This window comes from Rhamphochromis sp. 'chilingali' (assembly GCF_963969265.1).
Source record: "Rhamphochromis sp. 'chilingali' genome assembly, chromosome: 9".
In the NCBI taxonomy this organism is placed as follows: domain Eukaryota; kingdom Metazoa; phylum Chordata; class Actinopteri; order Cichliformes; family Cichlidae; genus Rhamphochromis; species Rhamphochromis sp. 'chilingali'.
In genome coordinates this window covers 39,181,978-39,253,624 of record NC_137936.1, presented here as the reverse complement: position 1 = coordinate 39,253,624, position 71,647 = coordinate 39,181,978, and the positions used below count along the sequence as shown (strand labels likewise).

General features: G+C 46.4%; 1 protein-coding gene and 1 long non-coding RNA gene across 2 annotated transcripts in view; one reads left to right on the top strand and one right to left on the bottom strand.

Moving 5' to 3' along the window:
• Positions 1-94, bottom strand: part of LOC308402988 — a 19,069-nt gene extending 18,975 nt beyond the window's left edge. Inside the window, exon 1 of the long non-coding RNA XR_013972844.1 lies at positions 1-94. This exon is cut by the window's left edge and continues 46 nt beyond it. This is a non-coding gene — a long non-coding RNA (uncharacterized lncRNA).
• Positions 95-14,034: 13,940 nt separating this feature from the next.
• Positions 14,035-70,044, top strand: dag1 (dystroglycan 1). The gene is made up of 4 exons (XM_080890990.1): positions 14,035-14,489; positions 42,560-43,245; positions 65,774-66,235; positions 66,431-70,044. Exons 2-4 carry the CDS (start codon positions 42,838-42,840, stop codon positions 68,270-68,272), a joined length of 2,712 nt encoding a protein of 903 aa, XP_080747116.1. The 5' UTR covers positions 14,035-14,489; positions 42,560-42,837; the 3' UTR covers positions 68,273-70,044.
• The last annotated feature ends 1,603 nt before the right edge of the window (positions 70,045-71,647 follow it).

The window sequence follows — 71,647 nt, the reverse complement described above, 5'->3', positions numbered from 1 at the left end:
CTGCGTCACTGTTACTCTCCCGCCGACGTGTCCCTCTCCATCGGGCTGATCAATGTGCGCCCTGAAGTTCCACAGCAGACGTCTTCTGTTTTCACATTCCTGCAGCCAACGTTGCCCGAGGGGCTGATTTTAGATAGGACCCCTCCTCGGTGGGAAGAGTGGATCAATGGCGTGACTTTGCACGTTCATCTGTAATTGGATGACTTCACTGACCTGGCCTGTGTGGCCTGAGGACAAAGGGAGGGTGTCAGGAGCGCACGGGTGCAGTCTCGTGGTCAGGTTACATACTTTGACACAAACCTGTCCTGACAGCGACCACGAAACCTGCACATTCATGTCAAGAGTATTTTTATGACCAGTTCATGAGTCCTAAATCTTAAAACATGCAAACTCAAGAAATCACAAGAGTTTTCTTCAACGTGTTGGTGGGAAGGATAAAGTTGGCAGTGTGGTTGTGCACGAGCTGCATCAGTCTCTGTGAGGGCAGTGATTAGGTTAGGAGCTAGGAGCCAATTGTATCTACAGATAGTTATTGATCCTGCAACAGGTGCTGAAGGAATGTGTGTGTGTGTGTGTGCTCGCTCGCTGGTGTTCAGGATTCCTTCTATTTATGGATCCCTGGCACTCGAATGCTTAGGCTGCTGCCCCCGCGACCCGGCCTCGGATAAGCGGTTGAAGATGGATGGATGGATGGCACTCGAATGCCTCGGTGTGTTTGCATGAGTGCAGAGTTACCTCAGAGACTGTGTGTGTGTGTGTGTGTGTGTGTGTGTGTGTGTGTGTGTGTGTGTGTGTGTGTGTGTGTGTGTGTGTGTGTGTGTGTGTGTGTGTGTGTGTGTGTTTGAGCCTGCTGGGAGCTGAGGGCCAAGACGGGGGCATTAGCTGGTGACATCTACAGCCGCGGCGTCATCCGTCAAAGCCCTGCTTGATCTCTGGCTCTTTAATTTGCTAATTAGGCCACGAGACCCCTGTTTGTTTCCAAAGACCCCTGTTAGATACTCATCACTTTTACAAGATAATTCCCAGACAGCCTGGCACGCTGCTCACACCCCAGCTGGAAATCAGTCGCTCCTCGGCACATGCTGGCATTCCTTCAGCTCTCGGCAAAGACAGAAGTCCTGGAGGAGAGAGAGTCTCTGAATTCACATGTTTGTTCTCAAAGCCATTTTAAACCTGCAGGCAGGTATTTGTGTTGTGGATGCTGATATGAAGACAGGTAAGGACAAGCACAGCTGTGGTGGTGGGCGTGATCCCTCAGTTTAACTCTGGAATGTCAGAGGCAGTTCAGAGCGGGTTGTTATAATTCCTTATTATCAGGTTGTCCTAAAAGCTTCCGGAAAAGCTTTCAGTTCGTCCAACATGCCGCAACAGGAGTCCCAGCAGAGAATAGATGATTTAATCTGGGTATTTCCAGCCTTTGTTGGGGGGTCTGCGTGTAGCTAACGCAAAGAGCCAGCGTTACTTAACAGAGGTCTGTGAACATGTTCCTGTTGTTTGTTCTTGCTATAGATCCAAACCTCTTTAAGAGGATATTTTTAGGCTTTTCCTTTTAATCCAAACTTGGATCTTTTGCTTACAAAAGTCAGTTTTTGTGTTCTTAAACCATGAAGTGGGATCATTGCTTTGATAAATGTCTGTATCAGCTGTATCTGTATTTCTCGTTTAATATTTTATTTATAGATTTTAAAGAAGTTTATTGTTAATTTTTAAGCTAAAAGAGATTAACAAACATGACTCCTTGTTATTTTTCAGCATGTAAACATGCTTTTGTTTCGCAGCATGAATATTTAATCGTTTCGGTATTAGCTGAAGGGGAACCATAAAACTACGAGGGCGGCTTTGGAGGGAGAAACTGATGATGAGATGAATCGAGTCTTCTTTAAAACAATCTCCCGCTGCCTGTTTGATTCATGCAAAGCATTAATGGATGAATATGCTAGCCTTGGGTCACGCCGGACAGCTGTGGTTGTTGCATTTGAAATGTTTCTGAGCAGGACTCGCAGTCAGTTTCCGTCCTCAAAGCAGCTTTGGAGACAAGCTGCCTCCCACCCGGGGACCAACACGAGCGCTTTGAAAGTGGTCGCCCGGAGGTCAGTGGTGTTGCATGGCAAGCATCTGGGCAAACAGTCGGTTACTGCAATTACTTGCAGTCTGTCACTGAATGCAAAAAATATGCAAAAAGACAAACTTTGGAGACGCAGAACGAGATCGTTTTATTACAAAGTTACAAGCTGTGAAACTACAGCTAGCATGTGTGTACATGCATGTACATCCTGAGCAGGGAACATCTAAATGAAGCAAATATAAAAACACAACAGCAGACACACTTTTATTGATCCGAGTCTTAATATGAGCCGTTTAACGACGCGGCCGTGTCCTTGGTGATGGCTGCAGATCCGCTCTCTCAGCTCGCCGTTCCCCAGATCTGTGATGCAACAGCCGTGCAAACGGGACAAATGTCTCACATGCAGTAAATCATAAATGTGTGTTTGGACTGAAGCTCATGAGAGCCATAATTTTTCTGCTTGATCACTGGTGCGTACGCACAACATGTACACACACGTGCACGTTCTTGTTTACCAACACAGCGCATCAACATAAAAAATGAGCATATAGTAAGTATTATGGTGTGTGCAGTCCCCAGACACTTTATTAGGCACACATATAGGTGTGGGTTGGACCCTCGTTTGCCTGCAGAGGTGCCTTCAGTCTTCCTGACTTAGATTCAGCAAGGTGCTTTAAACACTCCTCGGAGATTTTGTCTCAGTGGCAGGAGGAGGAGGACTTTCAGTAATGCATATTTAAAAAAATCCTACCTTTTCTTTGTTTTTTCTTTTAGTTTTCTTTTCTTTTCTGCAGCTATAACCTGCAAACTGAAAAATGAAGCTAAACTGCTTCAAAATTTGACACCAGGCGGACCTGACAGAGCAAACTGGGACAGAGACCAGCTGACAGAGACCAGCTGACAGAGCAAACTGGGACAGAGACTAGCTGACAGAGACCAGCTGACAGAGACCAGCTCAAAATCTGACCAGTTTTATTAGAAAATAATTTTGTGCTTTCTTGGGCGAGAAAATGTCTCCGAAAAACTCCAAAAACACCAAATAAAATGTCCGTCAGTTTTATTAAAAGACAAAATCATAAAAAAACAAAGATGTAACTGAAGAGCTTCACCAAAATAAGAGTCTCAGCAGGAAACAGGAAGTGTGCTTTGCTTTGTTTTGTAAAGATTCAATAAGAAAATACCAAATGTCTGAGACTGTTTTAAGTGTCACTCCGTGCACCATAGAATAGAATAGAATAGAATAGAATAGAATAGAACGCTTTCACTATACACGGGTGCAGGAGATACAGGAGGTGGAGGAAGTAGGTGGAGTTGTGCCAGAACTGAACTGTTTATTAGATATTCTTGAAAACGAGTGAATATTTTTAGACTTCATAACATTGAATTGATTTGTTTTGGTTGTTTGTGTCTGAGCAGTTTTATTGCAGCAGTCGCAACAATCAGCTGAGACACTGAGGAGGAAAGGGTGACTTGTGCTGTCCACTGCAGCTTTAAGGACATTTGCTGGAGCTCGATCTTGTGACATTAGTTTCAGGATTTTATTGCGTCTGTAAGAAGCTTCTCTTTGAAGCAGATTGTGTCGTGAGTTATTCGCTCGTTAGTCGCCACCATCAACCAAAAATGACGCGACATTATTTAACGTTTTAACGAACTGAGACAAATCTCTGCGAGCTTCATCTTTGTTTGCGTGGCGTGCTGATGAAGGGTCACGATAGCTGATGAGTCCGCGCCCCGGGATTATCGATGACCTGTGTAACTTGACAAATCGTCAATCAGCTGCCGGGAGTAACGACCTTTTATCTTGCGGTAGAAAATCCCCCGATTTTGTTTCCACTGTAGCGTTTCAGAGCATCTGAGCTGCGCTGTGACACCTCCAGGCCAGCTCCAGCATAACTTATCTTCCAGCACAGGCTGAAAACTCATCTGTTGGAGAAGTGCATCACGTCCCCTTGTCCCCACTGAATCATATCCCCTCTCCCGTATCTCCCTCCCTCTGCTGGCTACAATATGCTCTTATCTCCAACTTAACAGAATCGTTTCTGCCTCTCAGCTCGGCTTTCATTTCTCTCCTTTCCCTTTAAAGCGCTGCTCTCTCTTACATGGTAATTCTCTGGTCACTGTAATATTGCCAGGATGCTCTGGCCTCAGTTACCGCAGCAGCCTAATGCCTCAGATCTTGTGTTTACAGCCGAATTTCAATTTCCTCTTCTTCATATTCAACTTAAAATCAGTCATAATTTTATCGCAGTGATTTTCCAACCATCCAAACACCCAAATCGTGACTGTTTGCACTGATTACTGCAATTATCACCTCCAAACAGTGGGAATGAACACAGTTTCTCGCCTGGTTTAATAGATAGTTTGCTCTGTTTTTGCAGCTCTTGCTGAACAGCTTCATCCTTGAATCTTTAACAGGCCGCAGCACAGTGAGCGGCCGAAGGAGATTCCTGCAGCCCAGTCACTGAAAGAATAAATGAATAGATGAAGTGGTTTGGCTGAGATGTGCCGCCAAACACTGCTGTGCAAAAGGCTTCCACCTACGGCCCTTTATAATTCATACTCCGTATATTTTTGAGACATCATGTCGTTTGTAAGGTCAGCTGCAGGGAGAGTGACTTATGGTCCAGTTTCTCTCGACTTAATTGCTCGTTCATGGTGCGAAGAACAGATCTGGAGTCAGATTAGAGTCTGAGTCTCCTTTTTGTTGATTGATTTTAGGATTTGCATCTCCAACTCTTTGTAATTGCTGAATGTTTCTCCCCATAACGAAGAATATCGGTTAGCTTAATCCAAATAATTAGAGGATTGTTAGAAAGGCAGGAGGCCGTGGCCTCAGTTCCACAGATGAGTTTATGTTTTTTAGATGAATGTTTAAAGTTTTTGTAATTCTTACACTGAGAAACACGTTTTCTTTGATGAACCTCTTCTCTCATCTTCAGCTCCTGTGAAACCAGGGTCCCAACGTCCCATATGAAGACTAGTGTCCAGTGAAGGAAAACCTTTATTATAATCAGAAGAAGGTTAGTTTGTGTCATGTTCATCTGGGAAAGTTAGAAGTCACTAAAAAGTCACAAGCGTAGCAGATTTCACTGATTATCAGAGAAGCACACAAAGAAAATGAAGCAGCAGGACTCAGAAATAGTTTTTGCTTTCAGAGTTGCACAGGGGGAATATGGTGTGCAGTGGCACAGGAGATGTGTGCCATAATTGGGTAAAAATTGCTAAAATTGTCATGGATAATGGCTCCAAAAAGGTACACCAGTCTATGGATACAAACTGAAACACAAAAAGTGCTGAAATAAGAGTGAAACCTAAGAGAATACAGGCGCATATAGAGGCTGTTGTTTGAGACTGTAAGACAAACTGAAGCTTCCTTTTATCCTTATTGCTTTTACTGAAATGTAACATATGTGGTCTGTACATCACAAATGTTCAAGTTCACACTGTGTCCCGACGTCTCCCACCCAGACACCCTGTCTGTCCCTCGTTTAGTGCGCTGGGATCTGTTTATGTTACCTGCACACGACAGACCTGCTGACGAAACCTGAAGCGTACGTTCCTGTGTACGTGTACCATCACACACACACACAAAGGCATTAGCTTCAAAAACCAGGCACAACAATACAATCTGAAATCAATAAAACATAAACAAAACTGCACACAGACACACACATCCCGCCGTGTTACGCAGAGTCTCCGTCACATTAGGCCTTCTGTGTTTCTCTGCCCCGTTTCATTCTGTCAGGCCTGAGATGAAATATTAACGAGGAGGACGGCACCCTAACCCACATACTGTATCCTGCACTGCCAGTTTGACTCGCTGCTTTACAAGGCACACAAGCGGAAAACACACACACGTATTCATGTGTTGTGGGGACATCTAATTGACATAATGCTCCCCCTAACCATGAAAAATGAATACCTAACCCTAACCATAGCCCAATTGTAACCCTGACACTAAAACCAAAACTGCCATACCGGGATTCTGGTCCCCACAACTGCAGTAAACTTCCAACATTTGGTCCCCACAAAGATATGAATACACACTCACACACACAGAGGACATTGCCTTGCTTTTATTTAGTCACAGGACAGCCCACATTTATCCAAATCCTCAATAAGAAAACACAAAACCAGCCAGCACCCAGTCTAAAAAGAAGGTTTTCCATAAATGTGGCTGCGGCACGAACACGCTGGAGTATTAATGAAACAAAAACAAAGTATGCGGCGCGTCTGTAAGCCGCAGGATACGCCGACACCAAAGCTGCTTCGCCTCATCGACCTACAGACGCCCACCGAGGATGGAGACTTTATCTTTCTTGTAGATTGATTGAGTGCACTGTGAAGTTTTCCTATCACATGCTCATCAGATAATCTGACACGCTCTGAATACCTGCCATTCAATAATCAATTTACTTGCTATCTCTCAAATGACAACGTCGCAGCGTTCCTCTGCCTCGCCGGCTTTTCTCCCCAAACATCTGCTGCTCAGCAGCAACACACCGCCTACAGTTTCTCACATTATTACACGTTTAAAGCCAGCCGTCTCCCCCCTTTCCCTGCAGGACAATTACAATATTTAAAATATAATAAGTATATATTGGCAGCAAAATTGGGGAGCACTTTATTAGAAGGCTGAGAGGAAAGAGATGAGGAGCACTGCTGACGGTGTGGGAAGTGGCGGTGGTGCTGCTGGTGGCGGCAGGGCAAGCAAATCGGATTTGAAGCCTAGCAAAACAGGAGGGCTTTCCGGGAGAAGGGAGTTGTCACTTTTCATTAGATACAGCGGCACGGACGAGGCCCCGGCTCGCCTGACGCCTTCCCTGCATTCATAGTCTGAGACGGAGAGCTGAGCATCTGCAGAGATTTGCCTTCTTCTCCCCTCCAGTGTGTTTGTGCGATTTTAGAGCCACGTGTCCCACCTCTTTCCCCCCGGCTCAGTTTCTTTGTGGACAACCTGCTTTTTTGTCTTCAATCTGCAGAGCTGGAAACGAGGGGACGTCACGGTGGACAGCCAGCTCCCTAAAAACGCAAGTTATTTATTTTGTGTGTAGACAATGTTCACTGGTGGGCGAGCACAAAATCTCCTGGCTGAATCCTCCGGACGTGAGCAGCTTCATTAGAAAGAGCAGCTCCTTTAAGTATAAACATGTTCAGTCACTCGTTAAGAAACGTCCAATCACCGAGCTTCAGATGTTGCCGAGCTGTCATTTGTGGATTTCTGAAGATGGCTTCAGAAGCTGAGCATTCCTGGAAATTTCCAGAAAATAGTGCGCTCTGTACTGTAGTGAGGTGGTTATGATTATGCACAGCTACAAACAAATCTGTAGAGCAGCTTTGCTTGATTCTCAATTCAAAATAATCCTTCTTTGTCTCCCTCTGTGTGAAACTGGCTGTTTTAGCTCCTCCCCCTTCAAGCCAACCTTCTGCTGTTTGGCTGCCCCTCCTAAACAGGAAGCTTGGGCAGCAGGTGGGTTTGGAATTTAAGCTCTTTCTGACATCATCCTGATCCAGGAGTAGAAAGTACCGCCCACATTATTGGAGACAACGTTTAATCTGAACAGCCAGCATTAAGAAGGGAAGTAAAGAAAAGCAGAAGGTTCCTTTTGAAGATAAGGATAATTATTCTATGCAGTATAAATATAATACAATTTACTGCTGTCTCCTCTCATTCTTTATACTTGTGGCAGGTCTCGCTATGATCTTCTTCTTTCTCGGTGCCTCGCGCTCCGGCTCTTATACGCTCTCTGTCTTTGTCAGACTCGATATCCTTTATAGTGCTCTCCCCAGCCCTCCCCGGCTCTCTCGACTCCACTTTGTGCCTCCGCGGTGTTGGTTTACTCCTATTTCTCCTCTCATCCACACTTCTGTCATGTACCATCATGAATATTGAAACACCACCCCCCTCGGTAAAGATGGCCTGTCTCCCGACGTTAGCAGCAATGAATACCTCTTCCAGGGGCGAGTGTTTGCTCTGTGCACTCAGCACGAGCAGGCTGGCGGTCCATTTATTAGGTACAGCCGGAGTTCAGACAGTCAGGAGAATAAGAGCAAACCAGATTCGCACGAGCCAACCGGAGACACAAAGATGATGCAGGAACAAGAGGGAGGGGGTAATAAGGTGAAGGTGAACTTGGTCAAAACGAATGCTTCTGTGTGGACGGGGCTCCTAACCTCCTCTGTGCACAGTCTGTGATGCTAACACAAAGCTAGCAGCAGCATGCTGACCACGGCCGAGCAGCAAAGCCCGAATATTCCTCTAACTTCCTTTAACAGTTGCCCGCCTCTTTCCTTTGCTTTTCTGTCATCTTGCAGATACTCAGCATCACCTCAGCTCCATCTTCCTCAGGACTCCAAAGACAGTGAGATCAGCCTCCCTGGACCTGCTCCTGCAGTCCTCGACCACGTGAAGTCGGCTGGCCTCTGCCTAAAGCTCTCAGTACAGCAATTTTACTCCACGAGCAGTAAAGTTGTGTTTTGCTGAATGAGGAGGCTTTTTATAGCCACTTAAAATTCTTTCACTTTGTGCTTTTACTTTTCGTTGCATCGGTGAGTATTTTACTGACTCATCTGCCCCCACGTGACTCCTGAAGTCCTACGGAGACCTTCAAGTGACACAGAAACTTCTGCTTCTGACGATGAATTGGTCAATTGTTCAATTTCGCCTCTCTTGTTTGCGGCATTTAACAATACATTTCCAGTTATCTGACGGAGCCTGAGAGGCACGGAACAATTTTTTGTCTCTGCACAATTGGGACAATGTCTGCTGTCAGTTATAATAACGCTCTCAAAGATGGCCTAGTTCTCGGACAAAATACCAACAATTTTCCAGATTCGTTTCATCCCTCGGCCCCCTCACTCATAACTGCCTCCGCTGGTTCTGGCAGCTCCACTTCAGTGGACGCTTTCATGTCCGGAGATGTCCCGAGCACCGTCGAAGCTAAGTACACACCGTACTCAACTTTTCTTTCACCTCCAGACTTTCGTATGTGATCGCTGAGTCATCACAGGGCAGACAGTGTGAGTTTCAGCCTTGCACTCCTACTCGCCGATCTGAGAAAACTTAACTCCCAATTAAACACGAATGAAATGAAGCGCGTTTAATGAGCAGATTGAAGTTTCACATCTCACTCACTCTGAAATGAAACATGCATTACTTAAAAGTGACACCTACGCTCATCTCGTACTGCGGATTTAATGACAGAACAAAGCCGTATTAAATGAAAGCAATTTTCTAAAGGACAGACAGCCACTTAACACCGACACAAAGATAACATCTGTGCAGGTGCAGAAGACCAGCACAACAACAGACTCTTGCGCTCAGATCAGTACACCACAGTACGCCATCAAAGAGCTTTCTTTTTAAACACTGCAGAGAGAAAACTTTCCCTCAACTTTACAGGAGAAAACACATTTGCGTTCCAGACTGATGTGAATGTGGAATTTCCTTCAAGAGATGGAGAACTGGTGCAGTGCCATCGAGATCAAATCAAGAATTAGCCATTGATTTGATCTCGATGTCAGCGCAGTCGGTTCGTTCTTCCATCCATTTCTGTTTTTCCAGGTCCGAGTCACAGACATAGGAGTCACTTCTACAGGTCTGTGGTGTTGAAGAGAGACAGGACGTATGTATCTACCATCATTTCTGTCTACGAGCTGTGGGAGCTGACAGAAAGATTGAGACTGAGGACCAAAGTGGCACAAATGAGCCGTTTCCACACCAAACACTCGCTGGAGGGTTTTTGGAAAATCACCGTCTGTTTGGTTCAGAGTCTCAGACCAGTCGATCACCTGCTCTGTTCTGTTTTGCATCACATGGACTTTGTACATGCGAGCTGACAGGTTAAAGTCTGACTTTATGGCCTCAGATGTAATGCTTCATGCGTAACGTGTAGAAAGGTTTGGGGCTGCAGTGCATGCAGGACTCTGGCTGCCATCGCCTTCCTCACAGACTCCGTATCCAGAAGCTGCAGATGTTTAAATGACGACCGTCCTCTCTACCGCTGATGCATCAACCGCTGATGCGTCAGTAATTTTATGACTTGATTACGAAGACTCCTGACACGTCTGAATCTGAATCAGATAAGGAGAAAATGGAGAGATGGATAAACGAATATTCTCAGAATGACACAAACTACTCCTCAGTTCTTATGTGTTAACGTCTTAGTTTCCATGAAACGAGTAGTAAACTGGCCAAGCTGAAGCTGCTGTGAGCCTCGGCCTACTCCCGCTGCTCGGCGCCTCGTGTGATGTATGAAACGCCGTTTGTGCCATCAGAACAATGCGAGACATCGAGAGTGCTCTGAAGTGCTCTTGAGATAAAGGCACAGTATACACGCAGTCCATTTATCACCACCCTGCTTCACGCTCACATCATTACGTACCCTATGCTCCCTGAGCAGCGCTGTGTTCGCTTCTCTCCTCATCGCTGGCTCAGATTTTGGAGAGTGACCTTCCAATCAGAGCTCTGCTTCGTTAACGGCACCTTTAGCGGGATAGCACTCAACGCCATGCGACAAACAATGGGTTAAAGACGTTAAGGCGTTAGCATTTACACGTCTCCAAGCAAAAGTCTGTTTTTTAAGCCTCGGTCCCATCGTGCGAGGTTACAGTTCAGACCCTCTCCTAGAAACACGAGGCTTTTACTACGGATAAAAAATGATTTTATGATCTCATAAAACACTTAGCTGAGCTTTTATATCCAATCAGCCTCATTTCACGCAGTGCTGAAATGCAGGCACACGCATAAAACCTCTGCAGGTGCCTTCACTCTGTCCATACAGCCAACACAAGCAATGCAGGCATGGAGACAAAGCCTCCGGCCCCACGCAGACGCAGTTTAAAGGGTTTTTTTTGAAAAGCAGCTCAGCTTCCTCTCTGAAAACATCTGCACAGATAATATTTATGCTGCAGAGAAGCTCTGAAATCACAGGGCTGCTTTATTCTCATTTCTTCGCCCCGACCGACCAGCAGAGCCTGGATCTGCTGCATGTTGCTTCCTGTTAAAAGAGAGTTCTTCCTCCTCACTCTCACCAGGTTCTTCTTATACACAAATCTCTCGTTAAGTTCTAATATATCGACTCTGTCTCTGGTTCAAACATTGGATGAGCTTCTTTGACTGTTCAGCCATCATTCTCAGCCTCTGCATCTTTTTGTCAGCTCTGCTCATGTGCAGCAAATTGTTGAGTTAAAGTCTCAGGGTGCAGCCCAGGAGCTCCCGGTGTGCCCATCGCTTCAGCAAAGAGTCTCTCTCAGGCTGACTGAGATTGTTTCTGCCCTTCAGAGACCCTCAACATGAACTTTTACTGGGAACAGTTGACTCCTCATCCTCCAGCTTCCCTCTGCTAATGTGCTTCAGTTGTTTTCAATAAACTGCATGCTCAAAAAGATGTTTTGTGTCACTCCCATTTCTTCTTGTTGCATGTTGAAGCTCTACTCGGAACCTTGTTAAGATCCAACCATGCAAAATATGATTTTTTTTAGTTGCCATTTTTCAAGTGGTCTTAAACTTTGGATCTTTTCTATTAGCCTGGCCATAGCTCTGCAGCTAGCCACCAGCTACCTCATCACTTTACGTCAGCTGAGGTCAGGGTTCTCCCACCTGCTCTTCAGTTTTCTGTCTTTGTTTACGCCCAAAGTGTTGGCGGAGTGTGTGATTTATTTCTGATCAGATCATTTTCCTGGAGTGGGACTTGGAGCGTTTTTAGCTCTCTTTGGTGCCTCAGAGTTTGACTTATTTGGGAAATGGAGACGAGAAATGGTTAACAAACATCAGACAGGTGGGTATTGTCTGGATCTGTCATACAATAGAAAAATAAAAGAAGCTGAATTCAAAATATGAGAGGATTTGGTCAAAGTTAAATGTCAGATATTATCTTGTTCATTATGAGCTGTTAAGACTTAACTGCGTGCACAGATATCGACAAGCCCTGCACGATGATTATTCACATCCTGGATCAATGTCATAAGCGTCTCAGCTCACCGGAGGAGGCGTTGAGTCAACAAATTGATTATTTGCTCATGATTAGAGGGTGAACGCTTCACAGATAAAGACAGAGAACAGTGTGGAAGCTCACCTGAGGCTGCGCTGCAACAGGAGGGAGCCAGCCAGAGATCGAGCAGGACTCTCAGTTAGTTTAAAACTGTCACTCATCAATCAGCACGTTTCAAAGTTTAAATCCAGTGCTGTAAATAAAACTACAGTTTATCATACATGTATTTATTTCCAGCTGCAACATTGAAATGATGAACAGCTTAATGAATTCATGAATAATTATAAGGCAACAATATGCACATGATTCTAAATAATATATACTTTTACTTTAGGCGCTTTTAGTATATTTTGGTGCAAACAGCATCTCCACATCATTTACATTTAACTTCATATATGCAAGTGTGTGTAGTTTACTTGCTAATATTGACTTATGGCCTTTTCATCCACATCACGGAGGATATTTTTACATACATGTTTTAATAATTTGTTCTTGGTTTTTCTGAGTAAGGATCGTTTCTGCAACACCAACAGAAAGCCCTTCATGTTCTTTATGTAACATCGTAATCGTTTCAGTTATTGTCATGTTGGGATTGTGGTGGACGTGTGGCGTCGCTCTTACAGACCAACACGACTGAGACTCCCGCAGAGACTCCAGCGTTCATGTCGAAGAAAAACGAGATCTCTCAACGCAAAACAACAAGAAGGGAGGCCCACAACACGCCTGTGTGTGGGAACTGATGCATAACGGTGCGTTTCAATAATTATGAGATAGGCCATCAAAAGGGCGACAGTTTGAAGGATGACTGAAAGAAAGAAGAGTGCGTGGAAGAACAGTGATGATTGTAGGCAGAAAGTGAGAAGTAGGAAAGGTGAAGATGCATTTTTTAATATTAGCCTCTGACAAACAACCTCTGTGTGATAATAATTAAAATGAATGAACTAATGAAAACTAATGTAAAATCAGCAAAATCTGCTCCGGAGACCAGCTGGAGCGAAACTGGACTGCAGTGATGAATCTGAACAAACCAAACCTCAGCGTCTGATTCGCTCCTGCTCAGATTTCAGATACTGTTTATATGTTTGCTGATGACACACAGGTGTACTTATCAGTGCCTAAATCCGCTGCAACAAAAGACTGAAGTCCACCTGAAAACCAGAATCTCCAAATCAGGACCGAAATCCTGGAATAGTTGCGCGTCTGAGTTTCGTTTAGACGGAGGAAAACTCGCTCACGTGTTGGCGTTCAGCAGGTTCAACCACAGCAACGCGCACATTCACAAAGCTGTGTCGCCTTGCTGTGTTTCAAAGGACAGACTTGAAAATCCTTTCACTGGTTTAAAAAGCACGAGCAGACCAAGTTACGTTTCAGATGCGCTCGCACATTTCCGCAGGCTCAGTCTGCGCTCCCACGCTGAGAACCAGAATCAGCTTGTAGATCTTTGCGGTGTGAAACGAACTTCCTGAACACCTCACATCAGACTGTGGCTTTATTTGTTGTACATTTCTATTTTTTCTTGTTCTGTCCTATATTTGATATGTTTCCACGTTTTTAACTTTTGGATGTTTGAATTAAGTTCACTAGAATTTGGAGTCGCAGATCTTAATCTTATTTGGATGTTGTACTTCATCCTTTGACTGATTTGTAATTTTACTGATTAATAACTGTTTGAAAAATGAAATGCAAACAAACTTTTATATTTTGTATTTTATTTTGAAATCCAGTTCCTATCTGGTGTATTTGTCTGGTAGATTTGTGTTACACACACATTTGGCTTGAAAACTAAAGAACTAATTATAAAACACAGAATAATAATAATAAGTGCTGCCCCCGCGCGCAGGCCACTGGTGGAGAGGTGGCGGCGCTGAGGGGAGGGTGGGGGCAGCTTGGAGGGTGGAGTAATTCAGAGAATGCGAGACACTGCCCTCCCTCCCTCTCTCTTCACTCCTCCTCCTCCGGGTGGAAATTCATCCTTCAGGCTGGGTAGCGGACATTTGTGAAGAGGACGTCGGGAGTGCGGGACGCGGAGACTCGGAGACCCGCGGTGGCAGCAGAAGTTCTACCGCCGGGTTTGGTGCTCTGCGGCTTCTGAGCTCCGCGCACAGCGGCGTGATTTCCGTCTTGTGCTTTTCCGGTGGCTCTCAGCTCTTCTCGGTTCCTCGGATTTTTCCAGCTGCCGTGCCTCCCTCAGCTCCGGCGGTGTTCCACTCGGAGCTTTACGGACATCCGCCTCTGCTTCGTGTGCAACTTTGGAGATCTGACACCGACACACGGCCCGGTTCGTCCGCTGCACTCCGGAGTGAACAGGAAGGAGGTAACCGGAGCTCCCCGTCGCCTCCTCCGCCACCAGCTCCGGTGTGACCGCGGCGGCAGCAGCGGAGAGGGAAGCGGGATTAATGTCGGGAGGACCCGGACCCACAGCAGCGCTCACGGTCAGTGTGTTCTCGGCTCTGTGCGTCACCGCGCGGCGGCTCGGCTTCCCGCCGGTGCTTCCGGTGTGTTTAAGTGTGAATATCGGTGCGTTCGGAGCGCGTCGGCTCCAGCACGCCCCGGAGCCCTGCTTGTCCTCCGTGTCCGCGGCTCGGGCTTCAGAACCGAACAGGTGCTTTTTAATTCGGGGGTTGGGGGGGTGCCTCTTTCTAAAACGCCTCTCGGTCACAGTCGGGCTTATTTTAGGCGTCATGTGTGGAACTCTGCCCCTGACGCGGACACAGCGCGGCAGTCAGGGGCAGCGTTCCTCGGACACTCGGACGGAGGCTGAGCGGCTCGCTGACCCGCCGGCTCCCCTGCACCCTTCCCGGGCTCTCTCTCTCTCTGCTGGGCTGGAAGTTGGCCGAAGTGCACCAGGCGCGTGAAAACGTGCCGGGCGGCGTGGACGCAAACCTCCACCTCATCAGCAGCTCCTCGGGACTGCGGGGTGAGCAGCGGGGGGAGAGGTGAGGAAGGTGCGCACCGCAGGGTGTTTTCGCCCGACTCTTCTTCATTCCTCTCACGTCCTCTTCGCCATGGAGACGTTTGACAGTCTGCCGCGGCGCGGGGACGTCTCCTCTGACCGGGGGACGGCGGGGGGAGGGGGAGTGAGGGGGGCTCACACACTGCTCCGGTTCAGTGATGGTGTTGCTGGACTCATCAATCAGTCTGTTAATATTCACGTAGTTATGAAATAATCCTGATTTCGGTCATTTTTAAAGCAGAAATTTCCTCCTGAAAACTGAATATTTTCGCTTTATATCTAAAAAGTGGCGCTTCCATGACGTCATTTTCTCACCGGTGAACGGTCTTCTGGTCCAAGCTGATCGGTAGCTGCAGTTTTCGTGAATTGCGTGAGGCGTGCAGAGGTTTTAACCACGGGACGTGATTGGCTGCTTCACGCCAGCGGAGCAGGAACGCGTCCGCTGCTGCTGGACCCCGAGCGGCGCGGGCTCTGCACTCGGTGCACAGCGGGTTTATTTCAGACACTCTGCTGATCCAGGCTGACCTCAGCTCTGATCTGCTCCAGTTATCTGTTAAACTTCTTCACTCTCAGCTTGCTTTCTTCATGGGTTTTTTTTTTTGGTCCAGAGTAATGTGGCCCCTCTGCTTCACGGGCCCTACATAAATTAAGGGGCTGTGCTGTTCAGTAATGGGTAATTTGGAGGGTTTTGAGCGGTCCCGTGGGTGCTATTACTCTCTGTCTGAAGCGGGAGCAGGCCTGGAGGTCCACCTGTTTTCCTATTACCACCAATGGAAGTAGATCAATACCTCCTCAGTACATCACCATGGATTCTGTTCTCTTCTATTCTGTCGAGGCTTCAGTGACGCAAATCAGCCAGAGCTGCAGCTGAGCACACTGTGTGTGTGTGTGTGTGTGTGTGTGTGTGTGTGTGTGTGTGTGTGTGTGTGTGTGTGTGTCATGTTGATGGGGCTGGTGTGTTTTGTACACATGCCGACTTTAATCCTTCACACTGAGAACAATGTTTGTTTCCGTCTGAGAGCCGGAGCTGATCAGCGTCATGGTGGCGATGAGTGTGTGTGTTTCTACACCGGACTGTTAATTTGTTCACTGTGTGTGTGTGTGTGTGTGCTGACTCTGACGTCCAGCTGTGAAAGTGTGTATGTGCCCATCGTTTGCTGCTTTCCTTCCACGTGAGGCCGTTTTGTGGACACTGTGGATGAAAGTCGTTTTATTAGGCAATGATCAGATAAATTTTTCAGAAGTCAATGTACAAAAATGAGGCATGCACTGATAGGTCGCCGTGCTAGTAAACAAAATGCATTTCCTGATGTGAGTGGGTGATGGGTTCTGCGGTGGGCCTGACTGTGGATGACGGCAGACTTTCAGCCTGTAAACGTGTCTGTTAGACGCTGACCGAGCTCACAGTCACATTTTTAAATGTCTTGTTTTGTTTAGCAGTTTAACACCTGCTCACGATCGTATTGGACAAAGAAAAGTCGGAATATTGAACGTTTCCTCTGTGAAAAGGCTTCAGTTGGATTTCTGTAGCACTGCAACACTACAGCGAGAGGGTTGTGCTGTGGGTCATGACTTCATCAGTTTAATACTTGATTTGTTTCCTCTTTCAAACATGAAGATGAAGTAGTGTGTAGAAACGTGGACATATCTGTGAAGATAGTTGCAGAAGCTGGCCGTGGTTCTCCACCTTCGAAGGGTGGAGTTCCTGTGTTTCTGGCCTGAGAACGCCTCCGTGTCTCCCCAGGAGAGCTGAGGGAGGGCGGGGTGTCTCTGATGCCCGTGAAACCCCGATGCAGTTTTTGTGGGAGTAACGTAGTTGCTTTGGTCCTGGGCTCTGGTTGTTTGGGATTTGCACCCCAGACTGTTTCTCCTGGCTCCAAGGAGCTCCACAGGCGTGTTTATCTGCATGAAGCTTATGTCAGCAGTTTTCCTTTGGGTGTGTGTGGCTGCCTGCCCGTGTTGCTCATGTAGGAGGGCAGTTGCTGGGGTTGGGTTATCAGTGATTCTGCTGCTGTCGGGTTTGGTTTAACTTCAAAAGAGGTCGTAGATGCTGGTTTCTTTCTTTTTTTCTCCATTTTTGCCAGTGACCTGCTGCTTGTTAGGTCCAGATGTGGACCTGTGGTGCTGAGTTGTTTCAAACGCAGTCAGATGTGAACATGTGAAAAAAAGGCAAACGTGTTCACCCAACTGTCCCCGAGCGAGAAAAGCTCTAAAAACCAGATCAGTGCAGCCGGCAGCTGCAGTAAATAACCTGGTCTCCTCTTCTGATGAGACGCCACGCGCACTCTGAGCCGTCATCGGTTTGTCGGAGAGCTGCAGCGGCACGGCGAGGTGAGAAACGTTTTGACGTCTCTGTCTGCGTCGGGGGAAAGATGCCTTTTCCTGCTCTCCGGCTGCTCCTCATCACATTTTCTCTGCTTGTCCTGTAGTAGGCGTCTCTGCGCTGACCCGTAAGGGCGAGCGTTTGCTCTCGCCTCTGAAATGCCCCCCAGCCTTTGTTAGAGACGCTCTTCGGGCTTGAATGACCTCTCGGAGCTGCTCGTTGCAATGATGAGCCTAATAGATGTGGTGCAGGCTTCGTGTTTGGCCTGCTGTGTGCTGGCCCACTGAAACAAAGCCTGCTGGCCCGTCTTTGAGGTTTGGAAAGGAAACCCTGGAATTCCACTTTGGGTTTTGCGCTCTACCCCCCCTTACATGCTTACATAAGCAGTAATGTGCTGAGTAACTTCAGACCAAGGGGCAACCTCTGGAGCAGAGAAATGAAGGCAGTGTGCAAACTAATGTTCTCCTGCAGCGAGCCAGTCTCTGTGGACTCCCGTGTTAAAACGTCCGACTTTACAGGGGGAATAAACATGTTTACAGCCTGCTTCAGCCTCTCTGGATAGCTTCTCCTTCATAACAGCTCTGAGTGGGGCCATCTCTTATTTTTATTTATAAGTCGTCCACTGCAGGAGCTCCTGACTGCTTTACGACCCCCTCCTGCGTCGCAGCTGCCCGGCATGGCGGTGCACGGGGCGTTTATGCAAAGATAAACCTTGCAGGCTCATTTTTTTGTCTTTGTTTCTGTAAATCTGACAGCAGCAATGGTTCAGCCAAACAGTCAGTCACACTCCCCTTCCTCCTCTTCCCGCCTCTCTCGCAGCATTTCTTCTGTCTGAGCGAGTCCCCATCTCTGAAATCAATATCATCCAAAATAGGATCGAGTTCTCGTGTTATGAAAAGCCTTGTGCATTTACAGGATGATGAGTCTAATCTTTGGCTCCCTGCTTTTCAAACTTTTGGGTTACGAGAAGGAAAGGGAAGATTGGGTTATTTTTTTCTATTTTTGAAGCTTTGGGTTGAAGGTAAAGAAAACGTGCTGTGGAATAAGCCCACTTTATCACGCCGGGAGATGAGCTTGAGATCCTTTAGGCGCTTTCCCTCCTCTCCTCCTGAGCTCTCGTGGGCTAAAATAGGGGGATGAGGCATCCCGAGTGTTACTGTGCCCACAGCTGACTACCCTTCTGTCGCTGTGAGTCATGCTCTCGCCACGACTCGAACACCACTTGTCGATGCGCATTTGTCAGAACTCGAAAATAAAATGGTCATGAGATGTTTAAAGAGCCTCGCGGGCTTTAGGAGGCGTGGGACGGCGAGGGCTATTCTTAGCCTGAGATAACAACGGGGCTTTGGTTGGCGAGCAGATTGAGGGGTGCGAAGTGGGCGAGTGCTGCCGAAGCTGGTTTCAGACACCGGCCTGCAACCCAACAGGCCTGCTGCTTTGTCTCTAGCTGCTTCCTTTATCATTAACAGTCGCAGCTTTCATCCGGCGTAAGCGCTTCATCGGGCTTACAGCGTTCAATGCAGATCCCGTCAGTCTGTCAGGGCTCACGGGGAGTTTCCTCCGTCTTCAGCTGCTGTTCTTCCCACGGACGGAAGATCATTGTGGTTAATTTCAGTCGCAGAGTGAGAAATCGGTGCTGTGTCAGTGACTGTAAAAGTTCACAGCCATTAGAGTTGACTTAACACTTTTGGATATTTCCGAACGCTCGCTTGGAGTCACACCACACCACCAGAACACCCCAATCAACACCTGTCAGCTTTAAATAATCAGCACTGGAGTTGCTGGAGTTCAGAGGCTGGAAGTCATTTCAGGCCCAGCGCATTTTATTTCCTGCTTGCAGGATTAATTGATCCTGATGCCACTAATATCATCAGAGAGGAGCTGCAGTGGGGCGATGGTGGCAGGAGAACTCGTTTGTCTTTCCACGGCGAGCTCATCTGTGCGGATGCTCGCTGACTAATGTCACACATGCTTGAAGTGAGGGCCGTGTTGACCCGGCAACAGGAAGAATCCTCCACCGTCCTAAATAAGGAGGACGCCCCCCTCAGGGGGAGGAGCTGCCCAAAGCTTGTGCTCATAGATCAGCGTAGGACTGCCTTCGCACTCTGCTCTCGCTTCGCCATGGCGCATTGCTACAGCAGAGATGCTGTAGATGCTTAAAGTCCTTCACTTGGGGCGGCCACTCCTCCTCCCACGCTACAACCACCACCTCGGCTTTGGAGGTGTTACCTCACATCGTAGTCAGGTCACACTTGGCTGGAAACCATACTGGTGAATTTTAAGTTCGATTACAGCGGAAATTCACAGTGACGATCTTGTTTCTGTTACTGTAGTCGCTTCACTTAAGCCCTGCATCCCCCTCCACGATCCTGCCACAGCTCACATTCATTTCCTGCTTTTCTTATTTGCTTTTGGTCGATTTGCAGTTTAAGTTCAAAGACATTTACAGAAAACAGCTGAGATCTAAATGCAGAGCAAAGCGTGGAATCGATGAGCCTTATCTTTCAGACCTTTACTTGTAAATGAGTGGCAGCGGCGCCGTCCACGGGTGAGTAAAATGTCCCCTGAAGCCTGTTTGTCACGTGCACGTGCGGCTCTGCGGATGCACGGTGGCAGCTTCTTGCAAATCTGACATCGGCTGCTGCAGAGGGAGACGGAAAGCAGAGCCGGTCATAATGAGCGATGCTCGGCGCGGCGCTCGGGCCTGTAGTTGCTGATATGGATCCATTTTAGAGCTCAGCAGGGGGCGGACGTCGATCTTGTAGTGCCGCCTCGGCGCTCGTACCTGTGGAGCGCTGCTGTGGCTCATATTTGTTTGGATCAGTTGCCGACGTGCCTCATGAACATCAGAGGTCAGAATCAGCTCCTTGTTACTTCCTTCTGTTTGCCCGGTTGCCGTGGCAGCAGCAGATATCCCAGTCCCCCCCCCCTCCTCCCTGTGTGTGCTCACATGTCACACTTCTGATTTGGGAGGAGAGAAAACAGGGTGGCAGTTCAGTAATTAGTTCTGGAGCATTAACTGCTTATCAGTGGGCGCTTTTATTAGCCCCCCTGTTTTGGCTGGTTAGCCTTCTGGACATGGAGCCAAATGGCGCTCCAAGTTGTCCGGTCAACCATGGAGGAATTCCTCCGCCGTGCCAGAACCCTCGGTGCCGGGAGAGGACCTAATTGTGATTCGAAATCGGTGTTGACACAGCGGCCACACGCTGCTGCGTGATTTTCACCGCCGAGATGGAGTCTGATTAACTGAAATGCTTCCAGCAGCGAGCAGATAGAGCGATAGGACCGGAGCCTGGGTGGTGCCGTTTGATTTGCTGGGCCAAGCATTTTGTAACCATCAGGTCGACCCGTCTGGGGTTGGGGCTGCTTTTTGTTTCACAGAGCAGAAGATGTTAGATGTGAAATAAAGTCTGAAACACGATAGATTTGCTGTTTTTCTGGGTCCAAACTGATGAAAAGTCTTAAAGGCTGGGAGGATAATTGTACACAAGCCCTCGGTGGCTTGGATGTCAACAGGAAACACCAACTTAAATACCGGACAGTTTCACAGCGTGTTCATGTTGAGCAGATTTTAAATCCATAAAGAAAGAAGAGTGTGGGAGATGCGGACCTTTAGCCCACACAGGCCGAAGGTTAATGCTTCAATATTAACTGGACAGATGCTCATGGACTCAGAATTCATATGATATTGAATATTTGTGGGTCATCTCCTGTTTTCCCTCAGTGGTGACCCATCTGGAGTGTCCAATCCTTTCATAGGATGGATGGAATAATTTTATTTCCAACACAAGTGGAAAAAACCCGAGAAAAGAAAAACTTAAAAACATCGAGTTTTCATGAAATACACAATGTTTAGCAGAAGTTTACACTTTTTCTGTTCCCACCCCCTTATTTTATATTCCAGTATTTACACATCAATATTCAGAATATGACATTATACAGTCCACACATGTTTACTATATACAGGCTACACTCATATATGCTACACTCATAAACTCAGCACCCTGTGGTTAACACCCACTATGTGTAATGTTTGAGATGTAATCTGTGAAAGTCTCCTACTGTCGGGATTACAGTTCGGCTCGTCCAAACAGAAGCTTCCAGACGTTAAACCAGCACCAACCTGCGCTGCAGGTGTTCGGTCTGGTTTTAGCCTCATGCTAAATCGGCACGTGTTCAGAAACTAGAAGATCAGAAACGCTTTCATGGGAAACGTGAGAAGTTTAGCGTAGTTTGTGGTCTGTGTCCACTCGCCCTGATCGCAGGGGATCAGTTTAAGCTTCTCATTCAGGCTGGAAAACATCAGTGAAAACAGGGGATTGTAACCCAACCCAGTCATGGGCGGGACGCCACCTGGTGGATGTTTCCCCAGCACCGCTGTCCAACGATGAAAGTTCAGTTTAATAAAACCTGATTGTAAAAGCGTTTCTTCGTTTCTGCTCCTTCTTCTCTGCCGGTGATCTTCAGATTTTCTGTTTCTTGGAGCGGCATCGGTCAGGTTTCCATTCTCAGGCTGCTGTTTCATGACGTGCAATAGATCTTAGTGAGGTGCTGGAAACAGGCTCGCATGTGTGGACATGTTGCTTCAGGAATTCAGCTTCAGCCATGGAGAACTGCCCGTTAGCTGGGGGAGCATAAAAGTGCCAAACAGACACAAATGTTTGCATGAACTCAGTTTTACTTTGTTGACGATGTCTGTGATAGCAACGCGCTGAAATAAAAAAAGATAAGCGCTTGTTTGCTTATCTCGTGTGTGGTGTTAAAAAAGAGACTGTTATCAGGCATGTGCTGCTGCTGCTGCTTTGGAGACGATTTGCATGCTTTATTATTAAAAATTAATGAGTGTGGTGCAAGTGTGAAAGAGGAACCAAAGAAATGACACATGAAGAGGAAAAGCAGCATTTTTCACATTTGTCTCCGGCGGTGGAAACACATTTCCTCTGACGGATTTATGCTTCTTCTGCTGCTCATTTTTTTTCTGCTGCACTCCCTCTCAGAGCATTTTTTTTTTTGTATTAATATGAAAGCTGCACAAAATTAATATTTTGGACACAAAAGGAGATGGCCTGCTTTTATCAGCAGAGAGGGGAAACAAACGTCCAGTCATTGGACGGTCGCACAATTTCTCTTTTTCTTTGGGGGGGGTTGATTTTAAAAACAACGTCACAGCGTCACGCCGAGCTCTGACTGTGACGTGTTGCTCTACACCGATCAGGGATTCATTGATCAAACAACCAGGAGAGTCATCCATAATGGAAACGATCATTGGCTCCATCCCCGAATAAAGATTTAGAAATGAGCTCCACCTCTGCGAGTTACAGCAGTAAGATGCTGATTACACACTGATGCATGATTAATGATGAGCTAATGACACAACGCGACTCTCAGCGCGACTATTTTCCTTCATTGAGGTCGCTGACTTCAATTAAATTTGTCTGATTACACCTCAAATTTTGGCTTTAGTTTAAAAGGTGTGTGTGTGTGTTGTTGACTCAGGCAGACAGCTCGGCCCTTCCACCTGGCCCGGAGCTTTTAAAGCATCAGCGACAGACAAATACAGCCGGCCGAGGAAATGAGACGTGAGAGAAGCTGACATGTTAAATCTAACAGTCAAACACCACCCGGCCAGCTTCACACCTGCCCCTCTGTGTGTTTGTGTGTGTGTGTGTGTGTGTGTGTGTGTGTGTGTGTGTGTGTGTGTGTGTGTGTGTGTGTGTGTGTGTGTGTGTGTGTGTGTTGTGCAGTTGGTTTCTGAGTAGGTGACTTTACTGGCGTGAATTCAAATGTGTACACACTTGCATACATGCATGCACACACACAGGAGTAAAGACTCCAGACTGCAGAGATGCATTCTTGCAGGAGGAGAAGAAAGACGCAGCGTTTAAACGTCCGTTTGCGTGTTCGGCGATCAGTTCTTCAGTTCCAGTGACGTTTGGATGAACGTGTCAGTTAATTGGCTACAAACTCTCAGCAGAGAAAACTGAAAAAACATTTTTTCGCTGTTCATGAGATCTGTTGCTGGTTGTGTTCTTAATAATCACTTCAGCATTATTGCTATTAGTGCGTTAGTGCTGCAGTTAATGGTTATTATGCTTAAGACTCAATTATTTCTCTCAGATAATCAGATTAAGCTCCCGGAGCCTGAGATCCTGATGATGGCTTCTTCTCTCTGATCAACAATCACAGCAAAGTCAGATTTATTCTTGGCAACAATACCGGAGTTAAAAACACTCAGAGAGAACAAAAGCTCTCACAGCTCGGCTGCGCAAACAACAGCAGTGCAGGCTGCAGTCATTAGTGCGCATTAAACATCTTTAATATTCACAAATGAGGCTGATGTGAGGAAACCTGATGGCAGTTACCAGCATCAGCCACCAGCTTTTCTACTGATGGGTATCAAACACTGAGAAAAGATTATAACTAAAAGATAGGACGGTAAACTCACGCGGGCTGACTGCTCAGCCCGTCACAGGCATGATGGGTAATTCCTACTGTTTCCACAGATTGTATTAAACATCTGGACTGTGGTGTCAGTCTGCACCCCAACAGGTGTGTCCACGCTGCTGTCGGCTCTCTGCGCCCCTAAAAGCTTTAAAATATGCATCTGAACAATGAGAGGTACACGACGGTGCCACAGCCGGCCTGATGCCCTGCGATGTTAAAGTGTCATTTCTCTTAGCTGGTACAAGAACTGGTCAGCTGTGACGAGCTGTGGGTGGACACCAAAAGCAGAAGGTCGAAGTTAGAAGCATGAGCTTCCTCTGCAGGACGTCTGGGCTCGGCCTCTGAGGTGAGGAGGCTCCTCCTCCACATCAAACAGATCCAGCCGTGGTGGGTCAGCAGGACCTCCCAGGTGGGTCGTTTCGGGGATGTCTGACTGGGACCCTGAGGGCAGACTCAGGACCTGTGGATGGATTAACCAGGAAGGCGAACCCTCATCGCTCTTTAAGAATAGAAATGTTGCACATCGGCGTCCATCGCAGTTCCACCGTCACATGTGCGTGACACGGCGGCAGCCTGTGATGAATGACCAGGTGTTGGTCTGAAACCAGTGAATCAATGGCTTCAAAGTTTATCAGTAATATTTTTTGGCTAAATTGTCTTAACTTTATCAGGTTCGTCGATTTCTTTACAATCTGCTTTTGCGCGTCTCCGTCAGTGAACGCCGCCACCGCTGCAATAAAGCCTGATATTTCCTGGATAATCCACTTGTGTGATAAACATAAATTTGGCGACGACTGCAGAGACATTGAGTTTCAGATACATCCAGAAGCTTCCAGCTCTCTGTTAAAGGAGCTCGCATTTCTGCAGCAGGAAGTAAACATGAAATGTGTCACGGCGGATGAATGCTCATCTCCGAGCCTATTTGCAGATTTGTGTAACGGATCAGGATGTCATGACTCACCCATTCATCCAGTTATTCGCCCTCCTTTTCATCCACCCACCCTCCCATCTATCCACACACTCATCCACCCATCAAGCCGTTTATTCTCTCCACCCATTCATCCGTCAATCTGTCTTTTATGACAGGCAGTCATTCAGGGGACGAGCGCTGCCGTCTGCCAGCTCGCTCTGATGATTCACGTCCTGGAGACGCCACGGTGGCGGTGCATGCGCTCGGCGTGTTTGTTGGCGGGCGGCGGGGATGGAGGAGGAATTTGGGAATGACAGTGGATGTAGTAATGGGATGAGCTGATTTATTAGGACTGCAGAAAGGCACGGCAGAGGGTGAGACAGGGAGAGAAATGGGGTTAATAGAAAGCCGTGGCGTGAGAGCGGCAGAGAAAATGAGCACAGAGGTGGAGGATGGGTGGAGGTGGTGACAGCAGGAGGATGGGTGAGTCGAGGAAAATTACACGAGGGAGCAGATTATTGCCTTTGAGCATCCTTCCAGCGCTGCGGACCTCAGGAGGACGGTATTGTTGACGTCGCTGCCGCTTCAGAGCGTTGCACTCTGATTGGCCGATAGCCTTCAAGGGCAAACAGACTGCAGGTGGAGCTCACACCCAAACTCCCCGCTGTTCGCGATGTGGCGGCGGAGTCTTATCGACGCCACAAAATCTCGCCGCCTGCCGACTTTCAGAGAGAGTTTAAAGCAGTTTATCAGATCTAAGAATCATCTGAAGACTTTTATTGGAGGCTGAAACCTTTGCTGGAGTTCAAACTCAAATACCCTAACCCCTAGCACAAAGGTGAGCTTCAGGACGATGATCTCTGCTGACGACAGGAAATGAGGGCGGTCCAGCTGCTTGTAGATGGTTATGGTCTCTCTTTGTCTGTAAGGTTGGGTTTATGAAACCTGTTCTCCATCATGTGATGTGATTTTGGTGTTAAATGGTGCCTTTACTGTCAATCTGCATCTTCTCAACTTGTTTTTAATTGCCTGGAGTCACGACCTTTGTTCAGGATGAGATGTTTCTCGTCGTCCTTTTGGTTTCCTCCAGTTCAGAGAATCGGAGACTGAGCCAGTCGTATTTGGGAAGGAGTGTCCCACTCTAGGTGATAACATGTGTAGCCCTTTAAGTATGTGAAGTTATCGTGGCACTTATTAATCATTCAGAGTCTAAATACTCTGTTTGCTCAGAACACAGATGTCTCGACATTTATTGGTCCATTGTTTACGCTTTACTGCTCACGTTAACGATGTCGTATATAAAAGGATTGCTCTGAATTTTAAGAGTTATCTGTACTTATGAATTCAAATTTCACCTGTTTCCTTCTACACACCTACAAGAAGAAAGTTGACTGAAAGAGGTGGAGCTAAAACGCCTGCACTGACACTCAGTATAAACCAAAGAAGGATTATTTTGAATGGTGACTCATGCAAAGCTGCTCTAGGAGAGTCCAAGAATAAAAACGCGAAGCAGGAAATGAGCAGAACCGGTCCCATCCGGCTTCTGACACGTTTCTGCGTCAGGTTCAGACTCAATGTTTTTGTATCCTGGCGTCACCAGTGGTGGATACTCACAACCCAAAACAGTCCCTCTCATACCATCCCAGGAATATTATCCTGGGATGGTATTCCTATACTGAGGTAAACGACAGCTGTTGCTGGGGGGATGGAGCCGGTAACGATAAAACTGGTGAGGAAAAACATGAGTGTGAGAGTCTGTTTAGACCTCAGGATAACGGTGATATTTAGCGTCACGTAAAGCAGCGAGTGTTGTACATCCAACAATCGGCTGTCTGTGTGGAGGGATTGCCGGCAGCAGACGTACTGCTGCATGCAGAGATAGCTGCTCGCTCCTGCCCTAATGACTCCCCCTCTCTCTCTCTGCCGGCTGAAGTGGGTCTCTTGAAGTGCAGTCCTGTACATCCCGATAGCACAGAGCAAACAATGGATGTATTGGCCGTGCTAGTGAGGGTGTTAGCATCTCAGAATAACAACGAGTCGAGAGAGGACGCTCCGGTTGAATTACTGCACTTCAGAGAAAATCCTCGCCGTCTCTTCCTGCTCTATGAACAAACACGGCGCAGCCGAGCAGCCCGTCTTTGTCTTTACTTTTAAATTAAAGAGGGCAAAACAGATGCTGATTAGTTTTCTTTCCACTTGGTAAAATTAGATCTGCTCCAAGTGCCAGAACTTTATTCATGCATACATATCTGCTAAGTATGGCAAGCAAAAAGCAGGGGTTCATACAAACAAGCAGAACGTTTAAAAGTCTGTGTGGTTTCTTTGAGGGGGGGTTGCATGCTTCACTGTGCAGCCGTGAGGGGTGTGGAGCTCATCCTGAATGTTCAAACAGAATTCATATCATTCCAGCCGAGCTGTGCTGATTACAGGCCCGGCTCTGCAGAGGCTCAACACCTGGTTTGAGGTGAACTTAAATAGGAGCTCTGCCGTAAATCCACCTGATGTCTCAGGACTTAAACACAGAGCAGATGACGGCAGAGCGCCTTCAAGTTTACTTTTTCCTGAGATCTTAAAGCACTTTGAAGGTTCCAGAAATGTCTCAGGTGATTGCTGGTGTGTTTTTTGGAGGTTTTACTGTTATTTTTGTGCCTTCGCTGGTAATCATATATATTTAGCCATTATCTAAATGTTCATTTTCTGGATTTTGCATAAAACAAAGTCAAATGGTTGGCGTAAAATCCTCGAGACGTGCCTTGTGTGTGCAGAGGACTTAAAGAAAGCCGAGCTGCAAAGACTCCATATCTCAGATCCTCCAAACTGTCACACTATAAGTAACTGAACCCAAATTACACTCCAATAACTTTGCAGACGGCACAAATTGCCGACTTTGAATGAAGCCAGCGTGAACGTCGTTGTTTTATGAAGCACTCTGCAGTTTTATGACTTGTTTTCTTCAAGCTGCAGGCAGCCGTCACCTACAGTTAAGAAACTCTTTGTGAAATTAGGTTTTTCCTTTTATTAAAAAGAGACGCATACAGCTCAGTTGGATTGGATTTAAAAAGGCTTCATTTTGTTGCTCACGTGGCAATCTGCAAACACAAACACCTGTAGTAAATACACGAGGGGAGGGGGGGATCAAACAAAATGAAGGCACAGATTTCAAACCCACCGACCGCACATTTTAAAATTACTCATTTCCACCTCCATGTTTTCTTCTTGGACTCTTCTAGAGCAACTTTGCATGATTCATAGTTCAACATAATCCTTCTTTATCCCGTCCTGGTCATTCAGCCAATCAGTTCATCCTCTGTCTGACCTTGTAAACATGCAAATATCCATCCTTGATGACATCATGCAGAGCCAATCGTAGAAAAAAAACTGCTAATCTGTCTGAAGGTGACGTGATTATTAGAAACTCTGGCTGTGTTTGAGCAGCAGGTATTTGACACGACCTCGTGTGTCTGAAATGTGAGAGTAGACCTCTGCATTTAGTCTGCCAGCAAACATGCCGAGCATCATTCACATCCTGAATTCTGCTCTGTAAAAACAAACTTTCTCTTATCATTCAAAGCTTAAAAAGAAAGAGCACCGCCCAAAAAATTAAGTCAAATGACTGCAAATTGCAGCTGGCTCCAGCTCGTATGTCTTTGAACTGAGGAAGTCATCGTTCGAGAGCCCAGCTGCTCGGCCGTCGCCGCTATGTTTGAGCTTGAACTCGAGCAAAGGTTCCAACCTGCGGTAAAGAATAGGTGAGCTTGAGCTCGGGGTCTTTAAATGGGAAATAAGAGATTCTTCCTGATTCGAAAGACAGACGAGGATTCATAGTGTTAGTCGAACCTTTGGTCTCAAAGTCTGTCCTCGTGCACCTGGAGCATTTAAAGTCCTGTTGTGCCTCTGCAATGGGCGTGTGATCCTTCAACTCGGTCATTACTTTTGGGCAGAAATGACAGATCTGGTGAGTCGGGCGGCCGGTGAGCTACGATTGTTTTAATGTGGCCAAAAAAACTAACGACATGGATTGTGGCACACATCTCGGTTCAGTCATTTCCTGCTGTTCTCCCTCAAGAAGCTCAGGACGTCACAGTAGATTAACCCAGTGTGTGACGGGAAACTCGCCCGGTAATGAATGTGAAAGCACTGATGTTGATAGACCTGCTCCCACGTTCTTCCTTTGGTACGCAGGAGATGCAGTGATTTAATTTCAAGACTCTGCGGCTCTTTGGAGTTTCTTGTTTTGACTCTTTCTTCGTGTTATTGTTACTGTTATTCCATCTTCTCCACGTCAGTCGGTCAGGCCTTCAGCTGCTGCCATTACAAACTCTGCCTTCTCCTTTTTTCTGCGGAGCATCTAAATCTCCTGATGTTCAGGCTCGAGCCTTCAACCTTTCAGTCAGTGCCAGGCGCTGCCTACTCCGCGTCCTTCCCTTTAGTGTTATCAGTTTCTCCTGTTTGTGGGCACTTATTACTTTTTCTTTTTTTGATAACACAAGTGCAACGTCACCTTCACAGAACCTTCTGCGGCACAGTGCTCTTAAATCAAAGCACGCCGAAAGTCTGCAGAGAAGATCACATTTTAATTGACTGATTAGCATCAAAGAGGCTTTTTTTCCACTTCACACAGAAGCTGCACAAAGGCCGAAGTTGTTGATGTGATCCAAAGACCAAAGTAGAGACAGGAGAGCAGAATAACCAAATTACCAACCTTGAATTGTCTCTTTTTAGTTTTTACCTGCACGTCCGAGTTTTGAGTCTTGAGCCTTTGTGTTGCAAGTCTCTGACCGTCTTTCTTTTCGGGCGTTTTCAGAGATGAGCTGTGCTCTCACACCTCCTCTAACCTGTTAGCGGCGTGCAGTCACGGCTGTATCAGCGCCGATGGCGTGTTCTCGTCGGTAAAAAATAAGCCACGCTGTCGGCGACTCCGTGTTCTCTCACATGTTTTCATTTGCAACAGTTTAGAGGGATTTCAGGTTTGATTCCTCGTGACATTTACCTAAGTCCGTCTGCGGCGGAGCGTCCGTAACATCCGCCACTGAGAGGAAAAACAAAAATGGAGTGATAAATATCAGCTGGCCGTCTCGCTCCATTGGGCTGAGATACATTTAGTAGACGGGGGGCATCTTTAACCTGGCCAAAAAATAAAAATCCACACCGTGGTGCCTTTAAAACCCTGCCAGCCAGTTGGAGGTCACATTGCTCGGGCTGTAAGGCTATCAGCCGTGGCCCGCTATTATCATAGAGATAAAGAATGGGGCCTCGAAGCCGAGACGTCTGCAGTGACCGTGGAGGGAGCGAGGGGAAGGGAGGTAGACGAAGATACGGTCTGGCTGCAGTGAATTATGTCCTTTGGGAAAAAAAAAAAAATTACCGGCTGGCAGAAATGTGAGTTAGCGGGCGAGCGAGTGGCGCTCTGGCCGTATCGCTGAGAGTACAACGAGCTGCACTCGCGAGTGACTCAGTAACACGCTGGCAGGCTGGTGGAGTGAGTTACTGCTTCCAGCAGATTGAACAAATTAATAAATGTTATTGATCACCGACCTGCTGCCTTTGATTGACAGAAAAGTCGATTTTTGATTGATTTCTTGTTGTTTTTGGACTGAAACATTAAAACCACCTCCTTCATGTTGTCTAGAAACCGAACGAGCTCTAACCCGCTGGGCCGCAGAGGCAGGAGGGTTGGGTGGTTGGACAAATGTGCTTGCTATCTTTGTTTCCCAATAAATATTGTGAATAAGTGGATGAACTCCAGCTCCACCATCTTGGACTGCTGCTGGGAGCGCTGGTGACTTCTCCTAGCAGAAACAAGTCTCCACCTGTTAGAGGTTCTGGTTCGATTTGGCAGAACCGGGACTAATGTTGTCCACTGCAGTCCAAGACGGTGGAGCTGGAGTTTGTCCTGCAGTTGGACTTGAAACAGCTGAATGGCACTGAGGAGAGCACCGAACGGTGACCTGAACATAGGGAAGCATGATGGGAAGGATTGGTGCTAGCTGGCTTGCAGCTTTAAAAATAAGAAAAAGAGGATTTTACATTCAAGTCAAATCAAATAGTTCTTGTAATAATTTTAGCTCTTCATTCCCACGAGCTTTGGTGGAGGCTCTGTTGGGTAAGCCATCTGCATGTTGGCTCTTCTCCATCACTCTGATCATTAACAGCTTATGTTTTGTTTGCACATCAAGGGGCCTACAGGTGGACGGTGACACAGGTGGTCTGCTAGCTTCGCCTGAACTGGACCTCTGGTCTGTGTTTGTGCTGTTGGAGCATTTTTGATGACATCATCTGACCAATAATATGGCTGCTGTGAGATCACTGTACTAACAGGATCTGAGCTCCAGTTTTGGTGAATAAAATTCATATTTTTGGATGTTACTGAGCAGGTATCTGTAACATGGTCCTGGTATTTATGTGTATCCCACAAAGGTACTGCAATGCAACAAGAGAACCGATGCTTTGTCCTTCACCTGTCAGTGGCTGTTGGCAAAGAACTCTGTCCAAGTGACCTTAACTCTGGCGTCAACTGTGTCTGCAAACAGGAGCTGCTAGCAGAAACTGTTATTGTTGCCAATTTAACATAATGTAACCACGCACAGACAAAGAAAAGGGGAGGAGTTAAGCTGCAGAAACATCATTCTGCCTCTGTGCATGCCCTAAGGCATTATGGGAAGTGCAGAAGAGTAATAATAGGCGTGTCAAAGATCTGTTGATATAAAGTGACACGCTCTGCTCGCTGGTCAAACGCAGATGTTTTCCCTGCGTTTGCAGGTCTGTGTGGTAATAAAAGCAGATTTTTAAATTGTCTCTCGGTGCAAAAACGTGCAGCTCGTTCTGTAAGTAACAATGCACGGCACGCTTGGCTAATAATACTTGTGTAAATAAAGAGAGAGGAGGGGAACAGCCCGGGGGTTTACATGAGTGTGTATGCAGCAGGCTGGCTGTCTGCGCTGCTGCCTGTGTATTTATAACTCGGCAGTGGAAGCCAGATAGGACAGGCACGGAGATGAGAATTGATGACCTGCATCAGCTGGGGATGGGAGGAGATTCCTATCACTGCAAACTCATCGCACACTGATGCAGGTAACCACACAAACATGCTGTGTGAGCGGAAACCGACGGCGTACACACAGGAAACGCGATGGCTGCTGCAGTAAGAAGGTCACTGCGGTGTGTGTGGAAACGAGAGCTGTATCGTCAGACGTGTACCTGCTCACAGCTGACCCAGATTAGGCCCGTTTTATGTTTGTGGAGGAGGAAGGAGACGTGTTTGCAGTGCGGAGCTAAATGGAGCCTGTCAGAGGCGTGAAGCACCCGAGGGCTCGTCAGTTTGGGAGTCCACCGTGTACCTGACCCGTTTTAACTAACCCAGAAAGAAAGTAGAGCCTCGTACATCAAAGTATGTTTACAGGTAAATATGTTAATACCTCCTTTAGCTGGTCACCAGGTTTGACTAGCTGACAGCCACTGAACTTTCAAAATAAGAGCAAGAAGATCTTATTAATAATATTAATAATGATCACAAATTAATTTCTTTGACTTTCTCAAAGTAAACTTCAGTGCAATCACACGTTTTTTAATCATTTTGTTTGTTGCCTCGTTTCTCTGCAGATCCTGACCCTCAGCCGGAGGTTTCTTCCTGTTAAAAGGGAGTTTTTCCTTCCCACTGTCACCAAAGTGCTTGCTCATAGGGGGTCATATGATGGGTTTTTCTCTGTATGTATTATCGTAGGGTCTACCTTACAATATAAAGTGATGGTGTTGTGATTTGAATTGAAAATAGATGTTAGATGACGTCAGCTGTTTAACGTCTGATCCGTAGAAACCAAAGAAAACGAGGTTGTTGTTGCTGACCTGCAGAGCTGTCGTCCCTCTGCAGTAAAAGCCTCGCCTCCGGGAGGCGTAGTGCGTCCAGTGAGTGCTTTTGTTTAGTCTGCGTGCAGAAGGAAAGTTTGTTTGTTATTACTTTAATGGTGCAATCTGTATGATTCCTCTGAAAAACAGATCGTTTGGCAAATTAGAGCAAATTAAGACCTGCTGCGTCATGTGCTGTTTGCCTCTGTTTTCTTGTAGAAGAGCAGCCTGAGACGTTTACAGTCAGCCCTGGATGAATGACTCCCTCTAAAGGTTGCACTAAATTCATAATTCACAGCTCTTCTTAAATCAGTTTTCCTCAGACTTTTGGACGCATTAATCCGACGACTGTACGACAAATAACAGCTCTTTCTGGGAGTGCGAGTCGCACCGTTTCATCTGTGAGCGCGCGTTCCAGAACCTTCTCCTGTAACGTGATTCATCTCAGAAAAATAAAGTGACGCGATTATTCATCCGACTAAAATAGCTGAGTGGATTGTTTTTCTGAATGACGAGTGAAGGTCAGACAGCTGGTCCACGGTAGTGCAGCGGTATTTAAAGTCGGCTGTTCCTGGAGTTTGTTTAACAGTGAAGAAGAAGAAGGAGAGCTTCCACACGGCTTCCTTTAACCTCTGACTCACTTTAAAGCTAAAAATAGTCGCCGTTGGCTTGTTTACTCGTGCCAGAGCTGTTGAAGGGAAAGAAAGCCCAGCGCGTTTGGAGGGAGCTGGATGGCACCTGGGAGGGAAAGTTCATGGATTGAAGCACGCCCTCGGATTAAAGAGTGCAGATTAGCCAGGGTGTGTGTGTGTGTGTGTGTGTGTGTGTGTGTGTGTGTGTGTGTGTGTGTGTGTGGCATATATAAAGTCTTGTGTTACCCAGCTGTCATTTTCAGTCAAGCTAGCAACAGTAGCCAGCTGTCTCACACACACAGAGCTGTCGGTGTATCTCAGCTCTTTGCTGGTGGTCTCAGCATGACCAGGAACACACACACACACACACACACACACACACACACACACACACACACACACACACACACACACGAGCTCCTGAACATTCAGGTTTTATTTCCTGTTTTAGCTTTAATGATGTTAAAATGATCCTCATCCTCTGGCTCGTTGGGGCTTGTCATTACATCTCTCTGATGTTCTCCGAGGATTTCTGGTCCGTCTGACCTGCATCAGATTTTGTTTCCCCCTCGTGGATCAGTCGAGCTTCCTTCTCCACAGCTGTTATCATATGTTGCACTGCAGTCCTGAGTCTTTTCACAGTTAGGTTTCGCAGTCGGTGCCGCTCCAGATCCAGATTAGTTGGTACGTGTAAAAGCAGGGAGGCGAGCAGAAGCCCACAAACTGGAATGACCCCGCAGCTCTGATCCAGCAGCAGTGAATCTCCATCCATCAGGCAGGAGGGCGAGATCTGCAGGAGTGATCCCGACTCTTCGATTTATTTGTCTGTAAAAGTCGTACGAACACGTAAAACATTGAAATGCAGCTGCTGATTGTGGTTCACTCTGTCACTTCACATCTGAAACTGAAATTTGTGCCACTGCTGAACTTTGAGCCGTGAACACGTCTGATCAGATGTTCGATGGTCTTCACGCTGGACCGTGTTGCCAAAGCGACCCAGCTGAGCTCTGTCCAAGTAGCTCCCTCACCTGAACCACATGCAGTGTTTCCTGCAGCGTGACGCGGACGGTTTCCCGAAAAATACGCAAGTTTATGTGTGAAAATGGCTCAAATCCACCTTTAGGCTGTTCATAAGTTAATTATTAGAAACTTTGTTGGTGTCAAATGTGAACATCCAGCAGGAGCAGGCATGACAGGAAATCAGGACAGCAGGATGGATCTGCTTCAGAATCGCAGCAGAAACAGGCCGAATGATAACAAGAGAGGAAACACAACTCCAGAGGTGTAATGGGAGTGAAATGTAATTACTCTTCGTCCTACACATTCTTTAACAATGATTATATTTCCTACTCTGCCCGTCTTTCTCACTGATTGTTAATTCTTTCATATTCCATTTTGCAGCCATTGCAATGTTATAATTAGTTTACGGAGATGTGCAAAGCATTGCCGCATCTTCCCTTTATGAGCCGTTGGCCTCATCACACACACGCTCTCTCTCTCTCCGTCCAAAGCCTATGAGCTTTGTAAGCGGGCGAGCGAAAGCGCTGATGCTCCGGCGTTGCAAAAACACGACTCTAATCAAAGTGGACGTGTGTTTGGCTGCGTTCGCAAAAGAATTCCCAGGATTCTTCCCGCTGGGTTCCTTCTCAGTTATTTATTTATTTCCAGCTTCGCCTCAAATTAAATCCTCATTTTGACAAAGTTGAAGCACGCTGAGACCTCGGAGGGATGGGCGGGGGGGCGGTGTCGGCCCTCTGCATCATATGGACCCGATTCTCAGAGCCCGGGAAGCCGGCGTGGTCCTTTCATCCGGGCGAAGGTCACGCTGAGGTTTCATTTCTGTTCTGATGAGACCAGAAGGCGGATGTTTTGACGATAGGCGGTGGATGCTCTTGTTTTCCACGACAGGATCATCCACCGCCTATCGTCAATGTAGGAGGATCTTGTTGTTGGAGATAATAAATGGCGCTCCGCACGCTGCAGGTTGCCCGCCCACGTAACCCCAGAGGTTCCCTGGGTGTGTTTGTGGAGACCTGGGAGGTCCGGAAAAGCGGCCCCTCCCTCGGCTGTGCTGTTTTTTTGTACGACGTCCTTCGTGACATGAACGTTGGCACGAATCTGTTGAAGCTGTAAATTCTGCTTCAGCCGCAGTTTCCACTACACCCACGAACGACACATCGATTTCATGTTACCGGCTCCAGTTTCTTTTACATATGAATGCACATCTGTGCAGACATCTGCGCCCAGTGCACTGGCTTCAGGTTGGATGGCGTTCGCGTCTGGCCCCGCCCGTCGCCTGCTGTTTTCTTGTCCTTCTGTCCTGTTGTTCCCGCTCGCTCTCAGAACTCTTGTTTTATGAGGCAGGTTCACATCTGCTTCCAACTGTCTGTCACACGTGGACATTCAGCGACTCACATATCAAAGCCGGTGTGGCCGAGGAGCGGCCGGAAATTGCCGTGGGGAGTTGTTATTCCTGTCGGTTGGATTTGTGCTTGTTCTTCTCATTTCTCAGAATTCAGTGTTTTTAAAAATCCGTTTGTTTGTTTGTTGAAACGGCGCTCTGACTCCCACAGCTCCGCTCTGATCTCCTCTGTGTCATGACACAAACTTATTTATTTATTGTGGAATTAATACGTTTAATTCATTCGCAGCTCTCAGTGGAGCAGTTGGGGGATCTTTGGTAAAGCTGCTTTATCATGTATAATCATTTCTTAAGTACTTTTTAACCTCTAACATCTGTTTTCTTAAACTCTGTACACACAACTCATTTAACAACAACAACAAAAAATGAAATCATCATAAAAGATTTTTAAAGGAAACCAACTCTGTGGGATTAGAGCTGCAGACACTCGAATGTTTCTCATTTCTTTGTCTTCAGGCACATTAAACTGAATTTTGGGGTTTTTTACTGAACACTGAAGTCTGTACTCAGCGTTTTTTCTTTTACTCTAAGTGGGACTTCCATGTTTCAACAAAAGACCCAAAACTACAGTGGCCCTGAGAGGTCAAATGGACTGAAACTTAAGAAAACACCAGCAGTAAGAAAAACACTGCAAAAGCACACAAAACACAACGGAAACAGGAAAAAAGAAAACAGAAATAGGAAAAAAATTATTTCCAAAAGCACAACCAAAATATGGTAATATTTAATAAATATGCAGGAACTGAATTGCGCTGGGAGTCACTTAAAATAAGTGGAGGATCTATCTAAAAAAAAAAACAAACAAAAAAAACCAAACATGAGAGGTCAGTGTGTTAGCCTGACTGTTAGCCTAAAAATCTGTCATCAGTATTATATGAACCATGACATTAAAACACACTTCCCAAGCATACTTTGGTTCCTGCAACTGCTCCGTCCGGTTATTGCCTCCCTAGAAACACTTACCTTGTGCTTTTGGAAATCAGTTTTTCCTGTTTCTGTTGTGTTTTGTGGTGTTTTTCTTATTTCTGGTGTTTTCTTAAGTTGCAGTCCATTTGGCCTCTCAGGACCACCATACAAAGCTCTCAGCTGAGACAGTAAACTCATCAGGAAAGTGTTGTTAAACTTGGAAAGTTCGGCTCTTTTTCTCATAGACTTTTATGCAATCACAGCTTTTTGCAACCAGCAGTGTCACCCCCTGCTGGCCATTTGGAATAATGCAGGTCTATTCTAGCTTGCAGCATTGACCTTTGACATTCGGGTCATTCCATAGAAATCTGAACAATTTCCCCATCAGCTGATTGTTTCATACAGTAACTTCAATTTTTTTTAATGTAGCCATGCAAAGCTTCACCTTCATAGTTTTTTTTGTGTTATTTCTTTGCTTTAGCATTAAAGTATGAGGGATTTTAAAAACTTGAGTTTAGGACCTGAATGGATCGATCAAGTCCAAAATATCATGCAAAAAATTATGACTACGGTACGTGAGCGTTTTGATAGTTAAGCACAGCTGTACCAGGATCTTCTCCTACAGAGCACCATTCATCTGTTCGTAAGTTGTTCACCACATGCTAATGAAGGTTTACCCACAATGCACTTTTGTGAAGTTTTCTCCAGTGAATTATGAGAAATGGATCAAAGATCCGGGGAACCCGGTGGGTTTCTTCTCCTGGGTGGAGCATATTCAAACATCGACCGACCCCGTGATGCAGACGCTCACCACCGAGCACACGAGCAAAACTGTGCCGAGCAAACTCTGGTCTTTAGATCAAAGTGTTTGAAACTACTTCAAAAGTCACGAGGCTGTAAAAATGCTGGATAAATTAATACGTGTGAACTTTGACATACCGTGAATTAAATAAAGATGCTAATGTTATTGATACTCAGGTGATTCTGAGGGTTCAGGTGGCCTCTTGCTTTTCATGATTTGGACGTAGCTACGAGTCTCTGGTTCTGCAGCTGTGTTTTGTACACCCGTCATCCACCCCGACCACCTGCTGATGGAGTTTTGAATGCAGTTTTTCAGGCTTGCTGTGGAAGTTTGTTTTCTCACACTTTCTGTTGGTTTTGTGGGTTTGTTGGGAGAGTTTTCAGGCCGAGCTGGTCAGCATTGGCACTGCACACAGACGCACTCCTCGCCGCCTTATGTTCTCGCAGATGGCCCATCGGCTCGCCTTTAGCAGCAGCTAATGGTGAAGCGGCCCGGAGGGTGGATTTGCATTTCTATTATTCTGTAGCTGGAGCTTCTTCCTCTTGTTCCAGTTGGAGCCAAGCTAATTACAAATGTAATTACGAGTGGGAACGAGGATTAATTTGAATGCTTTTTACAGCAGATTTTAGAGGAAGTGCAGATTGTTGAGTCACCGAGGTCCCCGTTTGGCTCTCGATGCTTCTGCTTTTGAAACTCATCCATAAGTCACCAATAATGAGGCCTAAATTATCACAAAGACACACGCGTCCCCCTCTTTCTCCCCCACGCTGTAACAGAACAATGTGGACTCCTTACATCCTCACACCGGAAGAATAAGCTGCCTCTGTTTACACGCTGCAGATCAGGCTGGATGAAAGAAGCGCTTAAATAGCTGAAATGTGCCTAATCTCCGTGCTAAATATCCAAATCTCATTGTAAAGGTAAACCACGCCGTAATCCCGAGTTTCGCTGGGCGCAAACATAACCTGTAGTCTCGTCCCGAGGGAGCTCTATCCGCCGCTCGGTTTGTTGTATCAGTGGGATGCAGAGGCGGGGGGAGGGAGGTGGGGGGCGTTGAATGGTGGGAATATTTGCGTCCCGCAATGGCGTCAGTGTCACCTGTCAGTCTGGGAGCTTCCTTAGGAAGGTGACCATTTTTAGAGGCTCTCCCTCTCGTTCTGTTTATCACGCTGCTCTCGTCCTGTCTGTGCTAATAATAGAGGCATCAGCTGTGACTTTGGGGGATTGAAAGGTGACGGGAAGGAGGGAGGGAGGCAAATGGACATAGAATGAGGAAGAGACGGGAAGAATTTAAAGTGCCACTGAAGTGCTAATGTTTCACCGCAGCTAAGACGCCCGGCTCTCCGATTAGCTGCCACAGAGGGATGCCTTTCCTCTAATTGGCCCCTGTGTGGCGTTTCTGTGTGCTCATTGGTTGCTCCGAGGATTTCCAACGAAGGAATGTCCTCTCAGGTTCAGACAGGCGCTGCTCCACGTTAAGACTTCATGTTTGGAGGCGATTCAAAGTACGAGCCACAGTCGGTTTTATTAATGAGGACAGTATGAAGACAACCGGTGCAGGTTCACATCTTTTTACAGCAGATTGATACAAATTAGTGGCTCTTGTTTTCAGTTCTTCCTTTCATTTTTATTTGAATACTGCCTAACCCTCCCACCCAGCCATAACCTTAACATGCAATGACACTGCGATCATCCTGGCGCCGACACTGGTGGGAAAACAAACTCAAACACAATAGATGTCGTAAAATGTGCAAAACGGAAGCTTCGGGATTCCAATAAAGAAGACAGCCCTGTTGAGAAGCTGTTTGAGACCTCCGGCTGTTACCATGGGCACGCCAAAGCCGGGCCATGACCCGGAGACGCAAACGGCATCAAGCAATCCACATAACATCCTCACCAGGTTCCCTCCACACCTCAAAGAACAGCTTCAAGTAAATCTGAAAGACTAAAATAGCACATCTGTGTGTGTAGCCGTGGTTACAGGAGCCACTGACTTTATTTTGAAAGCACTTTCCAAGATCCACGTTCCAAAGTGCTTCATCTGAATTTCAAAATAAAACAAGCTTTGATAAAAGTTACAGGAAGTGAAGATCCGGTGAAATCAGGACTGCTTTCTCGAAAAGTTTGATGTGAAAGAAGCGCCGGACTCGACCGACCTGGTTTCCAAAGGCAGATTGTCTGAGAACCTGCAGGCTCTGTTTGGAGCTAATAGGTCAGCTGTAGTAAGAGCAAGGCTTTAAATCTGAGTCGAGTTGTACAAATGGTGCTGGGTACTGAAAGTACTACCCCACCTCCTCTTAGAGATGAAAGCTTCTCCCTGATCTGGACCTTAAACGTTCAGTAATCAGTGACGAGGAGTTTTAAGGCAGCTCGTTTCAGTGACGTCCCTGTTTATCAGACAGAGCAGCACAGGAGCCATGTCTTCGTAAAGAGGTGATGACGTCAGATATTTTGTGGTTAGACTCAAGCCGTCTCTGCCCATGGAGTCCCTCCCCGCTCTTCTTCCTCACGCAGCCCGCGTGAGGAAGAAGAGCGGGGAGGGACACCCACCTTTTTATTAACGTCGGGCTCTCCAAGTTTAGACTTTACTGGCAGCATTTCACATTTTGTTCTCAAACCGATGATGAATCATCTGCCAGACCTCTCAAACGTCCCACTCCCGCTCTGCTTTTAGTTCTGCATCCCACCCCTCACCAGTCCTCACCCTCTTACTCTGTTACCCCCGCCCCCACGACTGTCACTGCCGCTCAGAAGGGCAGCAGCAAGTGTCCGGTTAGCCGTTTATTTATAATAGCGGGAGATGGAGCCAGGTCTGGATGCTTATTCTGGCCCCTGAGCAGCGGCGGGCCGGATGTCGGGCTATGTTTCGGTAAATGAGTGTTTGTTTTATTGCAGTTAGTTTAAAAACGACCAAAGAAGCAGAAAACTTGTGCTTTGATATTCTGATCATCGTCTCCGGACCTCCAGGTCGGTGCGTTGGGTAAACATTACACCGAAAACCTCATCGACTGCAGGAAAAACCCAAAATGTTTCTGGATAAATGTCTGGGCTTTGGGCTTGTAGTGTCGGTTCCACGTTTGCTTTTTAAAAGTGGATTTACTTTGACATCCCTCTTAGAGATGCGCCCGCATTCCTCAGCAGCCGGCTGTCATTACGCTTGCATTAGTTTGGCTGGTTTTGCACAGTGTTGCCTCATTTCTTTACGTCCTGCAGCTGCTGTGGTTTTACAAGGAAATAAATTCACCTTCAGGATTCTTTGTTCTGTTTTCAGGAAAATCAGCAGCTTACATAAAGACAGAAAGGCTTTCGTGTTGAACTCTGATTTATGAAAGCACGCAGCAAGCGCTGGAGCGACACCATCTCCGGTTCAGTCAGTCCGACCCCGATGAACCCTGGTTCAAGTTACATGGTTATTTGGAGTAAATAAAACAATTTGCCCAACATATAGATGATGTGGAGGGGAGGCTTCTCTTTGATGGTTTTGACCAATCAGGAAGCACCAGGTTCTCAGTCTGAATCCAGATTTAAACCCGAGATGCTGAAACCAAGAGCTGCCGTTTCCTTCCCTTCTTGGCTGTCTTTGCCCACCTTCCTGCCCACCTGTGCTACAACGCCGGGAGGTGGGTGGAGCATGTTTGGGGGGCGGTGTTGTAGGTGTTGAGGTAATGGCAGCTTTCTGTCCCGCTCAGAGTCAAAGACTTCTCTCTGTGCCCTTCGTGTCTACGTGCCTCTCTTTCTGTGCGCTGACAGCTTCTCTTCATCCAGCTCGCCGGCGCTTTCACAGCGACGCTCCCCCGCCATCGTCAGCCCCATTGTCATGCGATGAATAGAAAGGCTGTGTTTTTGATAGGTGAGTGAGCGCCAGGAGGGAAAAGAAGAAGAAGAAAAATGGCCTTGAAGGTTTTGGAGATGTGAGAAAAGGCGTGGCGTAGCTTAATGCTCTGGAGGGAGGACAGGAAGTGTTTGAGATGAAGACAGGCGTGTGAGGACAAAATGTAAAACAAAAAACATCCTGAAACAGACAAAAGCAGCGAAGGCAATCAGACGAAGAGAAACCGATGACAGATTGAACAGCACAGAAAAGCAATAAGGAGGAAGCGGGAGGGATGTTGCCTCTGGCGCTGCAGTTGAAGGGACCCTATGTGAAAGCGAGGGGGGGGGTTATCCACGGTGGCCATCTTGGACTACTTTCAAGAAGCCTCAGTAAAACTTTAACGCACCAGAAGTAATTCCAAGGAGCTTCAGTGGAAATGAAAACATTTAAAAGTAGAAAAAGCAACTCGACTTTGACAAAGGAAATGTCGAAATTCCAGTGATTTTTCCTTCCCTCGCTCCGGATGTTGACTCGTTGTAGAAAAGCTTGAGCAGCGGGGGGAACGACACCGTGGCGCTCCTGATTAAAAACAAAGTTTTGTCCAAAGGTGATGCACGCCGAGGGCGAGGCGGCGACAACAAAGGGTCCTTTGAGCTGGTTGAAAAGCTACCTGGGAGGCCGGGTGTTGTTGTTGCCGGGGAAGTCCTGCGGTGATTTCACTCTCTCCAGCGGGCATCTGCTACGGGGCAAAGTGGAGTCACGGCGGGGGTCCCTCTTTCTCATTCTCGCCCTCTTTCTGTCTAATGAAAGCACTCGGGGGAAATCATTTGTGTTGTCACAAACACACACACACACACACGCTCAGGAGGGGATCCTCTCCGCCATGAAAGAGCTGTATGAATAACAACCTCTGAGTTCACCCTCCACGCTCACAATGGACACACACACACACCTACACACACACTCAGTCTGACCCTGCACACAATAGAGAAGGCATGCATTCATTAGGAATTCCAAGAAGGCTTTGACTGGTTTGGCATTGTTGGCTAATCCAAGGTCCCACCGTATATCACCTTCACCTCCCCCTCTTGGTTTATCCATCTCAGCCTCCTCTCCCTCCTTTCTCTCAGCGCTTTCATACTCCTGACTCGACTCGTTGGATAACTCAGCAATGAGTGATTCAAGTGTGTGTGTGTCTGTAAGAACTAATCAGATTACTCCCCAGCATTGATAATATTATTCCTCCTTACACCCTCCGTGCAGTCCATGATGGATTTCTATCAGCAATGAGATTTGGGTCGCACAAATCGGTTTAAGGTGCCGAACTTGTCGTGAGATTGACTTTTGATGGAGTGTGAGCTTTGAGTTCGGCCTGTTCGGGTTGCGCTGAGTGTTTTTCGCCCCTTGTGTTCAAACTGCTCGTCTAACTGTGCCTTTCTTGTGTTTCCTCACAGATCTCGAAGGTGCTCGGCACAATGGGACTCGTAACCCTCTGAGGGGCGAGCACAAAAGACGGAGAGGAGCAGGAATAAAGCCGAGTGAAGAAGAGGAGGAGGAACAGAAGAAAGAGAAGATTCTTCCTTGGTGCTGGAGAGGGAGGGAGATTTGTAAAGAGGGATTTGCTCTGTCTGTCGGGGGTGCATGCTCCCCCTGAGCCCCCCACCCTCCCACTCGGACATCCTCCTTTTTATTTTATTATCTGCATCAGTGACGGTTCGACAAAAGGTGAAGAATGCGCGATAAACAAAGTTTGGGCCGGCTCGGGCTGAGCAACGGCCTCGACGTGAGACTACCCAGGACTAGAGTCGTGCTGCTGGGCGTGCTGCTCACCGTGGCCGTGGCTGCGGAGCTGGACATCGACGTGCTTGGCGGCATGGTGTTGATAGAAGCGGGCGGAGAAAGCGAGAGGTTTGACGGAGGCAGAGGCGAGCTCGAGGCCTCCATGCACTCCTCGCTCTTGCAGGACTTCCAGGAAGTGACAGAGGGCGTCGCGGCGGCGGACGTTGGCGAAACGGCAGCAAATCAGCAAAACGCAGCTACGCCCACAGCCTTCCCCGACTCTTCAGCGGTGGTGGGTCGGATTTTCCGGATGAAGGTGCCAAACAAGATGGAGGATGTCTACCTGGGTGATATCGTCAAGGTGAGTCACACAATCGCACCACGTTTGATCAAACACGCCAAGACGTCTCACTTTAAATACATTCTGGTCTTACTTATGAGCTTATTAAAATCCTATGTTCAGGTAGAGCTGGGCGATATGAGATTTTTTCATATCACGATATGTTTTTTTCATTTCAGGCGATAACGATATCTATCACGATATAAGCCAAATAACTATATTTGTAAGATTTAAATGTGCCGTTGCTCACAAGTAAAATGTGAAATAATCAGCAGCTTGTTTTGATTTAAATATTTATTTCCCATAATAAGTTCAACAGGGTAGATGTACTTAAGGAACACGAGACTTTTTCAGATAAATAAAGGCAAATATTGCAAACTACACAAAAGGCAGCCGCTAAAGCGTTTAAGTTTCAAAATAGAACAAACGAAACAGACTAAATTGTCAATTCCACTTAGAAACAAAATATTAATTCTAAAAATAAATCTTAGTTTGTTTTACAGAAGAACAGACAAAACTGACTAACTTTTGTCAATATCAAATAAACTGAGAACTAAAAGGAAATTCTCAATCTCTCCTTGTTGTATAGCTGAGCTTTTCAAACAGTTTTAACAGTTACTTTAGTCTGACAAAAGCCGAATGACGAATTAGCGCTTCCAGTCAGAGACTGAGCTGCACCGCTTTATTGTATTTCCAGACTTGCTTTCGGCACAATTTACAGTGCAGCTACTCTGTTTGACTTGAAATAGCAGAAATACCTTCACACTACGGAACTTCTGTGGCTCTTCCGTTCGACAATCTCTCCGGCGTTGGAACCATCATCTGTTTTCTCTTCGGTAACCTTCGGTCACGCTCTCGGTTGATTTTTCTCTAGTCGGCGCACTCTTTTCCTCCATTACCCGGGCGGCACGGCGGCTGGCTGCTTCCCAAACAAATACACATGTGTGGCTTGGCACTTGTGCTGTATGTAACAAGTCACGTAACAAGTCGCGTAACGTGACGCTGCGGCTGTGATTGGTTCGGCAGGTTTAAAGTAGAAGCTCAGAATAGAATAGAATAGCTTCATTGTCATTGCACATGTATCATGAAATCATGGATGCTTCATGCCAACTGACAGCGGGAATAAATAACAAGCAGGAGAAGTATGTCCAAACTAGAGGAATACATGCAAAACAAGCAAAACGGCACTCACAGGAGAACATCACTCACACACCACAGAGCAAGTATCAGAGGCCAAAAAGCTTTGGGGAGTTTAAAAAATCCAAAGACTCAGAGGGACTCTGATTTAAAGGGGGGTAGCTGCTGAAGGGTTTCTGGTTATAGGCTGCAAATTTGAATGACTTCTGTGAGTGAAGTATGAGATGAATAAGACCATGTCCAGGTTTTAGTGGAGTACGAGGCTGTTTCAGTCCAGCTCTTATTTCGCCGGCATGCTGTCGTTTTTAAGTGACCGCGTCGTGGAAATAAACACATTTACGTTGTGATTTAACAGAGTTTCCAAGTTTTGGAGATTTTTTTTGAAAGGTGCAGCCTTAACCTCGTCTGTCAATACTAAATGTAGTTCGGCAGTAAATCAGACTCCACTGGAAAACCTCACAAGAAGCAATACTGTGATGTGGACACAGTGGAGTGGATCAGCTTCAGTCATTTAAAGGAAATGAAATTCAATTTCATTTATACGGCGCCAAATCACAACAACAGTCGCCTCAAGGTGCTTTATACTGTAAGGTCGACCCTACAATAATACATACAGAGAAAAACCCAACAATCATATGAGCCCCTGAGCAGCACTTTGGTGACAGTGGGAAGGAAAAACTCCCTTTGAACAGGAAGAAACCTCCGGCAGAACCAGGCTCAGGGAGGGGCGGGGCCATCTGCTGTGATTGGTTGGGGTGAGAGAAGGAAGACAGGATAAAGACATGCTGTGGACGAGAGACAGAGGTTAATAACAGATATGATTCAGTGCAGAGAGGTCTGTTAACACATAGTGATAAATAAAAAGCAGGTGTGCGGGTCATTCGTGCTGATTGTTGAGTGAGATTCTTCAGCATCATCCCTCGTGGGTTTGGCATCTCTCAGGCTGTTTTCACATGTGGACTCTGGATGGTGTCAGGAGGATCTGATCCTCACATAGTGTGATGTTGCTGCTTCTCACGTGTAAAAGACAACAGCCCAAATGGAGGGGAGAGAACAGGTGAAAACCACTCTGCTGATGGCTGGACTGCTCTTCAGCGAGCTGGACAGTTGAACACAGTTTCAAATCCCTTCTGTGAGTGGGAGTGGGGGAATGTCAAAGCTGCAGTGTGACGGCATGAGCACCTGTTGCAGGACGTCTTGGCCTTCTTGCGGCTGACGTTTCCTCTTTATGGCTCTGTCTGGATGTTTGGGCTCATTTTGCAGGGGGAGTTGAGACCCATCACACGCCCTTCTGATGATGCCGGTCCATGGCTAAGACTCTTAATAAAGTGCCCCAAACCTTCAGCATGTGCAGACACAAAAAACGGACCGCCTCTGGGTGGGTGCTGGTTACAAATGCTTCGTGCTGAGCAAATAGGCCAACTGCAGATGAACTCTAAAGAACAATCACTAAAAAATATGTCCGGGAAATGAAGCACGCGTGCGCCGTTGCTCAGAACCTGTCCCGAGGCGCCACATTTCTGAGGCCATTCACAGCAAAATGCCCTTTTTTTAATTGCACCGCATTTTCCACAATAGCCAATTTTCTATAATATATGGCCTCATACCTGAGTGCAGCGTTGCCCTCCTCTCTCTTTTCTTTCTGTTTCCTCTTCTTGTCCCAGTTATTCATTCTGTTCCCTTAATTCCATTTATCTTCCTTACCTCCTGCCTCCTTCTTCATCTCCTTCTCTCCTCCACCCTCTCTCACGCTTGACGTCATCGCCCTCAGCTTCCCATCCCTTCATCCCTCCTCGTCATCCACTCATCTCTCTGGGGTAAATCTTTATATTTCCTTCATGCCGTCCATTCTTCTCTTCGTCACCTTCCTGCTGTTCCTCCGCCCCTCGCCATCTTTCTTCTTCTCCCTAATTATCACTTTTAAACTTCCCTCCTCTCCCTATCACCTTCCAGCCTTTCATATCCTGTTGCTTACCCCCTCCCCTCCCCCTGCCTTCGTATCTCCATTGCTTTTAAGTCCGATCTCTGCCCTGCACATCCTTCCCCCGTCAGCCTCTCCTTTCTTCCACCCCTGTCAAGTCACATCAGATCATATCAATCAAGCTCCCCCAGCAACGAGCGGCACGCTAATTTACTTTAAACCGCCTCAGTAAAACTCGGCACATTTGCACACAATCCGACTTTGGAAAGATGTTTTCCTGCACATGCGGCACAAAAATGTCAGAGGTGAATTTTGGGAGCGATGTGAATGATTCGCAGAAGTTCCAAGCAGTTTATTTCATACTCGGTGGGAGCTTCTGTTTAGTGTTTCATTAGCGTTAATGTTCTTTTACAGCTTACGGATGAGCGATCTAGGCCGTTTGCTGAACTCGATGTGGCTCTCTGAAGAAACCGGGCGCCGCGTGCGTTCTGTCTGGAAGTTTAAGGGAATATGACGCAGATTTCATGTGACAGCTGAAATAAACCCGCTGGGTCAGTCCCCTGGTTTATGTGGTTGGCTTTTTCCTTCTAATCTAACGTGAGTTTGGGAGTCGGTGCTTTCCGTTTCAGCCTCACCTTTTCTTCCTCTTCGTCTTCTTCTGACATGCCTTCTTTTTTTAAATCATTCTACTCATCTTCCTCTTACACTTCCCATCACAATTTCCAGCTCTTCTGTCTCCTCGCTCCCACCCCTTCTCCCTCCATTTGTCCCGCAGGCGAAAGCTGTTCTTCCAAACCTGATTATATCTGTCACACTGGAAGCTTTGGGCCTCTATTAGAGCCAATAGGAGCAGACAGCGTGGGCAAATAAGCCAAAAAATGGAAGAAGTATAAGCAAGGAAGAACGGAGAGATGGGAGGAGAGGAAGAAAAGACATCCTGACCTTAGAAGCTGCAGCTTCTGTAAAATTCTGCAAATAAAAGGTCACAGATTAGATGTGGAGCACGAGATACGCCGGCCTGCCGAAGCGCCCTCGTGAAGGAGTCGGCACCTTCGTCCTGCGCCGCTCTCAGACTTTTAGCCGAGCCAAGAAATCCCCACGACTCTAACAAAGTTTGTTTACCTCCTCCTCCATTTCTAATTTCAGCCCTGCACATCCCTTCCCCGCTGCTGCTCTGTCCTCAATTACAAATTTCAACACTTTCTCCCCGCCACCCCCTCCTCCTCAGATGTTAGCCCCCCCCTCAGGTATTTCGAAGGTCGGCGCTGAAGGTTGTGGAGCGAAAGGCCAAATCAATTTTTGTGCTTGCCGTTGCACTCATACTAATGGCCTTTTCTTATGAAAATCTGCCAGAGTTTGAGAGGTCTCCAGCTCCGTGACAGCCTCGCCTGCTCATTCACCTTTAGCTGAGCAGTGGGTGCCCCATCAGTGAATGCATCGCCATTTAGCCTTTCATACCGCGTAGAGATGAGGGTTCTCAGCCGGGTGGGCAGGACATCAGCCTCAGAGGAGGTTTTAAAGAGGTCGCAGGGTGATTTAAGAAATACAGTATAAACCTTTACAAGTGCACGTTATTTATATTGAGTGATATCTCTGAGAGCCGTAGCGTTTCCCCGTGCTGCTGCAGCTGCCTAAACACATTTCTGAATCCTTTTTGAGGTTAATGTGACACCGTTTCTTCATCGAAGGGTCGCTGTGAGATATTAGGTGATAAACTGAACGGGCCAGTACTGATCTGATATTGGCCGACGGATGGCTGCATTGGTTAATGGATTTCAATGCGCTTTCTTACACTGAGTCATTATGAAACAGAGAAAATGCAGCTTTACAAGCTTTCTCTGAAGATTCATTTAGAGCAGAGGTTCTTATATTTTTAATGGCTGATTTAGGAAACTGACAAATGATTGAAGGCGATGTACACAGTTAGCTAACAAGGAAGAGATGCAGATCCCTTTGGTGTTGCGTCTGGAGGACCATTTGGGCTAAAATCTGCCATTGTGTGAATAGGGGAGCATCTAAGGCTGCGTTCACTCTGCAGGTCTTGATGCTCAATTCTGATTTTTTTGATCAAATCAGATTTTTTTGTCTGCTTGTTCACACTACAAATAAAATGCGACAGCAAACGCGCTCTAGTGTGAACGCTCAAAGCGGCCGCATGCGCAAAAGAAGACGTCACACACGACGCGCTCTGTTTAGACCCAGAGCAACAATATTGTTTGACTGATGGCCCTTAATATAAAAACTTCGGACTTTACGTTTCCCAATTTTTGCTTTAAGTTATTTTGTTATTGACATAATAATGATAATGTAATAATAATGTAAATAACCTAATAATGATCCTTGTTGCTGTTTTAGAGGAGCGCTGCTTCAAAGGATAGCTGCAGATTTCTGTCAGAATCTGTAGATTATACAGAACAAAGAAAATGTTCATGTTTCTCCAACGTTGTCCTCTCAGCAGTTTCACCGGATGTCCAGGAAGCGTTCACGATGTCTTCTCCGGCGCTGATAATTGGCGTCTGTCTTGTGTCGGTGACGTAAAAGACGGATTTAATGCGACGTGACCATCAAACAGCAGTCGCTTTCTAAAACATCAGATATGTATCGGATTCAGTACCACATACGAAAGTGACCCAGATCGGATTTGTGCCGTTCACACTGTCACATCATGATGGGATATGGGTCGCATAGGGTCAAAAAAATCGGATTTGATGCGCTTTCGCCTGCAGTGTGAACGTAGCCTAAGACAGCTTCATCCCGCTTCTGCAGGTATGAAGCTCAAACATGCTTTAAAGAACGCACATCATTAAATTGCTGCCCTTCCTCATCCTCGGACCAGCTGCCGTGCTAAACTGTTTTTCCAACTCGTGCAACAAATGCACATGGTCAGTCTTGTTATTTCAGCTGTATCTGTTGCTATGCTGGTTTCCAGCTGGCATGTTGGGGAGCTCTCCAGCGGGTTGTACCATCAGGGAGGTCTGAAAGCTGCTAGAACTTCAGATTCAGACACTGGCAGCGTTGAAACGCGTGTCCAGTCTTCACCGATTACCTGTTTGTGAACACACAGCAGCGAGCGGCTCTGAAGCTGTTGTTGGCGTGTTATTAGACAAATGTTTTTGTACCTGAGATGAGTTCAGGAAAGTAGACAGACATCTGCTCAGCTCTCCACTCCGGGCAGATTCGTGGCAGGTTAACCTTGTCAGAGTGGAGCGATTTGAAAGCTTTTGGAATATAGGGCTGCTCGATTATGGCAAAAATGATAATCACGATTATTTTCACTGAAATTGAGATCACGATTATTTGACGATATTTATTTAACCCTTTAAGACCTACTATAGAACCAAGTCCACCAGAGCTTATATTATTTTTATTTATTTTTTTGTACATGCTGTAGTGCCATTTGTGGGAGCATTTCAAGTTGCTATACATCAATACAACTGTTATAGCCCATATTTTAATAATATGTATGCATTAAGTGCATAGTAATTACATAAATTGCAAAAAAGTGCAATAAACTACAAAAAAAATTGAAAATCGTTTTTGTTTTGTTTACATATATTTCTACTTGGAGAAGTTTAAGAGGTTTATCCCTCAAAACTTTAAATACAAAAAAAGTTGCAAAAAATAGTTTACAACAACAGGAAATTTATTTTGAGTGTCTTCATAGTTTTATTTTGGAGATACAGCAATTTTTATATACTGCAGGAAAAACAAAAAACAATCCTATGATGCAAATTTGCAAAGAAAACAGCATGTGCATCATTTCACTGTGGGAAGTGTTACGAACAGCTGATAGGAACGGCAAAGCGTGTTTCTGGAATATTATGTTTTTGTTCCTGCAAGCGCTTTTTATGCAGTTTTTGCAAAGCTATATGTGGAAGGAAACCGTGACCGAGGACAAGCTGATGGCATCAGATGTAAGTACAACTCCTCCGGTTTCATATGCAAAACAAATTATTGCGCTAGCTTACACGGTTCAGGTTCTACAGGGATTTAAAAATAGTTACACAACACGGAGCGTGCTGCTCTGACCGGCTTTAAAGGGTTAACAATGACTTTAAAAAAATAATATAACATAGTGTGCAACACCACTGAAGTTTTTTTTTTTTTTTTTTTAACTCTTTTCAACCAACGGCAGTCACTCTCCTCTCCAAATAACTTCTGCTTAGCTTTCCGAGCTTCCCTCGGGTCCTCTTAATCAGCGGTCTCCACCCTTTTTTGCGCCACGGACCGGTTTATGCCCGACAATATTTTCACGGACCGGCCTTTAAGGTGTCGCGGATAAATGAGGGAGGGGCTAATAATCGGCTCAGTCATTTTTAATGATCGTTGAAAGCCCAGATCGTAATCGTGATTAAAATTCGATTAATTGAGCAGCCCTATTGGAATAGATGAAAAGGTTTGGACGATGTGTGCAAACTGCAGAGCGCCCAAACAGAGGTGGAAGAGGAGGTCTTACTTTTCTTATTTTGGATGTTATCATTCAGAGCGGCTGGAGAGCCAGAACCTTTGCGATCGTGGCGTCTGCGTGCAGGTGCTGCTGGGACTCGACGACCCTGCTGTGGTTCTCTCTGCTGTTATTAATGGAAGTGGCTGGAAGTTTGGGCTTTCTGGCCAGCAGATGAGCACTCTCCATTGCCTCATTACTGCAATTACCAGCGTAATTAGCTGATTGGCTGATGGGCTCGCTGGCAGACAAAGCACGCTTACCCGCTTTTCCTTTTTTTATTCCAGGAAATAACTGACGCTAGCTGAAAATTCTTTTGTGCTTCAGTTCACGGAAAACGAAAGAAGCCTATGTGGGTATTCATCTGTTTGCCTGTGAGCAGATGCTGCGTACTGCTCTGTTATCTCAATGTTGTGATTGTGCATGAAGATTAAAGACAGATACTCACAGCTAACCCTTTCATAATTACTTTGTGGAAGGACCCCCACCCTCCCTCCAACACGCCTCCACTCCCTGCGTCTTTGTCCTCCACGTAAAAGCGCCTCAAAGCAAAACTCTGGATAACAAACAGTTTATTTGGTAAAACGCTGGTCTTGCTCTGCTTGAAAGATCTGAGCTCACACCCAGAGGAGGAGGAGGAGGAGGAGGAGGTGTGAGCTGGAGAAAGAGAGAGTGAATCACTCCGACACATGCTCAGTGTGGACAGTGTTGGGAATCTCTTATTCAGTGTTACTAGAACTACTTCAGTCAGATGGATGGTTTAGCAGGTGACCCTCGTCAGAAGTCTATCTGTATTTTTCTACCATTTATCTGGATCTGGAGTCGAAGCAGAGATGCATCAACCTTGCTTTCCCCGTCCACCTCCTGCACCTTTGACTGCTGCCCAATCAAAGCACCGAAGCCCCTTTGGTCCCTTCTGCTGATGGTCAGGGTTTCAGCAGCAGCTTTTAAACCACACCAAGTTATGGTTTGCACTGAAAGCCAGTGCATTCATATCAGCCGCTGCACCGCCTGATAGTTCTGCTGTTGACTGTGCTGCCAAGGAAACGCAGACTGTACACCAAACAGTCGGGCTTGGACAGCTTCTGTTGAATATCAACACTTCACCGAGTTCTTTTGATTCCTCAGAGGCATCCGATGGAAGACAAACCACTGCTCAGGAGACCATCAACTTTTATTCTCTTACACAATACTTCTAGAAGGGTGATGCGTCCTGCATGACACGGTGCCACGGATCTCAAAATGGTGACGCACGCTTAACAGTTTTATTACCCGCTACGCCATTCTACTCTAAACAACAGTGTCTCAGTAACTTTCTCAGTAAATGATGGTCCCCTGTTGTCTACTTTTTCGTGGGCGAGAGTCTACAGCTTTCTACCACTGAAGGACACGGAGTCTAATGCCTTTGTTTTTCAGGGCCGTGTCCACTTAATACTACACTATATGATTAAATGGCATTTTGGTTAATATGAGACTCGAAATTATTTGAAGTGCAATAATGTTAACACTTCGTACTGTTATAGCATGAACCAACGTTTCCAACAGACGACACAGTTATGGGCTCAACATGGTTCTCTGCTGGCAGACTGTAGGGAGCGGCTGTTACCGCGTGGAGCTGGTGTCCAAAAAGATCCCGTTAGTTGGCAACGGTGGGAAGATTTGGGGGAGTCTTTTGTTGCCAGTGGCTGATTCAGCATCACCTGATCAGCCCTTTATCAAAAGTTTGAAGCCTAATCTTGAAAGTAGAGATAGTGTCTGTCTCCTGAATCCAAACTGGAAGCTGGTTCCACAGAAGAGGGGCCTGAAAACTGAAGGCTCTGCCTCCCATTCTACTTTTAAATACTCTAGGAACAACAAGTAGGCCTGCAGAGCGAGAGCCAAGTGCTCTGTTAGGATAACGTAGACCTCTTAGCACCATTTTAGGCAGTGATGTTAACTTCCTAAAACCGGAACTCTTCCACGGCATGCATTTTTAATTTCTCTTTGATGTTTGGGGTGATTGATGAATATAAAAACGAAGAATTACCAGATATTTTTTCATCCATCCATCCATTCGCTTCCGCTTATCCTCTTCAGGGTTGCGGGGGGTGCTGGAGCCTATCCCAGCTGTCATAGGGCGAGAGGCGGAGTACACCCTGGACAGGTCGCCAGTCTGTAGCAGGGCTAACACACAGGGACAGACAACCATTCGCACTCACGTTCACTCCCGCATTCACACCTGTGGGCAATTTGAATTAATCAATTAACCTATCCCCACAAGCTGCATGTCTGCATGTCTGTGCAAACTCCACACAGAAAGACCCCGGCCTGATGGTGGTATTGAACTCGGGACCTTCTTGCTGTGCGGCAACAGTGCTAACCACCGTACCACCGTGCTGCCACATATGAGGATATTCATTTAAAATTTCGATAGAACAGTAGCAGTATAACGTCCTCGTAAGTGGATTCAGGCCCTTTATAGAGCAAAATTGAGTATTTTGGTCTAAATAACCCAAAATGTGACGTCCACATATGTGTACGCCAGCTCCAAGGAGGTTAAAGCTGGGATTCTTTAGGCCTGTCTCGTCATCTTCTTGGCGCTTCCTTGGGCTCGCCGTGCTGCTGTAGGCTGAATTTGAGTCGGGTGCGCTTCTTCCCGATGACACGGACTAGTGGATCCAAATCTAAACAGCCAAATCTTCAAGTTTCCTGCACACATACAGCAGAATAAGTGGCCGCACACTTGTAGATGCATGCATATTTGCGGCTGCGTGTTGCTGTGTGTTTGCACGCAGGGAGGAAGCGGCTGCGTGCGTGCGGTTGTCAGAACACATCGACTCGCTGTTTGGATCACTCCCCTCCTGATGAACGGAGACAGTGGCTTGTTGTTGTTAACGGCGGCTCCCTCGGGGGCATTTTGGTGGGAAAACTAACTTTCTCTTCTCCTCCCCGCTGTATCCTTTTCCCTCCTCTCAATTAGATCTCATCCTCCTGCCCCCCCCCCCCCAATCATTCGCCGTCTCTTTTTCTTGTTAAATTTCCACCGCTCTCTGCCCACGACTGAAGGGAACTCCCTTTCTTTTCTGTGCTTCATCTTTTTTCTTCCACATCAGCAATCTGTCTCCCATTTCAGCTACTGCAGATTATCTTGCAACACAAGCACGAGCGAAAATTATTTTTCTTTCTTTCCCTTCTCTGTAATTTTCTCCTTTTTTGCCAGACTCCCTCTGCATTTTCTTTTCGATGGGTTTTAAAACCGCAGCCGTCATTCTGTTATTTCCCCTTCTTTCCATTTGCTTCCACGTCTCTTTACTCACAAAAACTTTTCATTCTGGCTCTCGAGGCTCTCCTCTGATAATGGCAGCATTGTCACTCTTTGTCGCGGGCCTCTCTGCTTGTCCTGCAGTCTTTTTTTACAGACAGGCTTACATTGTGAGCCCCTGTAGCTCCGGAGCTGTTAGCTGGCAGGATAGCAGTGGAAAACTGGTATTAAGAGAGCAGGAGGGAGGACGCGACCCAAAGATAAAAACACACCAGAACATATGAGTCACCCTAGCTGTAAGCTAGCACGGTGCGATGGGTTTACTGGCACCGGGACGGCGGTGGCCATGTTGCTATGTAATTAAACATACAGCAGGCGAGGCTTCTTGATTCATATGTTCCAAATTATATGCTCCCACAAATTCATTCACAATTTGATGGCTCTCAGTTTAAAATGAGGGTTTGTGCGCTTCACATTCTGGGACTCTCCTGCTCATAGTGTCAAGCTGCTTCTCTGCTACTCACATTGATGCCTTCATGTCAGTGTTGGGTTTCAGGGCGTGATTTCCCTTTGACCTTTAGCACATATAATTACTGCCAAACAGCCACCGTTTGACTCCCTAACCTCCCAAAGAAAAGCACGGCAGAGAAAGATGGACCTCATTTCAGTGGTTTCGTTTCTGAAAGTAAATACTGCTCGTGCTGCTGAAAAAATGCCTCCCGGCGACGTTGTTTTGGTGTGTGCCTCCGTAGCCAGGCAACCACGGCTTCTGGACTGGCCGGGATCCTCCTGCATGCTTGGTTGTCGCCCAAAGGGGGAGTGGAGCTGGAGCGTGGTGGGCTGCTTTCATTGGTTTGCCAGGCTCGGTGAGCCGAGCCATATTTGGTGTGTGAAAGTTACAGTGGCAGTTTATTTTTAGACGCTGCGGTCTTAGATTGTGTGTTGACTGCCTTAATAAGTCAAAGCAGTAGTGATGCTTCACTGTGTGCACAAAGTTCGAAAAGTACGGCATCGGCCCGAATGTTGGGCAGAGTCTCACTGAGGTGCCTGCAACCCAATCAGGAGAGAGTCCTCGTGACACGCTATCAGCCTTTTCAATCAGCTGAAATCACTCCCATATTCACTGTCAGCAGGCAGCTTCCTCCACAACATGCAGGCTCTGTCGGCTTTTGTGGTTTGGCTGCTTTGCCGAAAAAAAGAAATAATAGCGCAAATTAGATTAGAAGACCAGATCTGCTGGGCCTGAGGTTTAAACCCAAACCATCCACAGTGAGAGAGAACCAATCGGTGTACTATTCCTTTTAATAGAATACAATAGAATAGAACAGAAAAGCCACTTGACACCAGTCAGTGCACCTGACAAACATAATGGATTTACTGGCCGTCAGACTGACAATGTAAAAAAAATCAGTACATCTAAATCTGAAATGTATAAAGTCCATTAAAAATATCCAGCATATTTACACATAAGACTATAAGAGACAGTTGTCTCTGTACTTTAGCCGTACAGGATGTTAGAGCAGGGTGTAGAAATATGTCTCATTTAACAACATCAAGGTCAATTTGGAAACAAACGCCAGACGTCACTGACCAATGGGTGGCTGTGCATATATTACAGTGGTCCCTCGCTATAACGCGGTTCACCTTTCACGGCCTCGCTGTTTCGCTGATTTTTTTGGTGCAATTTTGCACGCTTTTTTTCTCATTGTCAATCGATCTCGTGCTGTGTGTACAGTCCAGAATGCGTTCAGCTTGTCAAATTTACATAAATCTTCGATGCTAGCAGTGTGACTCTGAAGTGCTGCACTGTATGTTTGTAAGTTTTCTCGCCAACAAACAACAATGTCAACGAAACGTTTTGTACCATGAAAGGCATCTGCGGTAGGAAGATGCTAACCATCGCACAAAAAGTTAAAGCTAAAGAAGGTAGAAGTTATCATATTTTTTAAGGCGCACCGTAGGGCTGGGCGATATGGCCTAAAATATCTGCTCGCTAGTTTCCACCTAAACATTTCATAGCATGTTCTGACTGAGAGATTTTTGAAACAAATTCAAACGTACAGCTCTGCTACCACTTCCAACATAAATGAAGACAGAAAACTAAACAGCAGTGATGTTTTTAGGGTTACTGAAGTTGGGCTAGCTGGTATATAATGTTGTGCTACGTGATTGCTAGTGACACAGCTATGTTAGCATAACATTAGCACAGTGAAGCTGGAGGATGAACGCCAACTTTTTTTCCACACTCACACAGAAAACACTTGGCAGCCAATCGTTAAGGCTACAAATACCCCAGAAAAACATGGCCTTAGATTTCAGTACCCAAGTACCCCGGTGTGCTCTGTTCGGTCTCGCTCTTCCAACGGTGTTAATATAAACAGGCTGAAATCTCGACTTGGAAGGAGGCCGTCCGTGTCGTTCCTCTCATCTCAAACCGATCTTATTTCTGTCTCCTCTTCAGGCTGCAGCATTCAGCGTCACCGCCGCTTCAAAAGAAGGACGCTCTATACAGTGTCTCTCATTATCCCCGAGCACCGCGTTTCAAATTTAATGGCTGGTGTCGGCACTAAAGCTCGTTAGCCGGATATAGAGGGCTAATGTTTTATTCAGCAAAGAAAAAGGGCGTAATTGCTGACCTGGGGACAAGCGAGGCCTCGGCCGAGTCCGTCGTCTTTAAGGACGCGCTCGCTCTGTCAGGTCTCCCGATGAAGACGGCCGGTGGGAAACTGAGTCCGTCAAACAGAAGAGCAAATCGAATTGTGGTTGAGCTCCTTTTATTCACATCTCAGAAGAAATGATGGGAGCGTAACTTTGTGTGACGTGTGCTTAATTGTCCATTTTTTCCCCTCCATTGTAGCCGTGTCACAAAGGATTTAACAGCGTTCTTATTTGGCCCACAGCGCTGTCTTTAGTTTACTCTTTACTGTGAATCACTGCTGAGTCTCTCGCTCGGCTCACTCAGGACTGTAATGCTGTGAGCACCGTTTTCTCTTTTGCTACTTTTTGAGATTTTATGTCATTTTTTAGACATATTTTTCCAGCTGATGCCTTAAATCCCAGCCGCTGACATAATTCAACGGCGAGATGAGCGTACACGTTCAGCAAATGTGACCAAGGCCATGTGGTCATCTGCGGCTGACGCAGGACACGCCATTTAAGCCGCTTCAGCGTGCTCCTGCAAGCCACTTTGCAACCCACCTCCACCCCAGGTGTTTGCTTTGTGTTTGGCAACTTTTTTCAGTGAAAAATGGAATAACTTTGTGTCATCAGTAAACAGAATAAGACTGCTCGAGTTCAGTAATGAACGGGAAGAGTTTACAAGATGCAAGGTGAGGAAAGGTGAGGTTCCAGGAAAGATAACAGGGAGAAAATACATTTAAGAGACAAAGATGGAAGATGGAGAGAATTGTGGAGACGGAGGTACCATGTCATTTTAGAGGACGGCTTTGGAGAGCAGATCTGTTTCATCGGCTGACAGATATTTAGGCCAGTCTCTATTCTGAGGTATTTGTGTTCGAGCGCTGCAGAGGAAGATGAAGATGTGGGTGTGTGTGTAGGTGTGTGTGTACTCCTGTGCTCTGCCTTCCTCGTGGGGCTGAGAGTAAAGAGATAGTGGAACATTTTCTACTGCTGAGGATAGTGTGTGTGTGTGTGTGTGTGTGTGTGTGTGTGTGTGTGTGTGTGTGTGTGTGTGTGTGGTGAGTAATTGTGGTGTGGTGGGGCTGCAGCATTAGTCAGAGCTGAAAGTGAGAGTCTGCGAAAACCGAGCCACACGCTGAGACAAGATAACAAACACACACGTTTATTGTTTTTAGCACACAGTACACGTGCATGCACATTATATGCAGCGTGTGTGTGTGTGCACGCAGTATTTCATTTTCTTTGCCCTTCCAGCTCAGCTTCTCTGCTCTCACACACACATCTGTCTCAGCTGGCTTTGTTTACACGGTTTCATTTTCCTCGTTCGCGCGTCCGGCGTAGCGCGGTAGGAAGCTCGGCTCCGTCGTGTTTGCTAAGTCGAGCCTGCTCCTCGGACGGTCTCTGCAAAGGCCGCAAGCTGTGCGCTCGGCTCCTCGCTCGCCTTCCACTCGTCCTTGTCATAACACGACACACACTCTCCTGCAACCTTTTTTCTCGGCCGCTTCACACACTCGTCTTTTCTCCTCCTGCAGGAGCGGCTGATGCACGCACATCTTTCTCTTCCCTCCCTTTGAATCTCTCACCCACACAGCTGGAGTCCCACAATGGCCGGCTTCTGTTGGCTCGTTATTGTAAGAAAACGGAGAGAGAGGGATAGAGAGACACAGGAGGAGAGCTTTGTGAGCGTGCCGCAGGCCTTGGCGGCCGGGTTTTCCACTGTGTGTGTGTGTGTGTGTGTGTGTGTGTGTGTGTGTGTGATATAAAGAGCGCATACTTCAGCACAGGTTTTGTAGCCCAGAGCCGCTTCATCGTCATACTTTAACGACTTTATAATAGGCGCGTGTGTGTGGTTATGAGTGTGTGTGACGTGCACACACGTGTGCGTGTAACTGCAAACTTGTGCGCAGCAGTCGCAAACATTTTAATGACTTCTTAAACTCCCACAGCCCATAATGTCTTCCTGATGCCGCTGATTCCTGTGGATCCCACATTGATCCTGAAATAGAGCCTGTTAATAGGAAGAGTATATTTTTCCTGGAACGTGTTTCATCTGTGGGAATCTACACCCCTGTTTGACTTTATGACCATGAAGTAAACCCACCTTCCACAAACATGCAGAGTTCTGGGTGTATATTTTTATATTTGAGGATGTATTAATTCAATTTTGGTTTATAATGCAGGTATATATAATTTATAATAATTGCATATTGCAGCTGTTATTGGAGAAATGCCGACATTAACACTTCTCTTTTTAGTTATACTGAGAATGGAAAATCTTGTTTGATACCTTAAAGCTTTCAGCAGATTACAAACCAGCACTGTGTCTAACTTACCTCTGTAGCTGTGTGTAAATCTGTGTTTTTTCCACGTGTGTGTTCTGTATGATTTTCATTGTTCGTCCGAATTCGCCAGCAGGAACTGCAGTACTGATCACATGTTTGTGCAGGTAACAGTCCCGTGAATGAGCGCTTAGAAAATCAGAACAAAGGGTGGTATCAGTTCAGTTCGGTTATTTCTACTAGAATATAGAATATAATATAATAATATAGAATATAATAATAGAATATAGATAGCCTTTATTGTAAAATATAAAACTAACAACAAAACACGAGAACTGTTGCCTCATGGCGCTGTTTATTGTAAGGTAAGGATCCTACAATCATACAGGGAAAACTCCTACAATCAAGCACTTGGCGAAAGTGGGAAGGAAAAACTTCCTTTTACCAGGAAGAAGCAGTTCCATTGATGAAAAACGCCAAAGATGATGGTGTTCTAAGCTTAACTGAGGCTCAGACTTGACACTTAATAAACGGTTCCAGGAAACCAAATTATTGCTAAAATACTGCCCGGCATAAGTCACAGAGGTAGAGCAGGTTGGTGGTTTGATCCACGGCTGCTCCCATCTACATGTCGAATGTCCTTGGACAATATTACTAACACCAAGTTGCATCCATCAGAGTATGAATGCGTGTCATTGGTGGATAGAAAGGACTTGAGCACAGATGCAAGTGCTTGTATGAATGGGTGAACGAGGCATGTTGTATGAAGCTGTGTTAGAGTCATTCCAGTTAAAGTAAACGGTCCCAAATACAAAGCTGTTGCCTCCGGGGTAAAAGTCCAGGGTTCAGTCCTCGCTCCCAGGATGACCTCCTGTTGTTGGACGTCTTTACTGCCGTGCTGCTGTAGAGGCCGAAGCCTTTGAGGTGTCAGACAGAGGTGCTGTGCAGATGCTGCGCTCAGCCTGGCTCAGTCCCGTGTGGCTCCTGAGCGGTGCCTCGTCAGACCCCGTCACCTATAACAAACAGTATTTCCAGGAGTGCAGAATGTGTTTCCTGTGCCGCATGACAGAAGGACGACTGTGGGGAAAAAGTCCACAGTGACCTGTGTGAAAATGGCTTGAGTGTTCTCCATAGTGAATTTGGAGAGCGGCGTTCGTATCGAACTGCCTTTAAACCCATTTTCCGATCTCAGAACTTTTCCATTTTAAAAACTTGGTTGTTTTTTGCGATCAAGCTGACATTTGGGAGTTGGACAGCTCGCGGCCCTCGCTGCTCATATATTTCCAATTCCTTGACTGCACCGCGAGAGTGTGAGTGTGCCTGCTGTGGACGGGGCCTCGAATTTTTAACAGCAGAAAATAGGCTCTAAGATGGATTTCCCCCCATAAACATCCGCCTGCCTGTTGGCCAGCTGAAGCCCCCCCCAATAGCTCGTCCGTCCGTCTTCATATTTTCCACTGGAAACCTTCGACTGTGCCAGGCAGCCATTCCCATCTTGCCCTCTCTCCCTCTGCAGGTTTCCTGCAACCCCCCCACCCGCCTGCTCTCTGAATGCAACCTTTCTCACTCGCCCCACGCTGAGCCTCTCACCTCGCTCTACTTCTCCCCTCTTTGCATTTCCTTACACTCCTCTGCTCCCCCCATCATTCCTCCTTCTCTTCCTCCCTTCACGCTCCCTCTGTCCTCCTTCATCTCACTCTGAGGTTCATTTCGCCCCAAGTCATCATATCGCATCACTGTGCTCCCGCTGCACCTCCTCATTCTCGTCCTCCTCCCAAATATGAGGCTTATCTGTGGAGCTGTCACCAGGTCCGCCGTAACAATGGACTCCTTTCTCGGCGTTCGCCTCTCGCTGCGACAATGAGCTGCTTTCTTTCTGCTGCGAGACTCGACGCCTCCTCGTAATATGTCCATGTTTAGGAGATCTCTCCCTCATTTTCTCTCTCATTATTCTTGCTTGACCTCTCGTTTTCTTTCTCTCACTCATTCCTGCTTCCTGTCTTTGTCACTATCTCAGTCTATCTGCCTCGCGCTCGCTCCCACTCTTGGACTTCTTTGAAAGAGCTCTGTGATTGCATTTTTCTCGAGGTAACAAAAGTGTGTGTGTGTGTGTGTGTGTGTGTGTGTGTGTGTGTGTGTGTGTGTGTGTGTGTGTGTGTGTGTGTGTGTGTGTGTGTGTGTGTGTGTGTGTCCAGTGTTTCATAAAGGCGGTGTATCTATGTGCCATATTATCAGGTCATTAGAGCGCCGGGTGTGAAGAGAGTGAGGACAGAAGTGAAGTTAATTATGTGTCACACCACCTGTGATCGTTAACACGTGTTACCTGTGTCCAAATCCAGGGCGTGGCTAATGCAGGCCACACCTTCACAAGCCAGAACCGGGTGGGACGGTCTATAAAAGCGCTGCTCCTGTAGCGTAGCGACTGTGATGCTATCAACGAGGGTCCTTTTGGTCAGAGAGGACATGAAAACCTTTGTTTACTCTCAGGCAGAGACGCTGCGGCCCGTTTACAACAGCTAATGTAGGTCATAGAACATAAATAATATAACACGGCCAACATTAAAAATATAATTCTATAAAATATATTCAATTTCATTTCATTTAAAAATGACTTTAATGGAATGAAAACTCAAACACTGGGCTCGAACTAGAAGTGCTTCGTTAAAGAGCCTGCTAGTGTCCACGCCTACGTGCCAGAGGTCAGAGGGGGTGTTTCAAAATAAAGCTCATGCCCTCTGCACGTCAGACACACTGCGAATACTCTGCGATCCGTCTCTGACTTTTTGTCCAGGCTGCGTCTCTGAATGAGGAAGCTGAGCCTGCAGAGCGAGCGAGCCCGGCGACGCGCAGGAAAACGAGGATGATGCTGCTGATATGCGATAACGTCTCCTCGTGTTTCATGGCTGTCGCTCACACAGACTTCAAATACATTTTCTGCCTAGTTTGTTGCAGCTGATAGTCATGGTGGCTTTGTGGCTGACGCATGTGTCAGCCACAAAGTTGGGACTTGTTTCAAAGACGATGAAACAAGTCCCAACTTTGAGATTATCACGTATTTGGCTTTAATTAAGTCTTTTAAGTGGGGGGGTGGGGGGGCATCCACACCTCTGTCTGCATGTCAGTGATTCGGTCTTTGAATCGGCCATAAAGCACCAACGTCATCATTAAGCATTAAGTCTTTTTGGATGCAAAGGAACTCTCTGCTGTAAAGTCCTCGAGCATTTAACCGAAGCTCTGAAAGGTTCTCATCCTGCTCGCTGCTTCGGTACGTCCGTACATCCCTCGCCTTCACCTTTAATAATGTCCCACAAAGCGGTTTAGCGCCCTCCATTCTCCTCTGCAGACCAATCCTCCCAAAGTTTCCCGGCTGGTTCAGAGGAGCTTGGGCTGTAACCTCACCAGAGGTGCGTGCTAAATGGGAGGAAGAAGGGAAGCCAGAGTAGCCCGTGAGAGCGCACGATAACCTTTAGGGCCAAACATCAAACTCCTCTGCGCCGCAGACTTGTGCCGGGAAAAGATGTGAAATATTTTTCTTGACATTTTGAGAGGATTTGATGTATTTTTCATGTTCTTTTAGGGAAGCGGGAAACTCCACGCTCTCTGCTGGGTTCATGCAGGAGTTAAAAAGGTGCTGTTGTGTTCTGTTTTAACGTACGCCGAGCCAGGAACGCTGCCTCGGAGAGCAGCTTTGGGGAATGTGCTGTGGAGGGGATGCGCTTACCCAATCACAGCTGGAGTCGGGCCTGTGCCGCTGCCGTTTTAGTGTCAGTCGGGTCAGGAAGATGGGTTTTTGGGGTTTTTTAGTAAAAAAAACATCAGGTTTGACTAGCTTCATCTGCCGTTTGTATCCACACAGCTAACGGGAACAGCTGGCCTGCAGCTTATCATTCAGCACCACCTCTCATTGTCATCTTTTATTTTCTGCTCCACTCTCGTCACGTTCTCCCGACATGTCTTCACCCTGTGGTGGATGCCTGGTAGCAAGCAGCAGGAGCTTTTTATATTTCACCAGGATTTTTCCTGCATATAAAAATGCATATAGGAAGAGAAGTCCTCAGAACTGAGATCCACAATAAACTAAAGTGGAGATGAATTTACTCGAGCGCCTTTTAATTGTGAAATGTCCAAAAATAACAGGAAACTGCCAGAAAAAGCTACACACAAGTCCAATTCACATCTCAGCCGAATCAGTGAATCGCTCCATTTTTATTTGCTAATATCTTAACGCTTGTTGGGATCATGTGAAGAATGAAAATGTTCTGCAGCCGACCCGAACCTGTAATCACAGCTCTGATCATCACACGAGAGGAAAATGAACTGTTCCCTTTGTGTTTCCTTTCATTCATTTCTTGAATTTGATTCATCAGCAGCTTTACTTTTCAAATTAAAGTCTCTTCAGTGAATTTGGGATCAAACGCACCCCCAAAATGAAGAATAAATCATTTTTAAACTTCACATTCGTGCTTCAGTCTTTTAACTTCTTTTCAAAATTGAAAACTGAAGTCCAAAGGAAGATTTTAATAGACGAACGAGTCCCAATGGATGCTGTCCTACTGCCTGATATAAGAATTAAACCAAAGATTATAATTTGATTTTATGCTTAATCCTCAGGGAATAAGTCATATAAATTTTTAACTTTTGTCATTTTTTTACCTTTATAAGAATTAAGGATTTTGAATAGTTTTTTTTAACCTGCAGTACCTTCACAGCCCACCAGGGAGTTACATCCCTGCAGAATAAGAAATGAGATCATAAAAATATAGTAATTACTAAAATTAGGTTTACTGAATATTATTTGTTTGAATGTCTGTATAAAGGGTGATATGTTTATTGGGGTGCAACGGTTCCTTTGTGTTTGTCTGGACCTGGGGCCCAGTTTGGTGTTACTGGGGCTCCGGTACGGTACTAACACAGCACAGCAGTGAGTTTTTCCTGATATAGGCCTCGATAAGTGAAATGATCACCCGTGTTTTTTCCTCACACTCATATTTAATTAGCAACTCTTAAGTAAGCGATCATCCTTCTGCTATTCGGACACAAATTAAGCAATTTACCGAACAATTAGAGACGAGTTGGAGGAGATCGCTGCCCGACAGTTCGCCTGTCCTTCGTCGTCTCTTTGTGATTTAATTTGCAGCGCCGTGTCAGAAGGCGTTTGGTTTGAAGTTCTGTCTTTGGAGAACACTTTGTGACAAACTCAATCAGCCGAGGAAGCTGAAGATTTTTGTTTCTTGATTTCCAGCCGTTGACCCGTTCTGATATTTTTGCCGTCTCTGCTGCTCGCCGCGCAGCATCGCAGAAGGCTGCTGGTTTCAAACAGCCTATGTTATGAAGCTCAAGTGTCGGTTATAATGGGCCCTGTCTGCTTTTCTGTAATCTATAATTATGTGGACAGAACTGTATCTATAATTTGTTTTCCTGCAGTAATAATTTTCGAGCTGAATCGTGACATCCAGAAATGAGCTTTTATCTGGCGGCGGGGAAAAGGAGCATCAGATTTTAATCGTGACACTTTGAAATGACAGAAGGAAAAGGAAGGCGGGACTAAAGAGGAGAGCATGGCGATGCAGAAAGAAAGGGAAGTAGAGTGAAGTTGACGGGAAACTGAGGATGAGAAAAGCAGGCGAGGCAACAAAGAAAAGGCAGGAAGATATAAATAAAATGACTGGAACAACTTATTTCCACTATGTCCCTTTGCTGTTTGCTCTGCTTCTGGAAAAAAGGACGAGATCCAAGAGTTTGCCAGAGAAGGCTTGAGGGCGCTTATCCAGCAGGGGGCGTGAAGGGGGGTATTTAGGAGACTTGTTGTCCACGAGGGGGTAACTGGTAGAAGTCCAGCTGCTGGCATGCTTTTGATTTTTGTTGAGGTGGCCACATGCGCTGCACCTCTCATGGAAAATAGGCTTCTGTGTGTGTGTTCGACTGTTTGCATGGCTGTGTGTGTTTGTGTGTTTGTGTGTGTTTTCCCCCGGCGACGCCTGTGTGCTGGTTAGAGCATTAATGATGTGTCTAGGGAGCGTTGCCTCTACATAATTTATCAACCAGGATTTATTAGCCGCAGAATTAACTTGTAGGGGCTGGTGGAGGGTCGGGGGCGGGGAGGCGGCGCAGGATGCATTCGCTCTTGTTTTTGAATTTATGTGCACGGATGCATTGTCAGTCCCCTGCGATCCATTTCTCTCCATCAGCCTCCTGCCATGTGGGCGTCCCCAGCCGTGTAATTGGCCGAGTTATTTTAATTTTAGTCGGGTTTAAATTACAATTCTGTTGAGTGTGTCCATATGCGCTGAAGGAGGAAGGCTTAAACTGGATTTATGGTTGACGTAGGGGTTATGTTAATGCAGACGCTGATGACAAACTATGATTTATATTTGAGCATCGACATTTGTGGTTGACTGCTAGCGGCACGAGCACCGAGGGGCCGTTTCAGATTTACACAAAGAAGCTACGTTTACATCGGGTTCGTTGCAAAATTGAAGTAGAGAGGTCCCAAAACTTTCATACCTGTCTTCTGATACTGTTAGACTACTGTCAAAGCTGACCAGAAATCATGTTTGATTAGAGCCTAAACCTGGGGTGTCCAACTCCAGGGCTCGAGGGTCTGCAGGTTTTAGATCTCACCCTGGGTCAACACACTTGAATCAAATCATTAGTTCATTACCAGGCCTCTGGAGAACTTTTAGCCATTTAAATCAGCTGTGTTGGATCAAGGACACATCTAAAATGTTGCCCACCCCTGGCCTAAACCAAACCACATCATAGTACATCTCCAACTCCCCTTCCAACCCAGTTTTTTGGATATTTTGTAGCTACATGCTAAAACCGTTAAGCTAGCTAATATATATAATTATCTGGCTCTTTTTTTTCCCCCCTCTTCTGTCTTCCAGATTACAGAGATGGGTAAGGACTCGCTCCCAGAATGGCTGCACTGGGATGCCAGCAGCAGAATCTTGCAAGGTCTACCTTTGGAAGAGGATAAAGGTGTTCACTACATCACCGTGTCCATCTCCAACCACACTAAATCCTCGTCTTCTTCAGAGGTATTTTCCATCGCAGTGCACCCTGAAGATTGCCTGGATTCAGATTCAGCTCAGCTGACGTCTAACCAGGCGTCCACTGAAAATGACGTCCAACAGTTCATGTGTGGGAACGAGGAACCGGTCACAGTGCTGACGGTGATCCTGGATGCTGATTTGACAAAGATGAGCTCAGAGCAGAGGGTAGAGCTTCTGGATAACATGAGGAGCTTCTCTGGTGTTGGGCTTCAGTACATGAAGATGCTCCCTGTGGTCAACAACAGGCTGTTTGACATGTCTGCGTTTATGGCTGGACCTGGGAATGCCAAAAAGGTGAGTGAATAGTCATTTCACTCTACTAGCAGTACCCCTCAAAGCTCTTTTCTGAACTGAGCAGTTTGTGTCAATTTGAAGGGCTTCTTATAGAACAAAATTAGTTACCTTGTGCAGCTACTTATAAATAATTCTAATAGTCACCAATGGGTTGAACTGGTAAACATCTAATCAACATTTCTGATGTCTCTCCAGGTGGTGGAGAACGGCGCTCTGTTGTCCTGGAAGCTCGGCTGCTCGCTGGACCAGAGCACAGTCCCAGATATCAACAGCGTCCAGGGTCCTGCAAAGGAAGGCACAATGTCAGCCAAGCTGGGTTACCCCGTGGTGGGCTGGCACATCGCTAACAAGAAACCTCATGTCCCCAAACGAGTGAGACGACAACTAAACAACACTCCGACGCCTATTCTGGTTGTGCCTCCTCCAACAACTGCAGTGGAGCCACCAGTGCGAATTATCCCAACCCTCTCCTCTCCCTCTATTGCTGCACCGACTGAAAGCTCTGCCCCTCCCGTGAGAGGTCCCGTCCCGCTTCCGGGAAAGCCTACTTTTAGAGTACGTGACCCTATTGCTCACACTCCGACTACGGGACCTTCCCAGCCAACGAAGGTCATGGAGTCCACCAGCAGCATTGCTATCCAGCCGAGCATGACCAGGCCTACCTACGTACAACCCACCGCCACACCAGCCACAGCCTCCACACCCACATCCACCAGAAAACCTACCAGGAAACCAGGAAGGAAGCAGAAGACAACCACACCAGCATTCAGAACGCCAAAGACCCCCACAACAAAGTCTCCTATGACCACCACATCACGCACTGTTCCAGATGCATTCAACGAAAAGCCCGAGTTAAGGAACCCCATCGACCAGGTCAATGCATTGGTCGGCACTTATTTCGAAGTCAAGATCCCATCTGATACATTCTTTGACAAAGAGGATGGAACGACAGATAAGCTGCGATTAACCCTTCGACAAAACCATAATGAAATAGTTCCAGAGGACTCCTGGATCCAGTTCAACACGACCAGCCAACTCCTGTATGGACTGCCTGATGTCCAGCATGTGGGAAAACATGAATACTTCATGCAGGCAGCTGACAAAGGTGACCTCAATGCAATTGATGCTTTTGAGGTACGCGTAAACCGCTGGCCAACCAATGACAAAACGCCCGTTATATTTACGGCACGATTTGAGGGTGAGCCACGGTCTGTAACAAACAACATCCACAGGAAGATCCTCCTGGTTAAAAAGCTGGCATATGTCCTCGGGGACCGCAACAGCAGCACGGTGAGTCTAAGGAACATCACCAAAGGGTCCATTGTGGTGGAGTGGACGAACACCAGCCTGCCTCAGCATCCATGTCCAAAGGAGCAGATCTTAGTCATGAGCAGGACGCTGGCCAATTCTGACGGAAGACCCTCACAGAGCTTCAAGCACATAATGGACCCCGAATTCAAACCACTGGACGTCAAGGTGAAGGGGAGGGCAAGCTGCCGAATGTATTCCTTCATCCCACCAGGAGACATCGATATCCCAGAACCTCCAGCTGTCACTCCAGCTGTGGGATCAAGCAAGGATAGCGCAGATGACGTCTATCTCCACACGGTCATTCCTGCTGTGGTGGTGGCAGCAATATTGCTAATAGCAGGAATTATTGCAATGATCTGCTATAGAAAGAAACGAAAGGGCAAGCTTACCATCGAGGACCAGGCCACCTTCATTAAGAAAGGTGTGCCGATTATCTTTGCAGATGAACTTGATGATTCCAAGCCACCTCCATCCTCCAGTATGCCCTTGATTCTCCAGGAAGAGAAGCCCCCACTTCCACCCCCTGAATACCCCAACATGGCCACGCCAGAAACCACTCCCCTAAATCAGGAGCTGCTGGGGGAGTACACGGCTCTGCAAGATGACGACCCCAACGCGCCTCCCTACCAACCGCCTCCTCCCTTCACCACTCCTATGGAGGGCAAGGGCTCCCGTCCGAAGAACATAACTCCCTACAGATCTCCACCTCCTTATGTGCCGCCCTAAGACTTGATTAACCCTCCCCTGATAGGGCGGAGGGTGAGGATGCCTGAGGAACTCTGACAGTTTCCTTTCTGGTGTTCGTCTGTCTGGACATTTGCAGGGAGTGATGACAAGAGGTGCTATAGTACAAAAAGGCTTCAAGCGACTTTGGTTTGGGATGGGTCGGGGCGCAATGATTTGGGTGGGCTTTACAGTGCACAGGGAGGGACTACTGTTTTCGTGGTAGCCCACCTACTACAGTGGCCTAAGACGAGCAAATTCTCATCACACTGGCTTTGGTTCGACCAGCTGGTCTGAAGCAACAACTGGGAGACGTGCGCTCCCATCCCAGCATTTTCTTTTCTCCCGAGTTTGGATACTGGATTATTTTTCACCTTTTTAGCCCAAGATTCTTTTTTCTTTTTCCTCTGGACTGAAGTGTTTGCCTAACTCTTCTTCTGCCTGGCTTTTAAATAATGCGAGAAGACGGCGTCCTGTCATCAGACCGCTGCAGGCGACAGCTCGCATTTTTAATAAAGGGAGACAGATCCTTCGAATATGAGAAAAGCTATCGCGAGGATCTCAATTCAGCCCTGCAGACGACACAAGACAATAGGAGGCCGAAGTGTGTGCGTGAGTGTGTGTTTGAATGAGCGGGCGTGTTTATTCAGATTCAATACGGTTTGCCTTTTAACACTAGTTGTCTGTTTTTATCCTTATTCACAATGTGTAGTAAAGATGAGAATAACAAGGTAGCCTAAAAAGATTTAGAGAAGAAGAATAATTTTTGTTTCATTGGTTTTGGGTTTCACTGTATATCTGGAAGACGTTATGATAGATTGTTATATTTTTTTGGAGGTCGAAGAAATGTGGAAGAAAGGGACTGCCTCACTAAAATAACCTGCAGGAGCTTTGTATTCCTGTTTGTTTATATATATGAAACACTAATATCACAATTCAAACATGAACCTTCCTCCCTTCAGTACAGCCGACAGACTCAATCAGATGGAAGCAACAAAGAAATTTAGTTGACAGGTTGACGAGATTTGGAGATCAATTATTAAATGTAGCAACACAACTCTTGCCCTTTTGTACACACCTCCACGTTGTATACTAACAGGAAGAACAACCCTGCAATTTATTTTGGACCAGGGAGAATTATTTTTTTATGTAACGAGGCAGTTCTTCTCTCCACTCGGATGGGGAACGCCACGCGGGACTGTACAGATAATCCCATTCTAGATTTCACGGAGGAGACGACGGAGGCAGAGACGCGGATGCGATTAGTCACCGAAACAATAAGATCACGTTTTAATTTTCTTTTTACAAGAGTTTTTGATACAGCCTCAAATCGATTAATGATTAAAACGAGAAAATGATTCAAGATTAGTCTTCTGTGATTTGTAAAATCTTAGCTTAGAAGTTCAATTATTGGTTCAGTTATGTACTTTGATTTTTTTGTCATGGGTCACATGTTTTAACGTTTTATTTTACTCTGTGTGTGTGTTTGCATTTAAAGTGTATTTCCCACTATTCAAGAATTGAATGATCCATATTTTATGTATTCACAACTTTTATTTCTTTATGTCCTTCTGTTTGATGATGAGTTCAACTGAAAGTGACCCTTTGCAATAATAATGTACGCTGCGGTCGACCCAGCAACGGGTCGACGCAGGCTCGAGTGACTCGTACGGTCGTGATGTTGTCGGGTGTGCAGATGCCAAGGCTTTTATTTTTTGCTTTTGGAGTGTGCATTGTAATAATAAAACCAAGTGGTACCTTAAACAAAAGCAAAATCACCCCTTTCTTCATTCTGATTTAACTCATTTCTGCCGGGAAAATATTTTCTCCCACCCTGACTGATGTTTATGGATGAGATTTTTGGTCACCGTCACTTTTCTACTGCTCCACTTAGCCTTGAATTGATAAATCAATCCGTCTGAAGTCCACAAGAGGTTTTACCTCCCTAGACAGCTCGCTGCCTGGCAACCATCTACGGTCTTTGGACTCACTGGAACGGTTGTACCGCTGTCCTTTTTGTACTAAATTATTCTGCCATTGAATGACTAGTTGGACAATTCCGTTTGAAAGCTCTTCCCATTAAAAAGGCTACGCTGTGAAAACAGTCTCTCAGCTCACTCTGTCTTTCCACACGCTGCATACAGATAATTTGCATTGATTACTTGGAATATTGATTAGATGTAAACAATTTGCCAGCTCTGTTGTCCCTCTGCGATAATTCACGACAGAGTTTAATTTGGAGGTAGGGGAAGCGATGATCGATGTATTCCCGGGACGTCCGTAGATGCTGAAATGGATAAACGGGTCGTACTGATGACAGAGATTAACGGGGGATTGATCTGGGTTTGATTGAGGCAACCCGTGAGGTGGCTCGGTGTGCGCATATATGACAAGACTCTCGACCTTTGAATTAAAATGAGCAGCATGGTCATAAAAAGGGTGAAATTGACGGCTCTTTAGCTGCAGTATCTCTGATGACCAACGAGACGGCGAAGAGGTTTCACGACAGCCCCCGAGGATGGGGGTCAAGGTGAAGACTCAGACCTCACTGGGCAAGCAAAGAAGTGTGAAAGGCTACTGGCTTCAGTTCAAGTAGCCCAGCACAGTCTCAGAAACGGGTTAGACTGCATCTTAGCAACATGCTAAACAAGCTTAGCAAGCTGGCCTTTCCATTTGGATATTTCACACAGGTAAAAATTACACAAAGGGGAAGATCTGGACCTAAATAACCCTTAGACATTCATCTGAGCGCAACTACAAGGTTAGTGGGCTAAAGTGCCACAAAGGTGCCCCTGGTTTTACCTGCTCACTGATCCCAACCTGCTGCAAAGCATCTTTAAAACTGTGCTCACACCTGTTCTCCTTCTACGCTTTGGAGTTACACCCCTCTGAAGACGTCGGCATAGGTCATACACTGCTCATTAATACTGATTCTGATTGGAGGAGAAACAAGAGTGTGACGTTTACAGTACGTTATAAAATGGAGGTCATTTAAAGAAATACTTCGTGTTCAGGTGCACGGTACTGATCTGTGGTACTGCCGTGACTCCTGCCAGAGGCCCTGAAAAAAGTCACACTGAATTTAGTCCAGTGTTGTAGCTGTAACGCTAAAGAGAAAAGCAACAATATTCAGATCATTTACTTATGTAATGAACTGTCATATCAGCAGAACTGTGCGGGTTGTGCTTTTAATTTAATCGACTTTCACAAGCTCAGCGACACAAACGACTCTCCAGAAGCACCGTCAGTCATCCCGCCGCAACAACACCTGTCTCATTTCCTCATGTCTTACCACCTCCTACCTGAGCTGAGGTGGCGAGGCAGCAGGTAAAAAGAGAGAGACATCCTCACCTTCATTTAAAGCGACGTCATTTGTGT

What these genes read in the sequence shown, in the direction of transcription:
- dag1 (XM_080890990.1), top strand. Translation starts at nt 42,838, where the DNA reads ATGCGCGATAAACAAAGTTTGGGCCGGCTCGGGCTGAGCAACGGCCTC. An exon ending in ACCTGGGTGATATCGTCAAG is followed by an intron (nt 43,246 to 65,773) that starts GTGAGTCACACA and finishes TCTGTCTTCCAG; the next exon opens with ATTACAGAGATGGGTAAGGA. An exon ending in GACCTGGGAATGCCAAAAAG is followed by an intron (nt 66,236 to 66,430) that starts GTGAGTGAATAG and finishes ATGTCTCTCCAG; the next exon opens with GTGGTGGAGAACGGCGCTCT.